Here is a 60,948-nt window from a genome sequence, read left to right as displayed (position 1 = left end):
TCTACAAGTACTATAACTTATAAGAAATTCTAAATATTGGTTGAAGAACTCAAAAAGATGGCCTAATTAAAGATAAATTTACATTTACCCTATTTCATAATTAAAAAAACATAATGTGAGCTGATGGGAGGGAGATGGGTAGTTGTCGTACAGAGGATTTTAAGAGCAGTGAAAACACTCCACATGCTATTGTAATGATGAATGTACATCATTATACACTTGTCTAAACTCATGGAAGGTATAACATTAAGAGAGAACCCTAAGGTAAACTATGGGCTTTGGGGAATTATTATGTGTATGTGTATGTGTAAGTTTATGAATTGGAACAAATGTACTGCTCTGGAGGGGGACATTGATAATGGGGAAATCTAAGCATATGTGGGGGGAGGGGGCATATGGGATATATCTGTACCTTTTCCTGTGAACTTGAAACTGCTTTAAAAAAATAAAATCTTTAAGAAAAATTAATCCAGTATGATTTATTTGCTGATGCATAGACTTCTATATGCAAATGCCAAGTGTTTTTCTAGGGTGTAATTTCTTGGGGTCATGAGTTACACTGAGGCAATGACTATGATATATTCTTTCAATCAGTCTTACAGATGCCTTGAAACTCCAGCCTCTGCCTTTGGCTGATAAAGCAGGGAAGGAACAAGTGCATTCCCTGAGGTGTGTGGCAAATCATGGTCACTATCTCCTTCCAACTGGTCTCTTGGTCTCCAAGGTGATGCAACGCTTTAATTATTCAGAATGCTTTGTGCCAAAACCACTTCCACACTAACAGGCTCTTTTGTTTGTGAGCTCCCCAGTGATAACTTATTATAGCAACCAGTGGTTTCTTGGCAAGAAGCTTCAGAGCTGAATCCTACTAATGAGCTACTGAAAATGGCAACTAGCAAGGCCCAATTCCCCCAAAATAATGAAAGATTCTCTAAATACATTACATTAGCCACCTTGAATGGTGTCTCTGCCTCCAGTGCCCTGACCAGTCAAATACTATTCTCCCTCTTCCTGTCATTCAGAGCATGGGCACAGTATCATCTTCACATTCAAGACTGGGTGTCCCTTGGAACTTCCATCATTTATATACATGACACATAATGGTACCTTCTTAATGTGTAGATCCAATTGTTTCTCAAATTTGGGTATCTTGCAGAAAATTTTTAAGTATAGGGATGCTTTGAAGTTCAGCTTCAACTTTGGTCTTCAGCCAGCATTATTTTTTTTTAACATTTTTTATTGATTTATAACCATTTTACAATGTTGTGTCAAATTCTAGTGTTCAGCAGAATTTTTCAGTCATACATGGACATATCATTATCACATTTTTCCTCTGTGCCTTCCCTGTGTTATACAGTATAATCTTGTTTATTCTAAAATTTTGAAATCCCAGTCTATCCCTTCCCACCCTCCACCCCCCTGGCAACCACAAGTCTGTATTATATGTCTATGACTCTATTTCTGTCCTGTATTTATGTTTCTTTTTTTGTTTGTTTTTGTTTTTTAGATTCCACATATGAGCGATCTCATAGGATATTTTTCTTTCTCCTTCTCAGCCAGCAATATTTATCAGCTTGGACTCCAGCATTTGAAAGGCTGAAAAGCCAAATGCCTGCATCAGTGTCCTACATCTCTGCCCTTCCGTGATATGACTGCATAGATGACTGTCACGTCCAGTCTGCATAATGGCATTGTTACAGGTTACTCACAGCATTCAGATGTACTGTTAATATATAAATATTTACTCTCAAATATTGGTGAACTTTCTAGGTGTGACTTGGACAGAATTTCTTATTTGTTTCATTTTTTTCCCACTTTGGTTTTCTTTGGATGTGAAACATTAAACAAACTGACATTCTTACAATACCGATGATTATAATATTAACCTCATTTCCAAAACATGAACACAGACATGATAGCCACAGCTACAACTGACAGTTAATCACATGAGAGACAAGCACAAAAAAGATCACAAAGCAAAAATGAAATTGCACAACTTTTTTCTTTCATTTTTTTCAAACCTCACACCTCATTGATAAAGAATGGAATCTTACTGTTTTTCTTGCTGCAAACTAATTAATGAAATTATCTGATAAGTCTTCCATAGTTCTATAAATTTGGGGGGGGTGCGCGCGTGCGCGCACATGCGCACACTTACAAAATTCCTTAAAGTATATGAAATTCCTCTTTTAAAAATTTTACCTTTTGGCGTGGCTCGTGTCCCTGGCTGCGCCGGCCTCGCGCTCCCTCTCGCGCCGCTCGGCCCGGCTCCCCCGCGGCCTGGCCGATGGCACCTCAGCGGAGGGGCGCGCCCAAGGCGCCGGAGGCCAGCGGGGCGGCCGAGCCCGGCGACCGAGCAGCACCAAGAGTGTGCGGCGGCGGGGGGACGCGCGGAGGAAGCGGCTGAGAGCCGCGGTCCTGGGAGCCCGCACCTCGCTGGCTGCGCTCCTGCTCTGGGCAGTCTGGGGGGCGAGGATGGCATCACTGAGGTCCTAGCTCTCCGAAGCGAGGTTCTGCCAGGCAGGTTCACTGAGGTGCCCTGCTCCGAGGACTGTGACAGTCATCGAAGGTTTGAAGGCTGCTCCCCTAGGAAGTGTGGCTGGGGGGTCTCCGATGCTGTCATCAGCAGGGACGAAGCCCGGTGGATTCGCAGCTTAGCCGAGAAGGGGCTGTCCCTTGGAGGATCTGACGAAGGGGTGTCCAACCTGGACCTGCACTCGGGGGCCCTGTCTGTCGGGAAGCACTTTGTGAACCTGTGTAGGTACTTTGGGGGATAAAATACACAGTGTCTTCTCAGAAGAGGGCTTCCAGTTGTACCAGGACGTGCGGCAGAAGGTCCGGCTGGCGATCGCCAGGCGTCTGGCATCAGCGCGTCCTCGCGGTACCTGACAAAGCCCACCTTCTTCTCCCGCACCTACAGCACAGGGGCCCCGACGGCCCATGAGTACTGGCACGCGCACGGGGACAAGGTGACCCATGGGTCCTTCGACTACACCTCGCGGCTGTACCTCTCCGACTACCTGGACGACTTCGGTGGGGGGCAGTTCGTGTTCATGGACGAGGGAGCCAACAGGACGGTGGAGTCGAGAGCAGGTCAAGTGTCCTTCTTCACCTCGGGGTCTGAGAACCTGCACCGGGTGGAGAAGGTCGGCTGGGGCACCCGCTAAGCCATCACCATCGCCTTCACCCGAACCCCGACCACAGCATCGCCGACCCCCCGCTCACGTAGCCGGGCCTGCCCACGCCGCCCGCCGGGAAGCAGCTCCCGTGGGCACGCCCGCTCCCGCCTTCTCAGCCCGCTCCCACTGACCAAGGTGCCTTATGAATCACCCCGAGTTTTGATTTGCTAACGTTTGGTCATTTTTCATCTTAGAGTAAATAGAGGGGGGCTGCTTATCCTCCCAAGATCAAAAAGAATTTTTACTTTTTGTTTGCTTTGAACATTTTAATAGAACGATGACCTTTGGAGGGGCCTTTGCAAATTCCTTTAATGAGATGTTGAATAAAGTTACTGGAATAGGGCAGGAAAGGGGAGGGGAAGGAGAAAGGATGGTTCAAGGTTAAAAGCGCAGTCTTTAGAGGAAAGGAAAATAAGCTTTTCATGGACCCAACTAGGGGTGGTGGATGCTTTAGTTTCCATGTCTAGTACCCGTAAATATTCACAAAATGATCCTCCTGCATTTCAGCAGGAACTGAGCTAGACTTCCCAACTACTGGACTATGACTGAAGAACTGACAATTGCCAAGAATTCTATTCTTGCTTTGTGGTATCAGAGAAGGCTGCTAGCACACCTGAGTAGGTAGAGAAGTCACTGTAATATCAGTGGTGTATGGGAAAATTAACTCATTAATGGCGTATGGTAAACTTAACTCATCATGGGTGATTCTCTGGAATCAGTTCTATGGGGAACCAGGCCTCTGGGAACTTGGGATCAGAGCCCCCCCAACACCCTATAATTAGACAGTAAGAATCTATAGTGAAGTGTGTTCTTAGATTAGAGTTGACTTTGATTAGATTTAGAATCTTCATTAGTTTGCTCTTGGTTATTTTGGTGTTGGCTTTGGCAAACCTCAGGGCCTGTTGATTCTTGGAAAGGAAGCAAATGCCATTCAACCTATATTTGGGCATTTCTGCTCCCAACCCAGTTGTCAAAGGCTGGACAAAAACCATGTCCATAGTTTGCATATTTAGTTTTCAATATGAACAAATTGGCTTAGTTAAAAAGTATATTATTACTGACTTTCCTGGGGAACTCTTTAACGTGCAGGTGAGCTTGTGGAGAGCTGAGGTCATCAGGATGTTAGGTAGCTTCAGCATGGCAGGCAAGATTAGTGATGTGAGAGGAAATAATTCCAGAAACTCACACCGGACCTGAACTAGTTTAGGCTTCCTGCCCACCAGAATAGAAAACTTCACAATTGAAAGAAACTATCCAAAATGAAAACAAGGGGAAAAGACTCTGAAAAACAAAGACACAGAGTATCAGTTAGCTATGAAAAATTTTCAAACTGCCTAGCCTACGAGTAATTGAAATCCTCAAAATATAGAACAAGAAAAGCAACAGAAAAATATTTAAAGACATAATAGCCACTTCCCCCACAAATTTAGTAACAGTTATATAAATCCACAGATCCAATAATCCAATAAACCCCAAGCACAAAAATCATGGAGAAAGTTAGACAAAAGTGCATTATAATACATTGGGCAAAAGCAGTGACAAGAGAAAATGTCACCAGCAACCAAAGAGAGAAAAATAAAGGAACTTTATGCACAGTTTATGTCCAGAGGAATAAAGATAAAACTTACAGTAGACTCCTCACCAGAAATAAAATAAACCAGAAGACAGTGGAGCAATATCTTTAAAGTATTCGAACAAAATTTGTCCACCTAAAATTCAATACTCATCAAAAATACCTTTCAAAGCGAAGATGAAGTAAAGACTTTCAGATACTCAGAAGTCAAGGAATCCATCAAAAGCAGGTTTCAGTACAAGAAAGGTTCAGGAAGTCCTCCAGAGGATGACACCAAATGGAAATCCGGATCCGCTGAAAGGAATGAAAGCCCCCCACAGGGGTACATGTGTGTAAACACAAATAAGATTTCTATGTCAGAAAAAATCAACATTAAACTCATTTTTCCTTACCATAAAATGTAATTTTTGTCTCAAATAAATTTCCACCTTAATGTTATCCTATCCATGTGCCCAATATTCAAACCCCAAATTCAAATAGCCATTTAATATAGCCACAATCACCCTCCTAAAACCCCTGAAAGTTAAGTGTGCTGGTCCCTATAAAACAGCCCCAAATCGGGCTAAACCTTGAGTGTATTGTAATTTTTAAAACCTCATGGACTGTGAGAAATACATCCACAAATACCGTCATCTTTAAAGAATGCGGGGTTTCTGTACTGCAATAATCCCACATCATCGGGTATCTATCGCTCTGTAACTGTCCTGCCCTGTGAGGATCGAAACGTCATCAAAGAGCAGAAGCTAAAGAAACTAGCTCTGTGGTTCTGGAATTGTAACACACGTTAGTTGGAAAATGAAACTGTGAGGGAAAAGTGACTTTAATCTATCCCACAAAAACTATTTTGAGCCACATTTGCAATGATCAGTACCACAAAGTAGAAGAAACTTCCTATTATAGGAAGAGTTAGCAACAAATGTTTGGGATAAAATCAGGAACAGATGCTGTTCCAGGGCAGTCGTAGCAGCTTTCTCTCAGATTTAAGATGTTTTGAAATCTGTTTGGAGAAGATGCCAGATGCACCATTTACGGCATTCTTAACTGAGGCACAACACTGTTCAGACCTTTCAGAGAAAAATAGAGACAAAGACTTTTAACCTGGAGGGAGAAGGAAAAGTTTGTTTCTAAAGAGATTTGAGAATACATTTTTTTAAGTGGGGAATTTGTCACATCTGTGGACAAATAATCTAAGCTGATGCAATGATAAATACTAAGTCATTTATCAAATAGAGATCGATTCCCAGGAGGATCTTCTAAACAAGTAGGGGAACATGCCACACAACCCTGTCCCTGCACAGATTAAGGGCAACCCAGTTGATGATAATTTCTGCAGCTCCAACAGCCTTCTGGCTAACTTGGCCCCTAGGCTCTCTTCCCACAGGAGCCCAAGTCAAATAGTAGACTATGTCCAGCTCCTGCAAACTTCACATTTGTCTTCAGAAAATGCTAATGGACTGTGTGAATTTTCAACCTAGAATCGTGCTTCATCCTGTGAGTGTTACTTTGGGACCACACTAACCAATCCCCCTTACAGTCATGACCTAGACCTCAAGTGAGACTTTGATGCTGTTAGACCATCACCCTGCATCTCCACCATCCATTTATCCTCTCACTGTTCTAAAGTAAGTAAAGGGCTGTTAGGACTGTTAGGGATACAGGACCATGGTGCTAGAGGAGTATTTCTACCTTTTCCTCTCTCTTTAAAAATCCTGATACTTTATTCTCTTTCCTCTGTCCCAACCAATGACTTCACTTTCTACTTCTGAGAAACCTTGAAGCAATTGGCCTTTAAAAATATCCCTGTGTGAAGAGCTAATTTTTCCCCCTGTGAACAGCTATAGTCTGCATTTTAAACTTGTAATTAGCAGTTTATACTGGTTCTCTAGAGCTCCATTCCACCTACCTTCACTTTGAAAGTTGTTGGAATGCTGAAAGCCATGCTCCCCACACTTCCTAGATCTTGATCTCTGGATGTAAATTAGATTCTCCCCATTGTATGCACTCCTGAGAGATTTGGAAGGTGATAACTACAGAGGCCATCTTCTTTCAGCTTCTGGCAATGTACGCATGAGCAAGACCTGGAGAAAATCAGTAATATACTTATGCCCAGTGATTGGCAGCTGGTAAGTAGCAATTACAGTGTTTCAGTTCATATCTTTTAACTTTATTTAGTTCAATGCCCTGCAGACTAAAATAGAGCTTTTTTTTTTTTTTGGTGTGTACCTTTTTGTAGGTATTTTGTTAATCCAACTTCAAAGACATCTGCAATATTAAAAATAATTTGACCAGGGAGCTAGAAAATTATGACAAAATTATTGTAGCACTTCATCATCTGTAACTTTTGGCAAGTGTGTTTCTCCACAAAAATGCAGTATTCTTGACTTCTTTGCATCATCTGATAGTCATGTCCTACCTGGGAGATGGAAATATAGCCAAGGGCAAACCAAGGGTCATCAGTGGAGAAATATTTAAAAAAAAGTACCATTTAATCCAGGGCATAAGCAAATATTTAAATAATATCAAACTCATAAATGGGAGTCTGATGGAAAAACACCAAGAGCTCAGTGGGGGAGGTGCTAAAATAATCATAAATGAGACACAAACATAAAAAAAACTGGCAACAGCAAATCAGGAAGTAATAGGATGTGAGGACATACAGAAGTCAGTTTGACTACCTCAGCCTAGAGAATCTTGATAGGTTAGAAATTCTACTTATGTCATGAAATTGCCCAAGGATACCAATCACTATCCAATAACTACTAAAGTTTTAGAAAGAATTTTTTTCTGAAGCTTGAAAGAGAACAATGCATGTTAAGCAGCATATGGCTCTGTTGGATGAGACCATGTGTGGTTATTCTGTAATTAAAATACAGATCATGGTGCAGGAACCAATGATTAATTGGTTAATTCTGTGATCTAGATTTCTGCTTGTGGAGCAGTATGCTGATCTGGTCTCGGTGATGTTCTTTTCCCTGAGAGCACCCTATTATTAAAGTAGGAGTGTGGAAATTCACTGGACTAAGGATTATCACCTCCATCAGTGGAGAATCAAACACAAGGGGGCCGATTAGAATGATGTCATTCTGTGCCTTGTCACAGCTGCTCGAACAGTCACTCTGACCTCTTATAGCCCAGGTTCATCACCCAAAGGAGAACATTACATTTATAATGAGACTTCTAGAAGCTGAAAGAAGACAATTTCTATTTGATCTAAGAATACACTCAACTAGCATTCAAGAAGGGACCCGAATAATTTGGTAAGCACTGTACCTGGATGCCTTTTTAACAATTATCCTTAATTGGAGAGAATGGAAATCCTTTGATAAAGCACAAAGATTATTTCTTCATTAAGATTATAAACATTTAAGATTTCTGTTTTCAGTCTGTCTTTGGAAGCAATGAAAATTCTAGATCCACAAATTTAACCAAGAAGTAGTAATTGGATAACCCTCACCTCATTTACACTAGATATGCCATTATATGAGGCAGCTTGCCTCCATCATTAGCAAAACCAGGCTGGAACAATTTTTCCTGGCTCTTGGACTCTCTAATGTTGCTTTACATAAATGAATCTTGAGTTTGATAAGATCTTATGTTAGACGAGATGACTTTAGAATCTTTGTTTGTACAGTTTGTCATTTTTGACCAACTGTTAAAACTAAGCTTTAAGAGTCATTTTATTACTCGGTTAAATATTTAATTATCTGATGATTTTTATTCCAATTTCACTTCCCTATTTATCTATCTATCTATCATCTATCTATCTATCTATCTATCTATCTATGTGTATGTATATATCTATCAATCTCTGTTTCTAGCCTTCCCTTTCTCCTCTCCCTCTCTCCCTCCCTCCTCTGCTCCCTTTCTTTTTCTCTGCTTCCTTCCTGTGAGTTTGTGTCATGCCTCCCACCTTTTCTATTTCTTCTTTCTCTTTCTTCTTTTTCCAACACTTCAAGACTTTTCTCTCATTTCTTCCCTACTATTGGTCTCTCATCTCTGCTTAAGAAACAAAACAAAACAAAAACACTACAGTACTATTTTTTCTACAATGTGTTGTATTTAGTCAATAATAATGTTAGATTGATGGCTTTAAGGATGGGTAGAAATTTTACATTTCTCTATATGTCAAAACATAAGTAGTAAATTTAGTTGCAAGTAGATCTACCCACAGGAATGATGGTAGTGACAATGACAATGATGGTGGCAGTGGTGATGATGGTGATGATAATGCTGGTTTAGTGATATTAACCAGGGAGGTAACTTAGGAGCATCCTGGGCAAACACTAATAAGTTTCTGTAGACCTTCATTTTTTAAATTACAAAATTACTGCCATTGTCATTCTGCAAAATTCTATTTGAGTTAGTTGCACTCTATTAACAAGTCCTTAGTTTTTCTGAAAAAAAAAAAAAGAAAAGAACTGGAAAGATATTTGTATGAAGGAGTTGTTTTGAAGCCTTTCAGTGATAAATCTAGTTATTGAGTTGAGTGCTCAGAGTTCTGTATGCACATAAAATTGACAATCCAGATGCAAATGCTAGGACCACGCAGCTGCTCACGTGCTCATGGCAGAAATTGTGCATGTATCTATATATATGGTGCATGTGTGTGTCTATATCTATATCTATATCTATGTCTATATCTATATATAAAATCTCAAACAGAAATTAGAAAGATAAGCCACAAAGTTCAAGTTCAGAGTTCACTCACTAAACCTGTGACCTCAAGGATGTGACACATTCTGATTTGCTGGTTATCACAGTTGTTATTTTGTAAAGGGTATACTGATGAAATCTAAAACAACAACAACAAAAAACCCACAAAGAGACTGCTGTCTTTTATCTGTGAAACTAATTTAAATGTTTGTTAAAATTTTTTCTGAGTTATTTTTGAATATAAAATACATGCTTATAAGATTATAAAGATAAAAGAAAAATACTACAAAATACAACTACAACTAAAAATAAGATGCTATACTTCAACTAAAAAGTAAATAACTCTGAAATTTAAAAAAGTAATAATAGCAAAAAAATAAGTGGATATAAGGAAGAAAGACAAAAAGTTATAGAAAGAACAAACTCTGATACAATATTGGTAGGGAATAACATTTTGAAAGGAGAATATGTCAATAGCTATTCAGGTTAAAATGTTCATAGTCTTTGATTCTGCAATTCCATTGTAAAAAATTTACCTTACAGAAACATATGCATATAGATAAACACATTAAGATGAAAATATTTTAACTGCAGCATTGTTAAAATAGCAAAAATAGAAATAAAACACATCTTCATACACTGACATGAAATGGTATCCATGGTAACTTTTTTTGTTGAAATGTACAGTGTATATGCGTACTTATTGTGTAATTGTATTTTTTAATTGCATATAAAAAATAAAAATCCAGTATTTCTAAATACAAATGTATGCCTGAAAGAATAAATTACAGAGGTAGAAAGTGGTCCAGAATCAAAACTAGAGCTGATGCCTGTGACCCAAGGCCCTTATGCTCTATTTTTCACTGCGCAGTGTCTCTCACCCCCACCGCTGGGCCTTCGCCCATGTTCCCTCTGCTGGGGACAGCCCTAGTCTTCCTTTCTCTTAGCCATAGTCTAGCTGTGAGATTTATAGCTTCTTTAATAGTTTCTTTTCCTTTCATTTATTCACTTTACAATGATTCTTATTGTGATTATTTTTAATTTACCAACCTTGCCCTTATTTAAGGAAACTGATTACCTCTGAAAAACTTTCAAAATATTTGTTGTCTACTCAGATAATGAGGGAAAAGTGAGAGAAGACTAGCAAATAAAAGAAATGCAGCCATCATAATTGTTTCTGTCTTTACTTGAACAGCCTTTTAAAAATTAACTCCTTTACTGACCACTGTGAAAGGACTTATCAGGAGTGCAGCTGGTGGTGGAATTCAACACTGGACTGAAGTTCAAGGTACTGTGTAATTCCTGGGTTTGGCTAAAGCATACATTATCTAGGAACAGCCAGTAAATAGCATCCTAGTGCCTGTTTGACTGAGAAATAGCAAATAGACTATGACAGCAGATGTGTTTTCAAACCTGGAGAAGAGCTGGCGAGAGCATAACCAGTGCCTTACAGCTCCTTGCAGTTTCCTTCCAATCGATAAGATGTATCAGATTGCATTGATGCCATTGCATCCTTACACATTTATTAAGAACTCTGAGAAATGTGAAGGAAGTAGCAATCCTGAAACACGTACCTGTGGAAATAAGGAGAAACATGAAATCAACATGAAGCAGTCATATACAGAAAAGAATGTTTTATAAGTGGAACAAATATTCAAGCTGGTGAGGGTGCAGGCATCGGGGGAGGCCTGGTTGGTTGTTCTTGCAGCTGTCCGTGTGGGCCAGGTCATGGTGTCCCTGTAAACCTCCAACAAAACAAACACTATTCTGTTTTGCAACTTGCCATCTCTAGGTAAGTGCTGAAGTGCTGACATCCTTAAAGGTCAGAGCCCCCAAGAATAGGCTCTCTTGTATATTTCATGCTAAAGGCAACATTGTTTCCCAAAAGGTGCAGATCTGGCAAGACTAAGCCTGGAAAACAGGGCACAGCAGTTAAAATTAAAGGAACAGATCCAATATAGAGTCAGTTTGTATTCCTCTATTACAAGGTGATGGATCAGTTGCTAAAAGGGAGTGGACAGAGGCAGTAAGCAAGCCTAGAATTTACAGACATAACACTTACATCATTTGGCTGTTTGTGATGATTAAATGAGGGGAAAAAAAACCTGTGCAGATTCTACTCAAATAATAAGCAATGCATACATGGTATTTATGATTTCTCTATCACTAATTGCACTGCTGCAGGAATTGAGGCTTGGGGAGGCTGAAATTAAGTACTAAGCCTGCCAGTGGCCTGGCTGTGACTTAGGGGTGCACTTGCTATATCTGGATCCATGATGTTTCCTGCAAACAGAAAGGCAGATGTGAAAAGAAATGATGAGTCTGGCAGGAAGTCAGTGGTGTGACAGTGAAATGAAATGAGGAAAGCAGAAATAAAGTTGACTAAGTAAAAGAGGGGAATCTGGAGACAAACTTTGAACGTCAGGTAGGAGTCACTCTACGTTCCAAGCCGTAGGACAAATGGGGTCTTAGTACTTAGAGCAGCAGCTGCCAATTTTTTCTTTTTTAGCATGAAATGAACCACCTCTCTAAGGAAATCTTTACCAGAAACATAAACAATGAATACAGTTAAGAGTTGAATGTTTGTATATGAAGAGGACAGAGTTCTTTCTGCTGCTACTCAGTTAGTGAACTGTCCTTACACGCAAGTGAGCAAACTGAGTAACACACTAGGTTAGTGATGTGACTCGGGATAAGACTCACTTCTTTCCTGACTCCTGAGCCAGTGCTCCTTGTGATTGACAAGGGCTCTTCTAGGAAAAATCTCAGTTCTTGGGCTGGGAGGGAGAAGAGGAGGATAAGTAGTGTGAATAAAATGGCACCCCCTAAGTCTCCTGTGGACACTCTGCATTTTGTGTAAGGAGTGGAGGTGGCGGTGGGGTTGTTGAATAGCAAGGCTGACCTCTCATCATTCACAGAGTGTTATTGTCCGACTATCAATTTGAAGCTATGCTATTTGCAAAAGTCCTAAAATGAGGCAGCCGGCCTCTGCTTTAAAGTCCCAGTAATAGGAAGCATGCTTTCATTGTAACTTTTTTGTAGGTTGCAATAGTAACTTTCCTGAAACCCTACATTATCTCTTCTCTTTTCCAGTTGTAGAACATAGCAGTTAAGCATTTGAGCTTTGTGATCAAAATGCCAGCTCGGTAGCACACTAGCTGTATAATCTTATGCAAGAGAGTTAACTTACCAAGACCTCAATTTCTCTTCTTTAAAATGAGAAAAGTAATGGTGCCTGTTTCATCTGGTATCATGAGGTTTAAATGTGGTAATGCGTATATCATCTTTGACACTGCCTGGCAACACATTTAGTGAACCTAATTATTGAATTGTCACTACTGTGTTCCAGCATTCTTTGCTCCTTGTAGGGAACAGAGGAGCTGAAAGGAAGGACCTGGACTGATTCAGGTTTGAGTCAATTATGTTGTGACCTGGGTCTTTGCTGAATCATCATACTTTGTAATTTTCATCAACGGACACTCTATCAGTCAGGGGTGATGTTATCACTAGTTTTTGATGTATTTTGATCATTTAATATTTAGGAGTAAAGCACAAAATTATCAAAAAAGTGTCACACTGCTTGAAAAAGAACCCAGAAGAATTATCCACTTCATGTTTGTTGAAGTTATGACAGGATAATATATTGTAACATACCTAGCACAGAGATTGGTAAATGACAAAATCGCAGTGTAATTATTAGAGAAGCAATACTGATGCTTGAAGGCACTGATTCTGGAGTCAGAAAATATGGTTCACTTTCTAGCCTCACTACCGACTAGCTGTGTAACTCTGGCTAAGTTTCCCGAACTCTGAGAAGCAGTCCCCTCATCTGTAAAGGAGTCAGTCATAGGGCTATTCCAGTGCCTGAAGAAAGGTAGGTGCTTTAAAATGCTGGCTATAAATGATAACAATAAAAGGAGGAAAAAGGTATTTCACATGGAAGCACCATTTAAAGAGAGAGAAGAAAAGACCTGGGGGGAACATAGCTTTATGAACTAGCTCTCTTTTAAGCTGTTTATTTAGCCTGTTATTAAAGGCCAAATGCTTAGATGGTGAATAAGTGGGGAAAAAAAAAAAAAAAGAAAGAAACATAAGTTCCCTGAGTTCCTGGAAATACATGAAGCCAAATAATCACTAATTATAAATTGTATGCTGCTCTTCCAGGTTTATAACTCTCAGCTGGAGATTATGTCATCATCCGATACGTAGAAAATCAAAACAATGTGACTGAATTCATCCTTTTGGGCATCATGAAGAATCCAGAGCTGAGGAAAACACTGCTGTGTTTCTAATCATGTATGTGTCCACTGTCTTGGGAAACCTCCTCACTGTGGTAACCACGGTCACAGATCAGAGTCTGAGGTCACCTGTGTATTTTTTCCTTACCTCCTTGTCCCACATGGATGCCACCTTCTCTTCTGTCATTGCCCCCGAGATGACTGTGGATGCCCCCTCTGAGAGCACTGCCATCGCCCTCAAAGGCTGCGTGGCTCAGCTCTTTGTGGAGCACTTATTTGGTGGAGTGGGGTCATCCTTCTCATTGTGACGGCCTATGGCCGCTGTGTGGCCACCTGTGGGCCCCTGCGCTGCATGACCGTCATGAGGCCTTGGCAGTGCTGCCTGTTGCTGGGAGGGGCCTGGCGGGGGGGGGAATCTTTCCACGCCCTTGTACAGCATCTCTCCATGTATCAAATACTCCTTTGTGGCCCCAACATCACTGACCACTTTATATGTGATTTGTTTCCATTGTTGAAACTTGCCTGCATGGACGCCCACATCCTGGGCCTCTTGATCATCCTCAACAGTGGGGTGATGTGTGTAGCCATCTTCCTTATCCTCATCACCTCTATGTGGTCATTCCCTGCTCACTGAAGTCCTGCGGCTCTGAAGTTTGGCGTAAAGCTCTCTCCACCTATGGTTCCCACTCATTGTGGTCCTCATGTTCTTTGTGCCATGCATTTTCTTGTATGTGAGGCCTGTGGCCACCTACCCCATAGACAAGGCAATGGTTGTGCCCAGTTCCATCATCACAGCCATGTTAAATCCCTTGATCTGCACCCTGAGGAATGCAGAGGTGAAAAATGCCATGAGAAAACTGGGTGAAACAAGGAAATCTTTTGTTTGGCAAGTTATTGTATGCTGAGCACATCATGTGTTTCCCATAAGGAGAAGTTGTTCTTTAAGAAAGGTGTAAAAAGTAAAACTCTATTCTTCACCAACAGCCAGAGTGATCTCTTGAAAATATAAATCTGCTTTATGATTTCGGGTATTCACTGTGGAAGGATTATGGTGCTCTACTGCTTCATATCCTTCCGTGGCTCCCCATTGCGTATAGAACCTCCTTGCCTTCTCCCAGACTCCTGGTGAATCTCTCTACTGCCTCTAACTCCAATCACATCTTGAGTGCCTCCTCTGTCCCTCACCAGGCACCAGACATGTTGGGTTTTTTCATCAGCCCTTAGAGCTGATAAAGCCTTTTCTCACCCTAGTGCTGTTGCTTCTCTCTCTCTGAAAACAAGCCCTCATCTACTCAAGTGGTTGCTTGTCTCCAGCTTCTGGTCCTAGATTAAGAGATTGGCATTCAGACAGCCTCCCCCCATAAGTCAAGTCAAGATTCTTCTTCTACCATTATTCCCTATGTCTACATCTTCTTTATCTTCTTAGTAACAATGACCAAAATTATTTGTGTATAATTATAATTTGGCTTTTTTTTTTTTTTTTTACTTTCCACCTCTCTCTAGATTGGGCATCTGCAAAAGAAGAAATTTTATTTATGCATGTCATTTGTTAGGTTTTCAATAAATGTCTGTTGAACGATTATAGAATGCAAGAGCCAAAGAGTCAAATTCAAATGGTTATGGGGAAAAAAAGAAGACAATCAATTTAAAAAAAAAAGCAGAATGTGGCCATGAGAACAGAGTTCTTGGAAATGGAGGGCCATGATTATTTCATGGAAGGTACTTCATATTAGGTAGACAGAGAAAGATCCTGTTAGCAGGTAACATTTCAGCTGACTTTGAATGCTGTTGAGGTTTTCTTAGGAAAAGTTTTGAAATATATTAATAAACTTAATACTGATGAGAACGAATAATTGAAAAAAATGATGAAAAGGAAACAGTCATCTGAGAATCAGTGGGATGAAAATTCTAGAGAGTGATGACTCTAATTCAAGAATTGCCATGGCATTTCCAAGGAAATATAAAATAGCAGAATGGATGGGACATAATGATCCAGGCAGAGAGCGGCAAGGAGCAAGATCAGAGATGTCCCTATAGTCCGTCCCTCACACGTGTGTAGCTCCACCTCATTATCAGTGTCTCCCACAGTGCACCTGTGACAGTGATGCACCTACACTGCCACGCCACAATCACCCAAAGGCTGCAGTTTACCTTGGGGCTGTGCATTCCATGGGGTTGGATAAATGTGTAACAACGTGTATCTGTTACCATGATATCATAGACAGTATTTTCACTACCCTAAAAATAGGATCATTTCTATACTCCCCAAACACAGAACATAGTATTTCCTTTCATGCAATATTTAATCCTCAATAAATTCTAAATAAAATGTCTCACACAATTTAGTGGAAGGAAAGTAACACTTTAAGTGAGAGCTCCCTGTGGCTTTCACCGTGAGGGTCATCAGCTCATACGTACCACAAAACCAGATGTTTCATAAACGTCACTCTTACAAGTGGCCAATCCTAGATCCTAGTCTGTGTTTCTAAATGGAGAGGACACAGTTCCGGAGTCCCTAGGGTGGGCGGGGAGGGAGCCGTGTGCTGCTGGCCCCAGAGTTCCCAGGGTGTTGGCCGGGGGTTCTGTGTCCTGGCTGTACCATTTCTTCCCAATCATCTGTCCAGTCTGGAGACACTGTATGCTTTCTTTCAGGTGTCAGTGTGGATCAAAGCCACCCAAAGGATATTTGCATGAGAATCTGTGGAATGATTCATTAGCAATGGTCATTGTAATTTTCCTTTTAAGGCTTTGAAATGTCTTTCGCTGATAAACTAGTTCTGTTAAGCCTTGACGCCTTTTCACATCGGTTTCACCCAGTCCTCCCTCTGTGACTACAAATTGGATTCCCCACCCCCTTCCGTCTACACCTCTCCTATCACTTGGGCTGGGCAGTGTGGTTGAAAGGACAGCCTCCCGAGAGGGACAGTCTTCAGCAGCCTGTGCCTCTTTGCCAGACGGTATTTTATAGCAGGAGATCTTCCACCCTCTCTCATGGGCTGTCTGCTTTTTGAAATTCCTATGGTGGTTCTTTTCCCCCCAGTTCTAGTTCTCTCTCAGTTCCAACGACGCTGTTCTCTCCTTACAAACAGAACATGATCTCACACTGGGCAATTCTCACGTGCCTTTTCCTGATCGTCCAAAACACCTTCGGGGATGCTCTCATAAAGGGCACAGGGAGAGTGCGGTAGCAGACAGATCATGTGCATGTGCTGAGGCTGCCATTTAGCACCCAGGAGACACTCTGCAGCCCTGGGTCCTCTGGAGGATGTCACATATCTCCATGAGGGGGCAGTGGTGGGTCCCCTGGGCAGCTGTCATGGGCCGCAGAGTAAACTTACACTGACCGACCCTTTGCCAAAAATAAAGCCTGTCATCATACTAGAGAGGTATGTGGAATGGAACCATATGTGGTTACAAAAAACAAATGAAGATATGTTAATTTTGCAAATTTTATATGTGAACCCATTGCAGAGATGTCATCTTCCAGGGCCTTGGAGGGGACTTAGATGGAGTGAGGAGCCCTGAGATTTCAACTTAGTGAGTGTCCTGGGAATCCAGCTCAGTGCCAAGGGAAAGGGCTCAGCCACTTTCTGCCCCCAGAAGGTGTATTTCACATTGGCTGGTACTTCCTATGTTCCAGCAATACCACTGCTGGGCACCTATCTGGAAAAAACTGTAATTTGAAAAGATACATGCACCCCAGTGTTCACAGCAGCACTATTTAGAATAGCCAAAACATGGAAGCAGCCTAAGTGTCTATCAACAGATGACTGGGTTAAGAAGTTGTGATATGTGTATGTATATATATATATATATATATGTATATATATATATACATACACACACACACAAACACAATGGAATGCTACTCAGTCATAAAAAGAATAAAATAATACCATTTACAGCAACATGGATGGACCTAGAAATTATCATACTAAGTGAGGTAAGACGGACAGAGAAAAAAATACCAGATGGTATCACTTATATGTAGAATCTAAAATATGATACAAATGAACATATTTATAAAACAGAGACAACTCACAGACATAGAAAACAAACTTTTGGTTACCAAAGGGGAAATTGAGTAAGGGAAGGATAAACTAGGTGTTTAGGATTAGCAGATACAAACTACTATATATAAAACAGATAAATAACAAGGACCAATTGTATAGCAGAGGGAACTATATTCAATATCTTGTAATAGCTTATAATGAAAAAAAATCTGAAAAAGAATATATATATGTATATGTCACTAAACCACTCTGCTGTACACCAGAAACTAACACAACATTGTAAAGCAACTGTACTTCAATTAAAAAAAGAAAAGAAAGAAAATGGCTGGTACTTGTGTGCGCACCATTTTGTGCTGTTGAAACTTGAGATGACCACTCCCGTTTGTGAGGAATTTTAAATGGTAGGACTTGGTCCCGTGCAGATGGAGGGAGCTGGGTCTGTATTGCTGTCTTCATTCAAGGGAGGACCTCCTGCTTATGCACAGCATCCCCAAGAAAAGAGACACACATCTTGTTCTCATACATACAAGAGAAGAGGGTGAAGAGGCAGTGGTGAAAAAAAATAATAATAAAGCGAAAGGGAGATAGGGTTGCACTGGGAGGTCCATTCTCAAGGCTCAGGAAGATGCTGTGACTGGCAGGTGAGTGCTGGGGGCCTGGCAGAGAGGTGATGAGATGTCTTCAAGTCCTGGTTTTGTCATGTTGAGGAGTTAGTTATGTATGTCACTTTCCTGGGCCATGAAGTCCTCAGCAGAAAAATGGGATCCTTTAGACTCTTCTGGCTCTTTCTTATGATTTACAAATTCTTATATTTGGTTTTCTCTGTCTCACAGCCTGTCCCAAAGATTCCATCCATATCTGACTTATCAGAGATGCTGGGATAATTTTGAATTTGCATTTCATGGGATGTCTTGGAGGTGAGGATAAGCCCCTTTTAAATACTCGGGGTGCTAGAGGAATTCAGGTGGCATTCCTGGGAGAGACATAGACTAGGGCAGTGTTGGATTTTTCTAGTGGGTTTTCATGTCTTTAAACCTTCCTTATTGGGACTGTTTTAACGAAGAGTCTGGTGATAAGGGAGATGCTGGCTTGGGATAGTGCCATTCCTTGCTAGGTCCTTTATGTTAAACAGAGGCTATCAAAGGGGATATTCAGTCCTGGCTTCAGTATTTATTGACTAAACATCTAGAGTGCAGCTGGTTGTGTAGTGGCCCTTAAAATACCACGTGTCCATGTGTCTGTAAGTGTGTAATAAAACTGGGTGTTAAAAAGTACATGAGCATGTGTGTTATTCAATGACATATCTGGAGATTAAATTAAAAAGTAAATTAATAATCAAATAAGCATATATGCTATTTAGTAACTCACTGTTTAGTAACTCTGGCCCTTTTAAAGATTCATAAGAGTATTTTAAATAAAATATTGTTACTTAATGTTAGTAGAGTAACAAATTTCTATGGTTCTTTAATTGTATGAAGTGATAATACGCAGTCAAAATACAAAGAATATAAAAAGTTAATGTATATTAAAGAATTTTTATTCTTCATTTTGGCTTGGTATAGCAAAATGATAGAAAAAAATTGCCCACTTTTGAATTATTTTGCTTATTTTAGACTCCAGAATTATGGCCAGTAATAACTTAGCTTGGATGTTTATTAGGTGCTTACTTTTAGCATTTACTTGAGCTAATGCATTTTGTTTCCTTTGTAATAAAATTATCTTCGTATAATTATTCTATTATAATATGTCACATTGATCCTCTTTAAAGGAAACATATAAATTATTTTCCACTATGAAGATTAACCCGAGAAACATTAATTAAATTGGCTCATCTCACAATTGATAACATCACTGCAATTTAATGAACTTACCGGGTTTCAAATGCTCTGTGGAAATGGGAAGTTTTGATGATATTTGATGCCTTCAAGTAGATGGCTGAACCGAACAGAGCTGAGTGCTGAAATGAGATACAATCAAAATGTGTGTTTTTAAGGGGCTCCTTTGGCTCAAAAGAGCATAATGAGGAATTTCAATAATGTAACAATTCATTTTTTCCCTCTTTTCTTCATCTTCATGGAGATCCCATGTCTTTTCTCAAGGAGGTTGAACATAGCAGCTCAGTTTGCTTATTGCTTATAAGAGGGGAAGTAGCTTTAAAGTGGCTTCTAGCTGGAAATAGTCTGTTCCCTAAAAAGCTAACCGATTTTACTTCTTTACATAAATATTCCAAAAGCACCACAGAAGCATTATACAAAGCCATGTTGATGTGTGAACATACTTTAAAACCCTGAAGTTACTTTGAAGTGTTAGTTATAATTATTACTGTTTTTCATCCTTTGAATTGTTACCATGAATCACATCTAACCTATTCATTGTAACCTCACGTCAGACTTTCAGTCTGGGTTATATTATTGAGAAGTCTGTACTGCGGAGATGAGGGTTCTGATTCAGGGTCAGTAGGACGTGCTCTGACCGCTTCTTCCCTCAGTGGTGATGGTTTTAAGCTGATTTGTTAACATGCTCTCACCCTCTCTCATTGGTTCCAACCAGGGGCCGTATTTTGAGACATTCTGGGTTTTCACAGATGGAGATGGAGGTGCTGCTGGTGTTTAGTGGGTGGGGGTCAGGGGTGTTGCTAGCACCCTACAACACAGTTCAGCCTCCCTCAGCAACGATACATCCAACCCCAAATGTCCACAGTGCCACAGCTGAGAAACCCTGCCTGTGTCCTCAGGATGAACAGTGCATCTCTTACCAGAAGTCTGCTCACGTTGCTCTCGGAGGTAGAACAGATTTTCCCAGCATGCGACACATTGTGCCACTTCGGGTGGCAGCCCTCAACCTTGATCTCAGAAGTAATGCAAATGCCATGTGACATGTTCTCTTCAGATAAGATTCTGTTTTCAAGACTTTCCCATTTTGGGGGGTGCAGGGGTAGCCTTTACTTTACTAATAATTGCAACATACAGAAGATATAAAGCTTTTATTGCCGTCAAGTAAAGATGGAAGGTGGCTGTTACAGTCTACCTTTATGTTCATGCTGAGAAGTGTGATGTCATTTCAAGTAGCCTCTCTCAAAGCACTTGAATGTACTAGCAGCAAACTGCTAGACCTACAGAATTCAGGTCTCACACGCCTGGAGGTGTCTCCCGCGACTGTCCCACGCTTATGACTCTTGTCCCCGAAGTCAGCAGCTGCTCCTCTGCTCTTTACTAACTTGGAAAGTAGAGTCTGTGATAGACATCACTTATCACAGTGCCCTCCTTCCCCAGGTAAGGGTTCCCGTAAGTCTAGAAGCCTAGGTATAGCTAGAGATACTCTTGCCTCTTTTGCAAAAGTAAATATGGGGAGTTTTAAAACAGTCAATCTTTTTCCAAAATCAGAGGGACTTCATGAAAAGTCTTCCTGTATTGGAAGGCCAGTAGTCAGAAATCTTAGGCAGTTCGTGCTCTGCTGACCTTTACCAAAAGCCTTTTGGGTCACCCTTCTGGGTCAAGTGGCCACGGGCATTCCTTCCACCGCTGGGCAGTTGGACATGTTGACCCCCCCTCCATTGATGTGAGGTTGCACACACCTCTCAGGTACTCTTCTGCCTCAATGCACTTCTCCCACAAGGAACCCGGGCTTGCATGTTGAGGGACTTGTACTTGAAGTTGAGTCTTCATAATTATGGTATGAGAATGGAAGGGCCAGATTCAGTCATGCAACGATGGATTTAAGCTTAAAATCATGGTCACCTGTATCTCAGGGTCATACATCATTTTGCTACATTGATTGATTAGCAGAGAATCTGGTGATTACAAATTGCAGACACACCTCCTATTTTTTGTTTTCATGATAAAGGCCTTTCCTGGATAACATATGCACTGTTAGGAATGAATAAATGAGTGCCAATTCTTGCATGGGTACGTCTAGAATTTATGTGTTTTTCAAGAGGCCATTTCATCTTCAAGAGGTCATTTTTTTCCAGGTGACAGACACAGAGAAAAAAAGTGTTTTGACTGCCCTATCAAGCAGGAGATAACCTCATTGTTTTCATGCATCTTCTAGATTTATTGCTTGTGGGTGGTTAAATATGCTGCCTGGAAAATAGTTATTCCAGAATTAACATGAAAGCAGAAACATTTAAAGTTCTTTAGAAAGATTTCGCATTTTTACGCGGCCAGTGTCTTTTTCTGGACTCAGTGTGATTTGAAATAATTTGCTGTCATTGGCCAGTGGTCCTCAAGTTCAGCCTGCATGAGCATCACCTGGAGTCCTCATGGACACGTCCTCTTGGGTGCTCCTTCAGACTTACTTAGTCCCCATCTTGGTGGGGGGTGAGGAGGAGCCCAGCCCACACTCTGAAAAGGACTGGGCTCATGCTCAGCCTACCAAGTGGGAGAGACACACCTGACAATGTGCATCTCTTCACAGTGGGACAGGTAAAGATCGCTGCATTTTTAACCTACATGACTTTCATTTTGAATTGTTCTTAATATAATTATATATTGGTAAATGTATAAACATAAAAGCAACAATATTGAGATATAATTCACGTGCTATACAGTTTACGTATTTGAACAATTCAGTGGTTTTCCGTATGCTTGCAGAATTGTGTAGTCAGCCATCAGCACAATTACATGCGATTTTAAACACCACCCCCAGTAAAACACTGTGGGCGTGAGTAGTCACTCCCAGTTCCCTCTCATCGCCCCAGTTCTGGATAAGCCCTCATCTGTTCTCTTTCCTGGGTAGATTGGCTCCTGCTGAACATTCCATTTAAATGGAATCATATATACATAGTTTTCTGTATTTGGCATCTCTCACTAAGCATAATATTTTTAAGGCTCATCTGTACTGTAGCAAGTATCTCATCAGTATTCCACCCTTTTCATTACCAAATAATATTCCATTGTGCATTTTCATTTCATTTACTCATTCATGAATTAAAGGGCATGAGGCTTGTTTCCACTTTTTGACTACTATGAATAGTGCTGTTACTAACATTTATGTACAAATGTTGGGTGGTATGGATGGAATTATAAACCTCTTGGACTTAGTTTATCCTTAAAATTTTGCATTAAAGTTATTGTAGAACCATCTGTTATAATATGAATATAAACTCTGTTTTGGCGTGGGTCCACATTGCAAATTCCTGATGTAATAAAACTCAAGTGTCTGACATGAAGACTGCAACAGCAGCACGAATCCAGAGTGGTGCCTTTCTGGAACGCTAAACACTAACCTTAAATCCGCGTGGGGGCGATGTGGTTAACACTTTTGAGGAGAGATGAGTCGGCTGCCCCCACACATCCACACCATTTCTGTCACTCTGTCAGAGTGACATTCTGTGGGCACATGGACGTAACCAGGTTCTGTATCTAGTATTGGAGGTGGCATCTCTCTGGGCTTGAAGAAATCCACGAGGTCTCCAGTCAAAGAGCGTGTGTATTTGTATGTGTCCGTGTGTGTGGTTTGCTTTTTCATCTTCTGATTTTCGGGTCTTGCACTTTGTGTTTGTAATATTCTCTTTTTAAAAAATATTTTATTGACGTGCAGTTGACTTACAGTGTTAGTTTCAGGTATACAGCAAAGTGATTCAATTATACATATATATACACATATTTTCTCAGATTCTTTTCCATTATAGATTATTATGAGATATTGAATATTGTTCACCATGCTGTATAGTAGGTCCTTGTTCATTGATTTTATATATAGTCACGTGTGTCTTTTAAACCCTAACCCCTAATTTATCCCTCCCTGCCCTTTCCCCTTTGGTAACCATGGTTTGTTTTCTAAGTCCGTGAGTGAGTCTATTTTTGGTTTGTAAATAAAATTTGTATCTTTTTTTAAGATTCTACATATAAGTGATATCATATTATGTTTGTCTTTATAATATTCTAATGGAGTGAGGAAGGATGACAGTTGTTAAAGGGGTTAATTTTCCAATGCATATTGTCTTTCTTTTAAAAAGATCGCTGGAGTAATTGCATCCACCTTACAGAAAAGGGAGAAAAAGGGGATCACAGGAAATAAAATAGTCTAATGAGAAGATGAATGTTAGGATCACTATTCTATTTCACCGAACACTTTCCTGAAGCCTCTTTTCCCCTCTTCCCACACATCTGATTATTATCCCCTCATTTACCAAAGAAGAATTGCATAGTTGGCGATGTACTGCTTTTCCTTCTTTGCTCTGTGTGTGTGTGTGTATCTGTACCGGTTATGTTTACAATGACTTCAGATTCATCAAATATATTATTTTTTATTGCTTTCTTGCCTGTAGAATTCCTTTCTCTTTGGGATTCCCTGTGTCTGAATAATCTGCTTATTTCCAGTAATTACTTCTCCCAATATACAAATGCTTATTTTTCTTCATATAAGCTGATCTACTGAAGTATCATCTTGAAGAATAGTGTTGGAGAAAGTACAATCCTGTTACAATGAGAAAGCATCACTCTGCCAATTATAATGACATTAGAAAACTGTGTTTTTGAACTACTGGTCTGGGTCATATTCAGTGATTTAAGTTTTTAGGGACTGTCTCTACCTGTTGGTTTCTTTCTGGAGTAGACATTGTAGCTATGACTTACAGAAATAATCAAGATTAGTCATGTTCTGCAAAAGCTTTCTCATAGAGACTTTTGATAGAATGAGCTCTTTACCGGACTAGAATAGCAAATGTCTCTTAATAGCCCAACAAGTTTCCTGAATTGAGAAGCATTAATTTCAAAGTTCTACGATTTTATTGCAAGCAGAAAAAAAAAGCCCCATAAGTAGTATCTTCAATGTTTCCAATGTGATGTTTTACAGGTTCCTTTTGCTAATTAAAAAGTCTGAGCAAAAGGCTATGCTTTGCTCCCCACCCCCTTAAAGCAACAAGTGAGAGCTGAGTCTGCAAGACAGAGAAGGCTCAGTGTCTCACCGCTTAATTGAATTGATTCGGTCGGGCTATCGGTGTGGTGGGCAGCCGATTTACAAGTGCCTGATGTCTGTCGAGTGCAGGCAGAAGGGGGCTTGCCCTGCCCAGAGGGCTTTCTGAACTGGCCTCTCTGCCTCCCTCCCTCCCTCCCTTCTGTTGGGAGACCTCGCTGAAAACAAACAGATGCCTGCTGCCAAAACGCAGGACTTAACCTGACCCTCCACCAGCTCACAAAGGAGGGCTTTCAGGTCCCCAGGAAAACAGCCCTTGCATTTTATCAGGCCATGAAATTCGGAGTGAAAAGCCCTGCCTCTGGCTGCCTAGCCATGCAGGGAGCGGTGACAGTGCTGCGGGAGGACCATGCAGGCAGTGGTGATGGTGCTACGGGAAGGTGGGGAAGACGGGCCAGGAGGATGGACAAAAGGACAAAATGACAGCGCACCAAGGGGCCTGCCCCCCTTCTCTGACTGCTAGGTCGTCTGTAAATTCCTGAGAAATGATCCTTGTCCACCAGGCACAAGCTCATTTTGTCTTCCCAGCTTACTCTGGGTGTGGATGGGCTGGAGAGGGTACTGGGAGCCATCTCTGCACATGAGTGTCCCTGGTCTGCCTCATTAGCAAATGGCAGCAACTTCATTTCCAAAAAATAAAAGCAAGAGAAGGTCATCGCTTCACGAGAAGGACTTACTCTGCTGGACAAGTCTTGACTCTCTAGGAGGAATGAGCAGACTGCATTTCCTGTAGAAGGGACCCTTCTGTTTTGCTTTGCTGTGCCTCCTCTGAAATACGGTCTGTATATGAGTCAGTCGCATTTCCTATGCACAGTTCATACACTGGGTACGAGTTCATACTGTTTTGCAGAAACATGTAGAGATTTGCAAGCATATGAAAGAAACAGAGGAAGAGCGTCGCTCACTGTGTAAAAGTGCACTTATTAGGTGCCACCAGGAATCAGTCAGACGTGCTTGGCCCTCCGTGATGTGGTTGCATTACCATCGCTGAGCAGGTCTTGGCTGAGTTCACTGCTACATTTTCAGCAGATTCAACGTGTTTTAGGTCAGTCTCATGAACTCATAAATGGACAACAAATTGAATTGGGCAGAAAATCATAAAACCTGTGGGAGAAATACTCTTGGCTTTATTATAGAGACAGCAGTTACACTGCCCAATGGAGTCGTCTGCCATTACCCTGAGCTGCCTGCTCAGATTTATTGGGTTTGTACATCTTATCTAAACTTTCCTAAATAATTTTATGTGTGAGGGAGACTATTTTTAAGCTCCCCTAAAATGGAAGAAAGCAGGCTTCAATATACCAACTATGTCATAAATACCACATGTGTCTGTAATAATATAGGAGTGTCTGACTCTATGTTCTTTTCAAGTGCATGAAATCTTTCTTAGGAATTTTACCATTTCATAAGGCAGCTCTCTCTCCCAGGCTGTATTTATTAGGTCACTAAAGGACTGGTTCTAGAAATGTCCCTGGATATTTGGAGAAACAGAAGCTAGATCATTTGTCTCTGATAAAGGGAACATAAATTTCTTCAATAACAGAGTTATTTTCTGTCCTCTGTTTTACACTTTGACATCATGCCTGTGATGCTTCTGGAAACACATTCAGCAATTACTCTAAGGCTCGCTAAGATCCCAGATTCTCTTTGCTCAAAAGCTACAGCTTACTCTGAGTAGCCTGTGTGTTATAAATCACAAACACCTTTCATTTCACAACCCAGCAGAAACCTTTGGGGTGGATCTACATTGCTGAAATTTACAGCTTTATTTTCATGCTTCTAAAGATCAAATCTGACACGAACATCCCACTTGCTTTTGTTCCTCACTCTCTTCCTGCTCATTGTTCTGTTTTCTGTCTAGTCATCCCTTCACCCAGGGAGCTCTGGCCAACTCCATGCCAGAGGGAGGTGGTCGCCACTGGTCCTTCTCTCCTTTTTCTATAGCATTGATCCCATGTGTCATAATGGCTTGATTAATTTTGCCCTCCAGCACACTTAAGGTTGAAGTAGGCAGACTGTCTGTCTTACGTGTCCATGTTTTCCCTGTGTCTATGTTTTCCCCATGTCTCTCAGAGTGTAAGACGCATAGATGTGGCTCAACAAATACGCATGCTGGGAAGGTAGAGAGGTAACAAAGTGAAGGCCGTTTATAAATTAACATGGGTGACACAGCAGACAATCAGAGAAGCCGTGGCTATATTCTTCACATTTTTGATAGCATAGGGGTTAAATTTGAATGCACATCTGTCATCTTTAGTCCCTTGTGTCAGCCAGCGTTGATGAAGGAAACAAACTGCTCTAGGTACATAAACAGGAAGGAATTTAATACAGGGCATTTGGTGCTCCTAAAATGACTGGAAGTGTTGAAGGAAGGGGCTCTATCCAGACCTGCAGAAATGACTCCAGTGCACTGTAGAGCTGACCTTCTCGCTGGCTCTGAGGCCTCTCAGGAACTATTATCTCAGAGCCCAGCATCCCCTCCAGTGAAGTCTCCCCAGGAGGCATCCAGGAAGCTGAGGACTTGAGGACTACAGGCAGAAAATCTTTCCTCTTCCACTGTGTTTCTGAACAGCAGACACAGTGAACACGGGACAGGCAAGGAAAACCCCTTCTGCTTCTCTTCTGCCTTCAAATGCTGCATCAGTGCGTTCATTAGCATAGCCAAATTAAATTCAGAATCTTAGTGATAAGGTCATCTGGGAAGTGTACTTTTTATTCCCTTTCCCACTAGAGGGAGTGTATGATGGATGCTGAAGGCAAACTCTTGTACTTTCTTTTAACACTCTTAACTTGTCCTCTCCAATTTGGTGGCCACTAGCCACATATGGCTGTGCAAATTTAAATGAATTAAAATGCAGTAAAATTAAATGTTTAGTATCTTGGTTACACAGGGCAGATTTCAAGCCCTCACTGTATTATAGGTCATGTATGTCTCTCATCTCTGACCTATGGCTACCATATTGGGCAGTGCACGCATACAGCACTTCCACTCATGCATTATTGAGTACCACTACTCAAGATGATGCAAAATGCCTTCTTCTTCTGCACTTTTTGGTTCAGCAGAGCAACCGATGATTGAATAAAGGAGTGGAAAAAGTGAGCCTAGACTTCATCAGATGGGGTTCAGTTTGCTGAGTTGTAACATACAAAACAAAAGGAAACTTCTTTGGTTGGTTCTTTTCTCTCTTTTTTTTTTTTTTTGGTTCTTTATACTGCTTTTATTTATTTTTTTAATTTTTATTTTTTACATTTTTTATTGATTCATAGTCATTTTACAGTGTGGTTGGTTCTTAATTGTGTGTCTCAGGTCAAAAGAGTCATGAGGGGAAATTAGCTAAGAAACCCTTGTCCGCCTTGCCCACGGTGTAAGGAAGGCTTTTCTAGCCCTGCGCAAACTCTGAATCATTACCAAACTTTCATTGTGATACAGACTTGCTAAGTTTGCACTTGCTGTTAGTTTTGACTGGGCACACAAGTCACTGTAATTGTTGCTTTATTATAAAGGACTTCCATGGGACACAAGAACCTCAGTATCACTCTTTTGGGGGTGAAGGGAGAACAAAGCTAAATATCCAAGTGAGATTGTGCAAGTTCTGAGTGTGAGTTGAAAGGCTGAATAGGTTCTATATAAATAGGGTCCCCCACCCCAACTACTCCACAGCCTCCTCCCCAGGGTTTTCTTTTCAGCTTCTGTAAAGAAACAAGTATTACGCCTCAATCATTAATTTTGAGCAGACCTCCCACATTATGCCTGCATGAATGGGTTTGTTCAGAGATGCCCTCATGTCCCAGAGGCCCTTTACTGGTGACAAAGCTGGGGTGCTTTGATCTGGCACAGGAGACAGGAAACAGGAGCATCCTCATGAGCTTTGGCTCCCCGGTCCTTTCAAGAGCATGCCGTGTGTTCCTGGAGCTGCAAGCGTCGGCAGGCGAACCCTGCAGATCCGTATTAAGCTGTCAGTGTAACAGGCTGCATCTGTGCGAAAAGGGCTGCTGCTGACACTCTGGACAATTTGACAGTAAGGATTTGTTTCTTTCCTGCATTCTTGCTTAGTACCTGCCACGATCACTCACCTCTCAGACAAGTAGATCCAATTTCTCAAAAATAATTAGCCAGAGTGTCTGTCTAGGTAGGCCCTTCTTATATATTGCTGATATAAACAATCTTACTAACCCAGAGCACAGAGTACAAATAAGATACTGAAATATTATGCTGTACACCAGAAACTGACACATTGTAAACTGACTACAATAAAAAAATTTTTTAAAAAATAGCTCTGAGAGGCTTAACATAGGGGCAAATTTGCAAAGCTGAGTGACTCCCGTGACGTATGTCACAGTTTATAAGCCCAGGAGCTCAGGGGGAAAAGGATAGCAGGCCACCCAGCTTGGGAACACGATTGACACGGCTCTCCAACACCACCAATTACACGATTTCTGAAGAATTGTGCATTGTTAAGAAAATGTGTAGGAAAAATATATACAGAGATAAGGATCAATGCTAGACTGGCCTAAGGTTTTAAATGTGGCATGAAGGGAGGGAAGTCCTAATCTCCATTCAGCTTGGGCCATGTCAGGAGGAGTCCCTTAACCTGGGCCTCAGCCACATCAGGACCCTGCTGTGAGGATTCAGTTCTGGCTTTCACCAGGGAGGTGGCGCCTGACTGTTTAAGCCCGCAGTCCGCTGTGACAGGGAACTCCCATGGAGCTGTGCAGAATCGGACAAAATGGAAGCACGAGATGGCTCTTGATTTAGCCTGAACATCTGACTAATGGTGATGACAACTTCCCTGAGGTATTTTGATTACCTGAGGGGGTCACATGGGAGAAAGAGGGGGTGGTTGATTTGGTACCTGCAAAAAAGATACAGATGCTGTGATCAAACTATAATAAAAAGTGTACGCGTGTGTGCATGTTATACCTTCTGGCCTTGAAATGACACAGAGAAATATCTTCTAGCTGTCATTGAGTTTTTCAGCACGTGGGTGAAATGCACACTTTTAGTTTTCTGGGAGGAGAGGCTGTCTGTGGACATCATCTGACTGAGCCGTCTGCTTCTGTGGTACATTTCCCACTGAGGGTCACTTCTCCACTTCTCTTTAGAAAAATGTTCACATTAGGACCTAAGCTTCCTCATCTGAGGGAGAAGAAACTTTACATCCCTGCATTGGCCAGGCACCGATGTCAGCTTTTCCTCGGGGGATTTGTAACAGAGATGGGCTGATTCTGCTGATTTTAGAATTTCTGTATGATTTTACGCAGCAAGTGCAAATACTACTGAAAGCGAATCAATGCCCAGGACATGTCATTGAATGGTCTGTGATGGCAAAATAAGTAGGTTATACTCATTTCCTATTTTCACTGTGAGAAATGCTTTGCTTTGATGTTGCAAAAAGGGTTTATTTAGGACAGAGGATGGAGGGACAGTCTCAGACATGAACTGGACCACATGGCTCATTTCCTGTGCTTTATAATTAGAAACCAAGACAGAGTCAGGATGATTGGAGTCTTCACACAACCGCCGTGGAATTACCCTGGGACCCCAGGACGCCTGGGGCTTCTCTGGCCTCAGGACCCTTAGGGTTCCTGAGACTGTGGTTAACCACCTGTTTATAGAACCTGGTAGATACAACTTTACAAAGCCTAGAAGGTTCTTTTTAAACATTGTGGGAAGACATGCTGTCTAGTCAGGATGGGGTTTCATATCTCAAGCATTTGTTTCTAAGCCTCCATTTCTTCTTACAGCTTGTTTATAGCCACTTTGCTATTTTTAAAATCACCTTTTCCCCGTAGATACGTGCCCATAACAAACCTCAAGGGTGCCTGTTGAAGAAAATTTGAGATTTTGTGTAATTTTAACATTACTTGATGTATTGATTTTTAATTTGTAACTTGATTTTAAACACTTCAGAAAAGTTACGAGAATAGTATAAAGAACTTTCGTATACCTTTCCTCTAAATCAGGGTACGGCAAAATGTGCTGACAAGGATTAGTGAATATTGTTGCCTTTCTTGGCCATGCAAACTGTTCCAACTATCAGCTCAGCTCTTGTAGCACAAAAGCAACCACATATACAAATGCATAAAGGAGTGGATGTGGCTGTGTTCCAATAAATTTTTAACCACCTTTTTCATTGAAGTATAGTTGATTTACAATGTTGTGTTAGGGGGAAGGGTACAGCTCAGTGACAATGGGTGCTTAGCATGCACGAGGTCCTGGGTTCAATCCCCAGTACCGTCATTAAAAAATAAATAAAACCCAATTACTACCACCCCCCCAAAATATACAATATTGTTAACTTCAAATGTACAGCAAATATATATATATATATGTATACACACACACACAAACACATATACATACATATATATTCTTTTTCAGATTTTTTTGCACTATAGGTTATCACAAGATACTGGATACTGTTATACCATAGGTCCTTGTTGTTTATCTGTTTTATATAAAAGTAGTGTGTATATGTTAATCCCAAACTCCTAACTTATCTCTCCCCCTCCCCTTCTCCCCTTTGGTAACCATACTTTGCTATGTCTGAGTCTATTTCTAGTTTGTAAATAAGTTCATTTGTATCATTTTTTTTTTAGGTTCCACATATAACTGATAATCGTATGGCCTTTGTCTTTGACTTACTTTACTCAGTATTATCTAATTTCTAAGTCCATCCATGTTGCTATGAATGGCATTATTTCATTCTTTTTTGTGCCTGAATAATACTTCATTGTGTATATATACCACATCTTCTTTATGCAGGCATCTGCCAGTGGACACTTAGGTTGCTTCCATGTCATGGCTATTGTAAAGAGTGCTACTATGAACATTGGGGTGTGTATATCTTTCTGAATTAGAGTTTTCTTCAGATATATGCCCAGGAGTGGGATTACTGGGTCTCATGGTAAGTCTATTTTCAGTTTTTTAAGGTACCTCCATACTGTTTTCCATAGTAGCTGCACCAATTTACATTCCCACCAGCAGTGTACGAGGGTTCCATTTTCTACACAGTCTTTCTTTCATTTATTATTTGTAGACTGTTTAATGATGGCCATTTTGACTGGTGGGAGGTGATACCTCATTGTAGTTTTGATTTGCATTTCCCTAATAATTAGTGATGTTGAACATCTTTTCTTTTGCCTGTTGGCCATCTGCATGTCATCTTTGGAGAAAGATCTAGATCTGCCCATTTTTTGATGGGTTATTTGTTTTTGTTTGTTTGTTTGGGTTTTTTGTTGTTGGCGTTGGGTTTGAGCTGTATGAGTTGTTTGTATATTTTGAAAATTAATCCCTTGTCAGTCAGTCACATTATTTGCAAATAATTTCTCCCATGCCATAGGTTCTTTTTGTTTTGTTAATGGTTTCCTTTTCTATGCAAAAGATTTTCAGTTTAATTAGGTTCATTTGTTTATTTTTCCTTTTATTCCCTTTACTTGAGGAGATGAATTCAAAAAAATACTGCTACGATTTATGTCAAAGAGTGCTCTGCCTTTGTTTTCCTGTAGGGGTTTTAGAGTATTCAGTCTTACATTTAGGTCTTTAATCATTTTGAGTTTATTTTAATATATGATGTTAGAGAGTGTTCTAATTTCAGTCTTTTACAGGCAGTTTTCCCAGCACCACTTATTGAAGAGACTGTCTCTTCTCCATTGTATATTCCTACTTCCTTTGTCAAAGATTAATTGACTGTAAGTGGGCGTGTTTATTTCTGGGCCCTCTAAGAGCAGTAGGTAGGTCTGGCCCAGGCTCCTATGGAAGGACGGCTTTAGCCCTGGGTACTGATGAGTAGGACATTTTGTGTGCGTTCTCTAAGAATGAAGTCTATTTCCCCCAGTTCTGTCGTGCTCCTGCAGTTAATCCCCACCGGCCTTCAAAGTCAAGTGCTCTGGGGGTGCCTGACTCCTGGGCTGGGGAGCCTGACGTGGGGCTCAGAACCCTCACTCCTGGGAGAGCCTCTGCAGTATAATTGTTCTCCAGTTTGTGGGTCCCCATCCAGGGGTGTGGAATTTGGTTATATCATAAGTCTGCCCCTCCTCCCCATCTCTCTGTGGTTCCTTCTTTATGTCTTTACTTAAAGAAAGTGGGAAATGTGTCCTTTTCTGGTAGGTTCCAGTCTTTTTGATCGATGGTTGTTCTGTAGTTAGCTGTGATTTTGGCATGTTCGTGAAAGGAACTCCTTCTCCAGCATCTTGGCTGCCAGCAGACTTTTTTTCCTTTCTGTTCTCTGGGACCAAAATGTAGACCAATGTGGTAGATGCTTTCAAGAGACAGATCTAAGATGTCCAGCTTTTGTCAAAGGAGATGAGACAAGAAAGTAATACCCAACAGAGACACAGAATTGCCACTTCTTTCTTTAGTGTTAGAATCGCCCTCAGGAACAAGTCTTTCCTCGTCAGTGACGATGAGAATACTGTTTCTGGCACTTGGCACAACTCCTCTGTTTCATTCATCCCACTCCATTGTGTCTCCACAGCACCGAGAGGCATGGCTGCTTCTTTCTGAAAGATACCACAGCAGCGGGAAGGTTTTAAATGAAGCAGCCTCTTCAGGCTTTTTGATGCAGTACAGCCAGGATGATGTTTCTAGACATGTGTGCTCTGGGTCAAATTACAGCAGGGTGCGACTGTCCCCACCAGGTCCATTTGCTCATGTCGCAGCCTGCCAAATGCTGACATGCCGGCCGATGTCTGTGGCCAAGCAAGCTTATTCACAAGGCAGCTGTGTGAGGAGAGACCGGAGGACACGTCTCAGACCCACCTCCTCCACCAAATTTTATTTGCAAAAACAGATTGTGTGTCACGTTTGGTTCCTGCTTTTGAGTTGTTGACCCCAACCTAGATTTATCAGTTATTAACTTTTATTTGCTTTACCACATTCTTCTTTTCAGTATACTTGTAATTGTTATTTTTTCCATCTATTTTTTTTAAAAAAGTTGCAGACATCATGACTCATTACCCCTAAATTGTTCAGCATGTATCTCTTCCACAACTGCCTTGGAATTATCGAATGCAGAGAATTTCACGTTGTTGTACTGCTGTGACCTCATATTTGGTCTGCATTTAAATTTCACTAATTGTGCCAGTAATGCCCTGTCTAGCATTGTTTTCTCTGCTTCAGGATCCAGCCCATCAGCATGCTTGCATTTAGCTGTCATACAGCTTTAGCCTCCTTTCTTCTGGGAGCAATCTTTGACCCTCCTTGCCTCTCACACCACTGGTGTTTTGAAGACCAGAGGCTTGTTGCTTTGTAGAAGGCGCCTCATTCTGGGCTTGTCTGATACTTCCTTGTGGTTGAATTCAGGTTCTTCCCTTTGGGCAGGGACGCTGCCTCACTGGTGATGCTGCTGTGCTAAAACCAGGGGCACACCGGGTGGGTTTCCCCATTCCTGGAGATGTTTCCTTTGTCACTCAGTTAAGGTGTTTTCTCCAGGTTTCTCCACTGTAAAGCTGTCACTTTCTCCTCATTATTAATGGCCTTTTTACCATTATTTAAAAAAATTTTTTTAATTAAAAAACTTTTTAAATTTAAGTATAGTTGATGTATAATGTTATATAAGTTACAGGTATGCATAATATCTTTTTCATTTGAGAAATAACCATGGGGATATTATTTGACACTTGAGCACTATGCCAAGATGCCATAACAGGTCAGGTGGAAAATCGAGATGCTGAGGGCGTGTGCTTGGTCTTCAGGGGAACAGAATTCCCTCATGGATCTATTTCAAAAGACTTCATGGAATGCATAATGGTGCAGTTCCCATGAGAGAGGACACAGTGAGAGGAGGGTCTTCTGATGATAACTACCTGGATTCATTTCTTTTTTTCCATTTTAACTGTTTGTTTCTAAACATGTTTTGCTGAAACTGAAAGAACTCTTGATGTTAGAACTCCCTTTATTGTGAGAAGTGTTTGTGATGAAACGAGGCCCAGGTTTCTTGATAAATATCATGAGGGGAGAGTAAATATCCTGTGAATGTTTCAGAGAAAGTTGACTTGGGATTGGAGATATCTGAGGCGTGACATTGCTCTCCAGGGTTGGCTTGCTAATCCTCTGTGGTTTAGGCTGTAATGATTGTTCAACTCTACTTTCATGGGCTGTCCACCAAAAGATTTCATTATTTTGGCAAGAAACAGTGCACTTTTCCACATACAGGACTGTAACAATTTCTAGACCAATTGAGAACTGGAGAAAGTCCATGAATAATGCTAAAGACAGTACAGTGCACATATTGTAGGAACTATATTGGGGGGGAAACCCACTTCCATTTAAAAAACAGATCTACAGTTTCGCAGAGAAACTTGCTGCTGTTAATTCAGAAAACAGAAGAGGTCTTTGGAAACTTCTGTTGATAGTATTATTATATGCGGTGAGTACAGACCTGTATGAACAGAAAAGTGAATATTTTCTGTGGAACTCCAAATTTATTCTGTACATCCAGGCAACCATCCAGACAAAAATTAACTATAAATCACTATTTGATTTTTTATTATTCAACAGAAAATTTTTTTGTGAAAGCATACTTTATGTTCTGTAAAACGTACAGGGCTGTAGTCTTAGATTTTTCCTTCTGAATCCACCTCTGGCCACACAGACAAGAACAGTGTGCACAACTGTTGTAATTTGGGCCCCAAAATGGCACTTTAAAAACAATTATTGGAAAGTGTTTGAGAGACCAGAATTAAAAGAACTTTTTTCTTTTTCAATTAAAAGGAAGAAGGTAGATATCAGGGAAATGTGAAAGAATGAAAATCAGTTCTCCTTTGTGGTCCTCTGGAAATGGAAGGGGACCAGATTCATGGAGCATATACTACATGTAAGCATTTAAAAATGTTGTCATTAAAATTTTTACTTCCAAAGAATCCTCTTGGGCAACTGTTATTCTTTTATATATCAGACACCTCAGACCTGGCTGGGATCATCAGTTTCTGTGTCCTTCACTGTGTGATCTATCCTCTCAGGCCTCTCAGGCCTCTCATGCCCAGCCCCTAGAATTGTACCTGGAAGGACACATATCTAATTGTCAGCACTTTCTCACCATGTTGGAAAACTGTGACTGGCTGCCATGTGTGACTCATGACCACTGGCATGTATCTCTGCATCCAAATTCTTATATCCGCTAAGCTGAACAGCAAATTGAATGGTCTGTGTCCAATCGCAGCTGGAGCTGTGGACCTAAATGCTGCAACCCAGCCATTGCTGCTGTGAAGCTGTTTTAGTTGCCAAATCTAGAAGATGTAGGGTTGGATTCTATGCCATCATAGATTCCTTGCCTTTCTGAAATTCTGTGTACCCATGTCATAAGCCTTGCAGCTTTCCCTGAGACCTTTATCTGTTGATTATTTCTTGTTTGTCCTATATCTTCAATCAGACCCCCTCCATCTGACCCTTCCTTTCTGCCTTCCAGTGTGTCTGCCTCTCATCTTCTTTGCGTCTCCTCGTTTCAGTAACCTCATGCACAGATGCAAAAAGAGGGAGCAAAGCAGAGCAAACAAGAACATTTTGCTGAACCATGAGACATCCTCTGTGTTACCATTGTAGCTCTTGTCTATCCCAATCCCCCACAGTCTAGATGCGCTGGTCTTCCTAGTGTGTGTGTGTGTGTGTGTGTGTGTGTGTGTAGATTTCATAAATCTAGCAGACACATCACTTAGCATGACATCATGGTAATGAAATTAAGTACATATTTATGAAAGAAATGAATGAATGAATAATGTAGGGAGAAAGAGCAAAGAGACTTGCACATGCGCATCACTAGCTTCTCCTTTGTCCAGAACACCACGTCCACAATTCCAGCAGCTTGGTGGGCATCCCTTCCTGTACATGCACTAGACACCTTAAACTCATCATGTTAAACACTTAATTCCGTGTCCCTCTCCGTGTTTGTGTCTCCTGCACCCTCCATCTTATTGGCATGGTCAGCTCATTTCTGATCGGTTTGAGAAAGTTTGGTGCCAGGGGGAGAGTATAGCTCAGTGGTAGACTGCATGCTTAGTATGCACGAGGTCATGGGTTCAATCCCCAGTACCTCTGTTAAATAAAAGATTATAATAATAAATAAATAAACCTAATTATCCCCCCAAAAAAACCCAGAAATTTTGGTGCCTTTCCCATTCTCCCTGCTCCTCCATTACCTTTCACAGGTTTCTTTTCCCCATCCTTTTCCTCACTGTCCTTTGCCTTCCAGAGGGTGCTAGAAATGGTAGAAGATTTGGAAGACATTGTAAAAACTTCGCTTTCATTTGCTGCATATCTTCCCTCTGTCATCCATCACCTATTCTAATACTCAAGTCATTTCCAATGCAAACTGGGGCGAGCAACTCTGTTCTGAGAGCATCAGTGGCTCCTCATTGAACTGCAAAGGCCATCTTCCTAGCCATGTGTTTTACTGCCTCTTTCCCCCTTACAGCAGTCACATGCCACTTACTTACAATGTTGTCTTGGCCCCTAATCTACTTACAATGCTCAAGTCCTTCTCATCCTGCCAAGCTAATCCAGGAGCCCTCAGTTCTGTGAAATGCTCTCCAGTTATCCCACATGGAGCTACATATCACTTCTTCAGTTTCTTATGGGATGTTATTCTTCTGTCATTTCTTGTATGCTTCATTGCTGTCCCCTGCTTTATCCACATGCTTCTCTCCCATGGAGATTATAGGCTACTTTAGGGCAGAATGAATCTTGACCAGATTTCTCCCCTCCTTAGTGAATAGATGAGCACCTTGCACAAAGGAAATATGAATCCATATTTGCTGATTCAGCAGATGTTAGTTTGAGCAGGTTGCATTGTATGGAGTTCTGCTTGCTTTGGTTTAACGTGGGTTCCATCTATTCAGCGTAATGCAATTATGGGTTCTATTTCCTTGATGATTGGGCATGTGTGGACATTTGTATCTTATAGGGAAGCTTTTTGCTTCAGAACTTTTGGTGGTTGCTATGTAGATGATATAATTTCTGTTGCTGTACTTTTATGAAGTGTTTAATGAAATATAAGGTATGGGATTTTGTGCCAAACTGTCCAGATGGTAGCTCACCAAAGCAATATAAATCATTTCCCTCTTTGTCAGTACTTTGGCTCATAAGAGTTGGATCTCTCTGCTGGTGGTGTACAGAAATACCATGGGATCTGCAGCACCAAGAGCTTTCTGGAGCTGAATGCTCCTTGGGATGATGATAATTCAGTCATCTCTTAGATTAGCTAAGTACTTTTCAGTTTCTAAATCCCTTTTACACGTATCATCTCATTAAATCCTCGCAGCAAGTGGCATGCAGAGAGCAGTGCTTTATAGTGGAAATAACATTCCTTTGGATGTGCCAAAGCCTGGGTCCAAATTCTAGTTCCCACAGTCTCAACCATTGTCACTTGCTTTCTTTCCTCAACCTCGCTAAACTGCAGTTTCCTCTCTCTAAAATGTAAGGATAATACTACCTAATTTTATATTCCCGCTTGGTTTTGTTGTGAGGCACCATGGAACAAATGGTTTTAAGTGTGTTCCATACATCAGTAAAGGTTCTGGCACTCTTTCATGTTCAGTGATAGTTCATTCAGTTAACATGGGGGATTGTATGCTCATATTTGAGTTAGCAAACCGAGGCTCAAGAGTAGATGTGATTTTTGTCAGCTGTGGAGTAGATACGTGGCAGAGCTGGGGCTCACACTGAAACTCCCATTGCTCCATTCTGTGCAGGCTGCACTGTGGTCCTGCTCTTGGGTAGTTCTAGAGTCCATCCCCTCATTTGCCTGCTCAGTCCCATATGCCTCGTGAAGGATTGCAAAAGAGTTAGCAGGCACACTCCCTCCTGAAGAGGAATTGAAGGCTGTGTTATTTCAGTACAAGTCTTAGACTCCACAAATTAGTCAAAGTGAAATGTAAGGATTCTTGACAGAAACTCTAGATGCTCCGTGGTTGCAGAGAGGGGAAGTCAGTGTGCACTGTGTGGACAGCAATGGTCAAAATTAGATGGTTTGAAGCAGCTACTGATCTGAGTGGAGAAGGACTGAATAGATTCTCTTTAAGAAAAAAATGTAGTAATATAGTGGAATTGGAAAGGATCTTGGGTTTAGGGAAGAGAAAAGCAACCAACTTCACTGGAAGCAATTTATATGAGGTTGAAGAAGTTGGTTAGACATGATTTGCTGGTTGACCAGATGTTTTAAATATAAAACCATATATTTTGGGTTTCACTTGACAATTGTTTACTAATTGCATCAGGGACCTCACATTTTCAGAACTGTATTTTAGAAGGATGAATGTGACCAGATTATACAGAATTGTTCCGTGATGAGAGCTCATACTCCTAAGTAGCATTTGCTCCTCCATCCTGGGGAAGTCGTTTCTCAAGATCAACCCTGTTACTGTGGTTAGCCCACTGCATTTCTGTTGCATGTTGTTCACAAATTCTACACCTTGGCACTCTCAACATCTGGAGCCAGATAATTTTTTTTATTGTGTAGGGGGGCTCTCCTGCACGTTGTAGAATATTTAAGTAGCCTCCCTAGCCTCTACCTACAAGAAGCCCATAATTGTAACAAACAAGTGATCTCCACGCATTGCCACATGTCCCCTGGGAATACAAAATCACTCCCATTTCAGAACCACTTCCTTCGAGCAATTAAAATAATTTATTGCGTATCTTATGATGTAAATAAATTACACTAAAAAAAGACCTGTACAGTGTTGTGCAGTATATTTAAACATTGGGTGGGTTTACAGACATTCTGTGTCATTGGCTTCTCTGTAAAGTTTGAGTGCCAGGCAATTCTGGACAAGAAGCAGAGGCAGTGAGGAGCGATTTGAGGTGAGCTCTTCAGTGTACCATCCCTTCTCACACTCCCAGTTATTCAACATTTACCCCCCATAACTCATAGTCATTATTTGCTTGGTCCCTGGAAATATCTGGGTGTCTCAACTTTAAGTACTGGTTATAAAATCACTTAAATTTATCAATAACTTTATTCAACAGGTGTTTTCTGGGCTGCTACAATATGCAAAGAGCACTTTAGTAAATTTCACAAAGTCTGTGTTCACGGACCTTACATCTCAGTGGGACACTGAATGAACATGTTTACTACTGTACTATTTAAAACATAAATTTAATGCAGAATTGTCACCTGAGCAAATGCTATTGCAAATGTATCTTCTTAGATTAAGTAAAAACTAATTGATAACCTACATTCCAAATGATGATCTGTGGGATTAGCTGGCTCAAACTTTTCTTCTTTCTAAATTTCTCTGAAATTTGACGTTTTCCTTTATTGAGCCTGAAGCAATAGCCTAGGAGGAAATGACTTCAAATAGTTGATCACCCTAAACTTGAAAGCCTAAAACACTTGCTAAAATATTCTTTGATTATTGTTTGGTTGTTTTTTTGTTTTTTTGTTTTGTTTTGTTTTGTTTTGTTTTTTGTAGTTTGAGGCAATATATGATCATGGTCCTCAAATGTGCAGTTGTCTGCTTGTAGTGTTATTTCTCTCCTGTTCTTTTCTCTCGTGGAAGAGATTTAGGGGTACCCTTTTTTGGGGCAAAACTTTATTTATGTTTTATTTATTTTATGTTACTTTTTCTTACGATTCCTTGGAGGAAAAGGACGTGCTTTCTTCTTGCTTGAAGTGTGAGAGAAATGGCTGTCACTTTTTTCCTTTCTGTCTTTTGTTGAACTCATTTTACCTGAACAACAGTCCCATAAAAAAAATAGAGATTTGGCAGATTTATCCTACAGAGATGTACTCAGGTGTTCCCATCTAGGCTGTTCTGGTCGGGTGGTTTTCAAAGAGGATTACTGAAAGAAAATGTTGGCCATCATTAATTGCATTTTGAGACGTATCTTTAGATGCTACTGACTAGTGGTTACTGGAAATCAGGAAAGCGTGCAGTTGAAACAGAACTTTCACTACGTTGTGTATACCCAATGCTAGACCTGACAAACAGGTTCGATTAATAAGGAGAGGTGCAGTATGTGTTGCTGCCGTTAGCATTTTAAAAGTATACCCATGTTTGTAAACAACACCTGTTTTGAATAAGGTATTTGTTCTCCAATTTGACTTGGAATGGTGGCTATCACAAAGCACTGACTTTTTAATGCCCTGTTGCCTGTAGTTGTGAAAATGCAGCCATGCGCATGTGATAGTGTGTTTTCCAAATTTACATTTTCAGCAGTGACAGAAAGCAAGAATTGCATTATTAGAGACCTTTTTAGCCTCATTGCACTGAAAGTTTTTATGTGGGAACAAACGCTTGTTGGACGTTTCCTGAATGAAGTGATGGAGACTTAACTTGCAAGTTGCTGACCCTCTGTCCGTGAAAAAACCCAGATCTTGTGGAGTCATTGGTTCTTCTCCATCGTGTGACACTCTCCAAATGAACAAAGTTGCAAGGTGTTTTAAAGAGTGCCATTTATTCATTTCAAGTGCTCTTGAGAAGGAATTAGATCTAAGCATATTTATTAAATGACAACTAAATATTTTTTGGCTGGGAGCCAACGTCTTGACACACATAAGGATAGCTCTGAGAGTAAGGCACTGGGTGTACCTTTAGGAAACAAGACTAGCTCTAGGGAATGCATACAATATGTAAGGTAGACAGGTTTCAGGATTATTTCCTTGCTATTCAAAAAGTTTAGAATTGTTATATGGGTGAAAGATTGTACATTTGTTTTAGAGCATGCTTGGGAGAAGTGAATACGAATGAACTTGGGACAAGCTCTTAGAGGTCTTGAGAAAGAATCATTAAGGAGCTCAGGGTTTTTTTTAAATTAAAATAACTAAAGATGAATTGTTCATATGCAACAGTAAATAATATAACATCTAGAATATTTTTGTAAGAGATAGATCGATTCTTAATGTAAAATGCATGAAACAAGAAAGTGACATCATAGACTTTGTTTTCCATCAAATTCTACAGCAGTTTTTTCCCCAGCCTTATTGAGATGTAATTGACAAAACATGCATTGTATAATTTTAATTGCACATTGTGTAAGTTTAAGGTGTACAGTGTGATGATTTGATACATATATATTTTGGGAAATGCTCTCCACAATAAGATAGTTCTTTTTAAAGCTCAGTGTAGCATCTGGATCTCCAGGAGAACTTGCTGGAAGAGATTCTTGGGTCCCAATTGCAGAGCTATGACTCTGTAGGTCTGGGGGGCACCCATGGATTTGCATCTCTAATAAACAACAACATGATACTTGTATTATTGGTCACTGATCACACTGTGAGGGCAGGACCGTGGCAGATGGACACTTGATACAGTGGTTTATTTTCATATGTGCATTTTTGACTGAGAAAAATAGCAATGGATATTTGAAAATTAAATTTCACCATAAAGTCTTCAGTTTATCTTTTAAACTATATCTTTATTTTAAAACAGGGAGGGTACTAGAAAGTAGAGTGAAAGAATAGCACAGGTGTATATCCTGAATTCTACATTATACATGTCAGAAATTTAACTGAGAATTTTAATCTCAATTGGGAAATTAATCAATAATGAAATAAGAGTCATACAGATAAAATAATCACGAGCCTCTGGGAGCCAGGGGTATGCCAGTATTTAGATAACCAACATTTAATGATACATGATGATTAGTTTTTAATCATTAATACTTTAATAATTAAAAATTGCATTGAAATGTAATTTTGAGAATATGATGTCCATTCATATGAATGTAACAATTTCCATCGTGAGGCCTCTTCCTACAATGTATTACACAGACAGTATATATAGTACTCTGTGGTACTATGTTTTGTGTGATAATTATCCATTGTATATGTATTAATAAGCTATATTTACATTGTTTATTCAATGTTATTGTTTATCATTCTGTGCTATTGTTTATTCAGTACTATTTGACATATGCACTTTGTTTATTCAGTACTTTGTTCATTCAGTTCTATTACTGTTTATTATCACAGTTGTGACTGAACAATGGATCCTGGGTATCATCTTTGATTTATTAAAATATATATAAATTATTAAGTATAAGTATAAATTATATGTAATACTATATTTCTTATATATATAAATATACATCTTCAAACTTTATTCTGAAACTCACATGTCAGAATCTTGTGTTCAGCTTATTCAATATATTTTAATAGAGAACTTAAATTGGGTGAATGTTGGCTTCACTGACATAAAGACATAACTTAATATGTGTGAGATGTATATATATATATTTAATACTTCAGTCACTTACAGAAGAGCATACATATATATATATTTTTTTTTTTTCCCTCTAAACGGAGGCACTAGGGATTGAACCCAGGACCTCGTGCACACCAAGCACGTGCTATACCCCCATCCCACTGCCAATGTAAAAGCAAGTTATTACTGATGTTTATGAGAAGAAAACGTTGATCTGTAACAGCAGCCTTTAGGAGATATCTGTTACTGAATAAACAGTATCTCCTATCCAAGTCGCTGTGCCTGCCAGGCAGCGTCACAGCTTTTCCTAGCTGTCACCTCCAGCCAGACTGTGCAGCTGTTCCTTTTCAGCTGAGTTGAAACACACATCTAGCTGTTCCCGCTCTGTAGTGATGCTCTCCCACAGAGCCCTGTGATACCCGGTTAACATGATCCTCTGATTAGTTAGATTTCCTAAAGTCACCAAGGAAAGTAGGCACCGAACAGTGAGGATGGCGCACAAGTGGGTCCTTTCCTTTTCCGCTTTGTTTCCTGACCATGTTTACTAACTTATTTCCCCTGTTTCTCTCTCCCAGTGCCTGGAGCCCTGCAAGGCGTCCTGGGACCTGAGGAAGCAGCAGTGCCAGAGCTTCTGTGAGGTAAGACACCAGGGCTCTGGGCCAGCTCCAGGCTGACCTGCCCCACAGGGCCCAGGGGCCAAGGGGCTCCCATGTTTGTCTATAGCTTGGGAAGGTCACTTGCCTTTGGGAGGCGCATGTCTGTGTGCACGTGTGTGAATTCACGTTAAAAAAGTTATTGAGGTGTCTTAAAACCGAGCCACTCATGCTCCCATTATTGATTAATCGGACAGAAGAACTACTCTTATAACCTTTAAAGAAAGGTACGAGTGGCTGCCCTCCTCTGACCTGGCACCTTGGCTCTCTGTGGTCATTCTCTGCACCATGTTGACATCTTCACGCCTCTTGGCAGAGGACACCCTTATTCGTGGTGCTGTTTCTCAGACATTTTCATCTGACTTCTCACCCCTTGGGCCGCCCATGTCCTGGGCTCACGCTGGCCCACCTTTTCCTGTGTGGAAGCATCTTACTTTCCCTGTGCTGTCACGTAGATAACAGAGCGTTACTGTCTTGGGCAACCACTGTCTGAGATCATCAGTTGTGCTACAGAGGGGAGAGCTGCTTTGCTGGACTGTCTGTTCCAGGGCAAACCAGGGACCCAGGGGACTGCTGTGAAGCAGCTGGGAGGACATGCACCCAGCTGACCACATGGTGGCCTCTCAAGATCAGGAGGGTCGGAAAGTCCACAAGGGCTGTGAGAACAAGGGTTGGAAGAGCCCACAACGGCCGCCCAAGCAGTGCCGTGGAGCATGGTGGGGAGGGACCAGAGGACATGTCCCTGTGGCATCAGAGTGAAGCGACCTTGCAGGGCTTCTTCACATGGAACTGGGCACTGGTGGGGAACTTCCGAGTTTCTCCAGACAGACATGGAGGTCTGGTCTAAGCTCTGTGCCGTGCAGGAGGTGCATATGTGGTCGTCACCTGGGGGTCACCTTGGAGGATGCACAGTTTCCATTCTGAAAGCACAGCAGTGGAACAAGACAATGATAACTTCACCAGTTTTATGGTGCATACAATATGTCTGTAGTTATCTTCTGACCTTCCCAGTAAGCATGGGGATTAATCAGGGCATGTAGTAAGTCCACAGAGTAGTGTGTGGCAGCCACAGGGGACTGGGATGTTGGAAGTTGTCTGGTCCCACCCAGGTAGCAGGACCAGGTCTAAAACCCCACCTCCGATGGGTCCCACTGTGTCCAAGTGCTGCTGTGGCTGGACTCCCCATGGACAGTTCCACGGGGTTGTAATGTTACAGGGTTATTTTAGAAAAGTGTTGAGTGTTGTTTTAGAAAAGTGGAATGGAAGCATTTCTCACCTGCTCACATGATCAATATGTGATCTTCCTCAATCTCAATTTCAATTTGCTCTGGAAGTTTCTACTCAGCATTTTGTGACTGACTGGAATCTCGGTGATTTTTGCAGACTCCTATATAATAGTGCCTGTTGCCAGAAGCACCTTGGGCTTGAGGATTACCATCACTGAAGTCTTTGGAAGCATTTTGTAATTGCGAATGTTAAAACGCTTCAAATAATATATAGCACTGGCAGATATTCAAAGTTACATAGCCAGTTGCTCTGCTGTTGACCCTGTGGCTAAGCTAATGATTTAGTCTCAAATCAAATAGAAGAACTCTCCTATGTCTATTCATATCTAGCCCTTCTCTGGATGTTGGAGATGGTACAGGGGAACATAAATCATGGTATCCCCCCGCCAAGGGAGCTGACATATTATCCTTCAGGTTTTACAATATATCTTTGGGCTTCTCCAGGGATCCAATCCAAACTGGACACAGGGGGAAACTGTTCTTAGACTCTCTGCACATCCGTGAACTCTATTTAGTCATCATTTTACACTGAACCTTGCAAATTTCAGTTCCAGGGAGTGGCCTTACTTTGCATGTGGAATCAAACATGGGACAACAATGTTCATTACATGCAAACATTTTTAAAAAACTATATACAATTTGGGATCTTTCCTGTTCATCACTGACCATAAGCAAATGCATTCATCTTGCCTTAAGGTCAGTGATTTTCTGCACATCAAAACATGGTGAAATGCTCTGTTGTCAAGGACAACTTAAAACCAGGACGGGCAGAAACTTAACATGCTTTTTAACTGGCACCCTGCCATTCCTGTCCACATTTCCACTGGCCAAAGTAAATCTGTAGTCAAGTCGGACATCACTAGGGGAGAAAGCCTTGTCCCACGTGTCTGGGGGAGGGAGGGAGGGCCATCTCCTGAGCAGTCTTCCACATTAATGACATCATCATTATTATCATGATCACTGTCACTCTCTGTCATTATTATTTATCACCATCATTAGTAAGACTATCCCTCCTTTCCATCTGAACACACTTCATCATCAGTGTGGTCCCCTATGTGCCCCCAAATCCAATCGCACTCAATCATCAGTGACTGAAAGTGACATAAGGGATGGACTTTTGCCTTTTTCATAATGTATCATACAACGTGACAATGTGGCCAGTATACACATCGTCCCTAGCAAATATTTATTGTATAAGTAAATGAACACTTAGAACATCCAAAGAATGTACCAAAAATGCATGCTGTGTACATGTAATATTGAATGCATACATTTATAACATATGTGCTACATACTTAAACTATGACCATGATATATGCAAAGATGTACATTTGTCTATATACATGCATATGATATGTGTGTAAGTACATGTGTGTGCACATATACACAGATGTTAAAATGCTCTGGGGAATTGAATTAGTGGGGGAGTCAGTGCTACTGTGTCTGGTGGTTTATGAAGAGCCAGGCAGGACCATGGGACAATCCTGAGGATAAAGGAGTTGTGTTGATGGCGATGATGCCAGTGGTGGCGTTGCTTGAAAGTGAACACTGCAAAACCACTAGACACAACAAGGAGTGGTACCCAGCAGGGAGGGAGCCGTATGAATCCTTGATGCCCACAAACTGCAGATCCAGCTGTTGACTCCATCCCTCTGTTGTCAAAATGACTTTCACAAACCAAGCTGTTGCCTGGCACACTGAAGTGCATTAATACAACTCCAGCAAGAAAAATAGAATAAACTAACACAATGGAAAGCTTGCACCAACAAAAGCAGCTCGCATCGCTATTTGTAACTATTGAGTCTATCAACTCATCCAATTTTGAATTAACTTCTTGCATCAGCTGCTGTCTCACTTGCCTTTGCTGTTTTGAGTTTTGAAATTTCATCTTTTTTTCTCAAGAGAAATAGTTTTCATTAATAATAGCCTAATAATTCAGGATCTGACAGACAAAATTTTTACAAGACCAAAATGAAGAATTATAATTTCTCTACTGATCATTTCCAAAAGTGCTCTACTTGGCTTTACAGGTTTTCTTTAAATAAAAAGAAAGTGCATTAGTTCCTTGTTCATTAAGTTTCAAGCAGAGAATGGTTATATTGCTTATTAAAACTTTTCTAAGTCATGCAGAAAAGAAGATGGACGTAGAAAAATCAAACCACAGAAGTGCTTATCCATCAGCATTTTTGTTAAAAAGCTATCATTAAGAGAGGAAAACAATGCAAATTACAGAAACGAGGTCATGAGTTAATTGATATACGTTGCAGCCACCTGCTTATCTTATTTCCAAGGTGAAGGAGTTTGTGTGTGCAATGAAGTGCATTCTTTGCAGGAAAGAAAAGTTGCTTGGCCATCTTCATTGTTCAAGCGTTTATTTAAATCTCCTAAATCCAACCTGCTTGGCTCCTGTACCCTCTGAGCAGCACGTGAGCCTCTGCAGCTGACTCAGGAGTCAGAAGAGCAGCGTCAGTTCAAATGACAACACACTCCGCAGATCCTGAGCACTGGAGACCCCAATGGGTTTTTCATAATTGATTTTCAATAAGAAGACAGATTCAAGAGGACTTGGATTGGCTCGTGAAAACTACAGACTGGCTTCTGGTGCTGAGTTAAGAGGAACAGAGCCTCAGTGAGTTACATGTTTTAAATCTGGGTGTGGTTTCACACAGGTAATAAGGAATAGCAAACCACGCCATAGGTAGATACATAGGTGCATCGATACATAGAAAGATCCATCCTATAAATTTTACTAAGAGCTGGGGTTGGGACGATGGTAACTGTAATCACCTTGTTTGGATCTGATGTCTGAGGCTTCGCTTCACAATTACTCCACGCCTGGTTCTGCACTGAAGCAGCAGCTCACATTAAGCACTCCCGTGTTTTTGTTCCTAATGACAGTGATCACTTACATTTGGCAGCACATCATGGCAAACTTTTTACCTAACCAAGCGTGAAAGGGAAAAATCGTTGCGTGTCTATTGATTGTTGTCATACGCTCTTTTATTTAACAGCAACATAATTTCCAAGAGTGATTAATATAAGGAGACATGAAACACACGTGTATTGGGAAATCCAATTATTCAGCTGAAAAACGCTATCTTATTACAGCTTCAGTTTTATTGGCTGCTTTACAGTTCCCATGTGGACGTCCTGAAAGGTGATTTTTTACACTTGACAGACAGGGGACGCTATTCTGAAGTTCATATGTGTCGAACACCACGTCACTGAGAAGATGTGAATTACTTGTTTGGGATCCAATGGGATATCTAACTCAGGCTCGTACCATCAGGTTTACATTTGAGTGTAAAGACATAGTTAAATGCTGTTTAAAAGACACCACTGTTTATCAAATATGTATTCTGACCCAGGCACTGTGGAACCCAGTGGTCACCAACATCTCAGCCTTGAATCTGCTTGTGCCCGGGTGGAGAATACAGTCAATGAGCCATGAATGACAAGGTGATGAATTCTATGGTGGGAGGTACAAGAAATCCTTGGGCATTGCAGCAGGGCACAGATCAGGACGTCAGGGCTTAGGAAAGGCTTTCTTAGAGATTTTGTTTAAGCTGAAAGAATAAGGCTAATTAGGAGTAGGCTCAGTCAAGGGAGCAAAGGGAGGTCTTCAGGCAGACAACAGAACAGCAGGCGTAGAAGACTCTGTGGGTGCCACATCCATGGACCTCACTCACTGCTCTGGCCACCTTCCAGCAGGTCGTCTATGCATCTCCTGGGCTGGAAGCCTCTCCCGCTTCTCTCTAGATGCTGAAAGCTTCACGGAAGGCCAACGGGTGGAGGAAGAAGCTCTCCACCTTCCTGGAAGCCCTCAGTCTGTAAGTATCTTCCAACCCTTCCCAACCTTGAATCTTGTGTGGCCACGTGACTGACTGTAGTCAGTGTGGTGGCTGTGGTGACCTGCCGTTTCTGAGTCTAGCTTCCAGGAGGCTTGCATGCTTCTGCTCTTTGTCTTGTGCCTCTGTCTCTAGGATGAGATCAAGCCCAGGCTTGCCTGCTCGGGATGAGAGACCACAGAGCCAAGCCAGTCTTCCCAAGTGAGCTTATTCTAAGTCTGTGTCATAGCTGACAGCCAGGCATGTAAATGAGTGCCAGGCAAAACTGGGGGGAAACCCCACTAAGGGTAATACCAGTGAAGATAAGCATGATTACCCAGTTTGCCCATAGTCTTACAAATGGTAATAAATGGTTATTAGTTTCTTTATTGAAGTGTAGTTGATTTACAATGTTTTGCTAGTTTCTAGTGTACAGCACATTGATTCAGTTATACATATACATATACATATACATATATGTGTATGTGTATATATATATATATATATATATATATATATATATATATATATTCCTTTTCGTATTCTTTTTCATTATAGGCTATTACAAGGTGTTGAATATAGTTCCCTGTGCTGTACAGTAGGACCTTGTTGTTTATCTATTTTATATATAGTAGTGTGTATCTGCAGATCCGAAACTCCCAGTTTATCCTTTCACTCCCTCCTTCCCCTTCTGGTAACTATAAGTTTGTTTTCTGTGTCTGTGAGTCTGTTTCTGTTTCGTAAATAAGTTCATTTGTGTCCTTTTTTAAGATTTCATGTATAAATGATATCATAAGGTATTTTTCTTTCTGTTTCTGGCTTACTTCACTTAGTATGACAATCTCCAGGTCCATCTATGTTGCTTCAAGTGACCTGTCTTTATTCTTTTTTATGGCTGAGTAGTATTCCACTATATATATATATAGAAGGAAAGTCAGTGTCCCTCGATTATAAATAATGGGAGAGCTGGCTCTTACCAATCTCACAGTCAATCACTTGTTGCAAATTTATTCTGCTTGATTTTCCCATCTGAATTACATTTTCTAATGAAGAAAGAGGCTGGGGATGGCTTCAATGCAGTCTCCTTGAAGAGGTCTGGAACGAGACAGGAATGTTCACCACTGTTCTACCCTAAGAGACTGGAGTGGACAGTACATGTAAACCATATGGTTTTACTTGATTTCTCTCCTCTTTGATCATCTACAGAGGTCCCAGAGGTGGCCAGACTGGCTGCTGATTCTATGGGAGAGTCAAGGAGAAATAATAAATCCCCTCTTGTCCCATAATGACTCTGGTAGAAAATGAGGTTATCAATTTGGAATATGGATTATCCACTTGAGAGTAAAAGAGTGTTTCATTTAAAAGGACATGTGCAGAATTCTTCCTGGTAGGGTAGATCTGAGTTTGCAACTAACATTTCCATTAACATCATTTTCTTCTTTCAACAATTACTTATTCCACGCCAAGCTCTCTTCTGGGCATGGGGATTAGGAGGGTGCATGTGGGTTAGGTCTCTGCTTTCCAGGATCTAAGAAATGTGTGATGTGTCCCATTTCTGATTTTAATTTGTACTGGATTTTCTCTTAATGCACAAGAAAATCTATGATTCTTTCAGAAAAAAATAGATGATTTATATTTAATGATTCTACATCCTTCATGCACATTTGGTGCTTTTCCTTGCATTGCTGTTGCCTAAGGAAGGAATGTAAATCCTTGCCCCCTCTCTGAACTCAGGAGTGAGTGTGTCACTTGCATTGGCCAATGTAATGTGAGCATAAATAATATATGCCACTTCCATGAAAAAGCTTTAGAAGTCAGCTCAAAGTGCTTTTGCCATGTTCTCTTTTTCTACTGGCTTAATAACCAGCAATGTTCCAGATAGTTGATGTTCCATGAGCTGAGACCCAGAGAGAGGAAGATGTGGATCTCAGCCACAGCCCACTCACCATGAACAGGCAGAATGACTAAGAATTACACATCTTGACTGTAGGCATTGATATTTTAACAATATTTGTTGCTGCAGCAGAGCGTAGCTTATCCTGACTGACACGATGGATAATACATTAAATGAGATGATAACCATAACTCTGCCACCCAGAAGAGATCAGAGCTTACACTGTGTCTTCAATGCCTCTCTTCTCTCTCCCTCATCCCTCTGCATTTCTTTTCTCTGACATTACAATGATACATACATATTTCTGTGATTATATATATATAGGCTTTTAAATATGGATCTATTATAAATGGACATCAAAAGAAAATGGATGTAAATGTAGATGGACCACAGAGAGATGCATAAAAAGGTGTGAAGGGAGCAGATGTGTTGTGTTCACCTCTGTATCCTCAGGTCCCAGGCACACCCCTCACCTCTACTGGCCCTCAGTAAATTCTTTCTGAATTTACAGAAGGAGAGAAGGCTGCTGCTAAATTCATGAGTGGAAGCTTGCTCTTGGGAGAGGAAAACATTCTTGGTCTTCCTTCCTAGCCCATGACCTGCTGACCCTGGAAACTTATTTGGGGTTGATGAATATTTATAAAAACTGCCACTTCAATCAAATGATAAATGCTCCAAGCTAAGTTAAATAAGCTGGAAGAAAAAAATAAAAGCCTCACTTGCATTCTAGAAGATAACCAATGAAGCGCAGAAGTTCTTTGTTCAGAGCCACAGAAAAGAATTCCAAGAGCCACAGATTTAGAGAAGGAACACACTGTGAAAGCATGTTTTAGACCAACAGTCCTTGGAAACACATTTACCATCTTGACTTGCTGGTCTGAACACCGGGGGAGGGCAGGACTTGGTTTGAACGGCATACTCGTGAAAGCAGGTACTATGATGCCAAATGCCTTAGAGTCACATCCCCAGGGCACACAGGGCGTCACCTCTGCTTTCACTCACCTCCCCTTTAGGGGATCCTGCAGAACGCTGGAGGAGTCTTGCCTTTGGAGTCTCACCCTTGGGTCTCAGACTTACTTCGCTGGAATCTCACCATGGTGACACCATGGACAGGGACCATTCTCACTCATCACTCTTCAAACTCCTGGCACTGAAGGCCAGACAAGCTGGGGAATGCTCACAAGGGACCACTGACCAGGCTGTCTCAGAAGGCTCATTTTTCCTGAACTGTTGCCTGCTCTGTCTTTATGTGAAGTGTGTTTTCACTTTGGACAGAGTGAGTCACGCAACTAAGTAAACCCGAGTGGATGGGAGGCAAGACGTAAGGCATGGAGCTGGAGAGGCTGGGTTTGCATTTCACAATAAATGAATCAGTTCCTGTTTAGAGCAAACCAAGGTGGGCAATGAATGGTGACTGAGCCCAACGAGTGAGTGGTCCTGCATGTGCTCCATTCTTCTGGGTCACGGTCCTCGGAAGGTAATTTCAACATGTAAGTTTCAATGTCCTCACACCTGTCAGTTTCCTTCAGGGCAGCGCAGAGCTATGCCTTAAGTCTGAATCCCAGACCTCAGCTCTGGGGCAAGTCTCCCTGCCCCTGGGAAAGGGGGTCTGAGCTTTTAAGAAGGAAGTTCCTGTCACAAGGAAATCAGGGCAGTCTAGCCAGGCAATAGAAATACAAGCAAAAACAAACAAATGGGACCTAATTAAACTTATAAGGTTTTGCGCAGCAAAGGAAACCATAAGCAAAACAAAACAACACTATACTGAATGGGAGAAAATATTTGCAAATGAAGCAACTGACAAAGGTTTAATTTCCAGAATATATAAACCACTCATACAACTTAATAATAATAAAAAAAAAACCCAAACAATCGAATCCAAAAATGGGCAGAAGACCTAAACAAGCAACACTCCAGTGAAAGCATACAAATGATCAATAGGCACATGAAAAAATGCTCAGTGTCGCTAATTATCAGAGAAATGCAGATCAAAACTACAATGAGGTATCACCTCACACCAGTCAGAATGGCCATCATTCAAAGGCCACAAATGACAAATGCTGGACAGGCTGTGGAGAAAAGGGAACCCTCCTACACTGCTGGTGGGAACAGAGTTTGGTGCAGCCACTGTGGAAAACAGTATGGAGATTCCTCAAAAAGCTAAAAATAGATTTGCCATATGATCCAGCAATCCCACTCCTGGGCACATATCCACAGGGAACTCTAATTCGAAAAGATACATGCACCCTAGTGTTCATAGCATCACTATTTACAATAGCCAAGACATGCAAGCAAGCTAAATGTCCATTGACAGATGACTGGATAAAGAAGTTGTGGTATATTTATACAATAGAATGCTCAGTGGTAAAAAAAAATAAAATAATGCCTTTTGCAGCAGCATGCATGGACCTAGAGATCGTCATTCTAAGTGAAGTAAGCCAGAAAGAGAAAAGAAAAATACTATATGATATCACTCATAAATGGAATCTAAAAAAAAAGAAAGAAAGAAAAAAGAGGACATATACAAAACAGAAACAGACTCACAGACATAGTAAACAATCTTATGGTTACCAGAGAGGGAAGGGGGTGGGAAGGGGTAAATTGGGTGTTTGAGATTTTCAAATGATAACCACAATATATAAAAATAGATAAAAAATAAATTTCTTCTGTATAGCATAGGGAACTATATTCAATATCTTGTAATAAACTTTAATGGAAAAGAATATGAAAACAAATATATGTATATATATATATATGCATGGCTGGGACATGATGCTGTACACTAGAAATTGACAGATTATAACTGACTGTACTTCAATTAAAAAAAAAGAGGAAATCAATCCCTTCTCTTCCTTCCAGAGCCCAGGGGTTCAATGACCCAGGGACACAGATCAGCTTCACATCTGACTGCCTGCTGGCTGGCTGCCAGGCTGGTGTCCCCCTCTGACTGGCACATGGTCCGCTCAGCCCTTTCCTTGTCTACCTCAGACTGTCTTGCCCAGTGTCTGGCCACCCTAAGGAAATTGACCAGCTCTGATATCTACTTAAATGTCTCTGGATTGCCAAGGACCTGCTACTGAGTGTGAAATTATGGTGAGTACAGAATTCATAAGAAGACAGATCACACATTCATGCAAAAAAAAATTACAAAGTGGTCAACAGGGCTATTTCTGTCTTTCTTTTCAATGTTTTATTACATTTCTCCCCAAGTTTGTGTGTGAAGATGGCAGAGAGCTTAGAAAATGAATATCTATACCATATCAATACCGACTTCTTTTCCCCTCTAAACACATGGAAGGGAAGGCTTAGATGTAAAACCAGCTGTGAAATCTTTGATTACGCCCACCGTTTTGAAAAGGAGTACACAAAATCCTCTCCAGTTGTGTGTAAATCACCCCTGTTCTGGCTTTATTGTCCTGTCTGGAAAAGAGACGCTCGGACGTGACCCGCTGATTGCCCATCAGCAACCACGTACCAGTTGTGGTGCAGAGAGGCTCTTTCAGGGCATTCATTGACAGTATTGCTGAGTGGGCTGGAGGACCTCAGCTAATGACTTGGGAACTCCAAACAATTAATGGCGACTAATGAATCTAAACAGTATAATAAATCCTGGAGCTGACATTTTGATAGGCAAAGCCGCCAGCCACAGCTGCGCTCATCTCGGAGCTTGGAAGCAGCACAGAGGAGGAGAAGCTGATGGAGGGGACAAGACAGGAGTGGGGTCCACCTCTGGTTCAGCCTCACTCCAAGGATGCGATCTTCCAGGGCCCCCGAGTGAAGCGTGGGGTGTGGACCCAGCACTCCTGTCAAGCAGTCCCTGAACCCTAATCCTTGGCCTTAGTCTCGCAAGGTCGAAATGTGTGTTCAGCCATGTTTTCCACAATCGTCTTCCAGGGAAAAGAGACCTGAAAACCTGTGCTTACCCTGTAGGGTGTCTGTATTTCCCAGAAGCTCGACCTGGAGTTCATTATTAATGTCTTAGACCCCTGCTGCGTTCGTGGAAGCTGGCCTTCCCGGAAACACAAGTACCAGGTACATTGCTCTTTTATGGAGCAGTTCTTGGTTTCTTATGGAGTCGATAACTATCCACAGGCTTAGTAACCATTCTATCTATTTTCTGATCATTATATTTTTGAATGTGCTACCACGTGGGAACTAACCCATCCAGAAGTATTTCTAATGACCTCTAGACTTACCACTGGGACAGTGCAAATAAAGACACTGCATTTTGGCCATGACGGTAAGTGGAGGTTGTGACATTCAAATCCCAGTGAGTTTTAGAAATTATATGAATAATGATCAGGTGGCCCAGCCCTCTGTCTTATTTTGTTCCTGGGTCCCTGCAGATACTATCTGTTTCCAGAATGGACTGGCTAGCTCCCAGCAGAACAGGTGTTTCTCTGTTGTTGCTACTTTTGGACCACTGATGCAGGAAAGGTGATTAAAATCCATAGGATAATGATACACATAGAATATTCTTCCAAACTGCTGTCAAATATTGCTTCAAAGCATCATCCAAAAGTTTGTTTTCTTAAGTAGGTCACTAATTTCCTCTTGAAACAACACGAAGCATTAAAAATGATTAAACACTTCAACATGGAGAAGACTTGTATTTAAGCTCCAAAGGTACCAGAATAAGTGGGGCTTTGAACAAGTCTCTTAATCTGAATCTCGTTTTTGTTTTATTGATGGTTTGTGTTCGATATTTCATTCATAAACAGGATATCATAATATCAGTCTTGGAGAAGTTCTAAATATCAGAGGTAAATTTTGGGAATATATGTGTGTGTCTATGTATGACTGAAACATGATTCTGTATGCCAGAAATTGACACAACATTGTAAACTGACTAGACTTCAACCAAAAAAAAAAAAGAAAAAAGAAGAAGTGAATTTTGTTAAAGAGATCCCAGCCTGGAGTGGATGCTCAAAATTACGTAGTTAATATAATTCAGTTTTCAAAAAGAACTGTCTTGTTTAATATATTTAATAAAGATGATTACTTTATATGAGTTTATTGTGGCTTGATAATAAGTAGATTAGAGATGTTTTCAAAAATATTTTTTCATGGCTATTAGGGTACTCATGCTCTTCCAACCTCTGCACGTTTGCACAGGCTGTTCCTTACCTCTGGGATGCCCTTCCCTATCTTTGATTTTCAGAGCCCTGTACCTTTTTTTCCCCTCTATTTCATGGCACTCTCATTGAAGATTCCAGCCTAATAGGAAGCCTTTCCATTCTTTGTGCTCCTGGAAATTTTGTTTAGACTTCTTTTTTTTTGACAGCAACTTCTTTCTCGTGTAGTATAATTACCTATTTTTCCTATTCTGGGTGGTAACCTCCCGGAACATACAGGCATTTCTTCGTACTATTTCTTTGTACCAAGGGATGACACAATGAGTTACTGGTACATGATTTAAATACACAAACAATTACAAATAAGTAGCATATATGTACTTTAATGTGTGTGGATACGGGGTGTGCACAGTTTTATAGACGGCATTGCTTATCAGGAGGCTAAGTAGGTAGACAATGTTGAAGCTCCCTTCACTGACTAATGGGTTAGAATGTATGAATATTTCGTATCTTAAAATATGCTTCCTACTTGAGGAAATTACCAACTATGATTTAAGAGAGACGTTTGCTTCACAGCGCGTACATATAAATTACGGTACTAATAATCTGAGAGTAGAAGTTGCTTTTTTTTCTGGAGCTCCCATTCATCTATAAAACAGGCACATGTCATCTCTCCAAGGGATGTTTATCCATCACCTTGTCCTGTCTGCACAGTCTTCCAGCCGACTGCATGCAGTCTGCCTGCTGCGTTCATTCATTCAAGTCACCTCTTTGCTGATGGTGGCCTTTAGAAAATTCCACAGACAGTGTTTTGTTTGCACACATGATCCATGTTATGAAAGAAAAACTAACAACAGCCACAAAACCCCAGGGAGTGTGCACAGGGTGTTATATAACAGGTGGATCTTACCCGGTCTCTTGGTTTCAACCCCTGATAATTCCTCCAAGCCAGGTTGGAGGCAAAAACAATGGTCACAGCCAGCAGGTGAAACATATCTCCCCACCATGACAGATGAACCAAAGTAATTTCAAGCTCCATTAAATTATGATTCATCTTTGCTTAGTGATGTACATAGTATTATGTCTAAATATACTTGCTTCCACGAGCTAATAAGCATCAGAAATTATGCACAAGAACTGGCCCGGACATTCTGGTTATTGTGAGGCGTGGCAAAACTGCTGAAAGTGTGCCTGTTGACAAGAATGTTGTAAATCTTGATTTTTCAACTTTAGGTAAGATGCTCAGCCATCACAGGATTTAATCATTCAGCTCTTGTAAGGCAGATGTTCCCAGGTCTGATATGTTAGTTGACTTGACATTCAAAAACGCACACTAAAAATAGACCTAGCATAGGACCCAGCAATTCCACTCCAGGGTATATATCGAAATATTCAAAAACACTAACTCAAAAAGATACAAGCATCCCAATGTTCACAGTGTTATTTGCCAAGATATGGAAGCAACCTGAGTGTCCATCAACAGACGAATGGATAAAGAAGATGTGGTATATGTACACAATGGAATACTACTCAGCCATGAAAAAAACATGCAGTTTTACCATTTGCAGCTGACATGGATGGACTTGGAGGGTATTATGCTAAGTGAGTAAGTCAGACCGAAAAAGACAAATACTGTATGATGTTCCTTATATGTGGAATCTAAAAAGTACAACAAATTAGAGAATATAATAAAAAAGTAGCAGACTCACAGATAATAAAGAACAAGTAGTGGTTCCTAGTGGGAAGAGAGCAGAGGGGAGGGGCAAGATAAGGATGGGGGTGAGGAGGTACAAGCCATTAGGTATAAAATAAGCTCAAAGGATGGGTTGTACCACACAGAGGATCAAGCCAATATTTTATAATAACTATAAATGGAAAATTGTGAATCACTATATTGTACACCTATAACTTATATAATATTATACAGCAACTATACTTTCATAAGAAAATGCTGTGCTTTTATAGAGTGACACCCGCTGGAGAAGACCAGAACTCTGCCGTTCAGCCTGCCCCCCCCACCTGCCCTGATCCCCTCCATGAATTCACCTAGTACTCATATTAAGGGGATGCATTTAAATGTTTCAAGAAGAAAGGGCATCTGCAGCTTCCAGGAGAGAGATCTCAAGGTCAGGGAAGTCCTGAACATGACATAAAAAGAGATCTGACCTTTTTTATTAAAAAAAAAATCCATTCTATTTTGAGCAATCTAACAATGGAAACACTGACAAAATTACTTTTCTGTACAACAAAATTTTATTTTCAGTTTATCTTTTTAAGCCTATGGTTGCTTTTTAGCCAATGTACACTGTCCAGTAAATAGCCATTCTCTATGAAAACAAGGAAGCAAGTGGAGCTGAACCTGACAAGGTCCACTTGCCTGACGTGCAGCCAGTCAAATGCTGGACACCAACGTCTGCAGCAGAGAAAGGATTTATACACAAGGCAGCTAAGTGAGGGGAGGGGAGAACACGTCTCAGATCTGCCTTCCCAAAGGTGAGGGGCTCCAAGTGTTTATGGGATAAAGAAGCAGGGTGGCCTTAGGCTTGGGGAGCGTGAGGAAAGGTGATTCTGTAATGGGGAAGAAACACCTGACTCCGTGTTGGGTCTGTTCCTTTGGCTCTAACCCTGGGCTCTGTTTCCTGGGCTGAGTCAGGCTGGTTCTGCACCTTTTGTAAAAGAATGTTGCCTAGAGCCCGAAATACACAGGACAGCCCATTCTCAAGTCTCTGACCTTTAAGGGTAGAACACTTTCCCATTCATCTAGAGATTAAAAAGGTGCAGAATAGAAAATAACATGTGCCTTCTTGACCTGACCTATGTGGACAGCTGCAAGGACAAAGGATTCCGACACCAAGAAGTTTGCAAGAACCACCCACACCCCCTTTCTTTTTCAGTATAAAAGGAGCCTGAATTCTGACTTGGGGAAGATGATTCTCTAGGACATGAGTTCCCCATCTTCTCAGTCTGCCGGATTTCTGAATAAAGTTGTTATTCCTTGCCCCAACGCCTCGTCTCCTGATTTATCAGCCTGTCGTGCAGCTAGCAGAACAAGTTTGGACTCAGTAACAATTGGAGATAAGAAAAAGGTGAGGTAATTATCCTTCTGCAAAGGCACAACTAAGCTACAGGCATTTTCATGGGATGCATGTTCAAAAATGGGGGTGTCAGCACATTCTGAGGGTGGAGTTTTAGGCTCTCTGATGTCAAAAGGTCATGGAGAGTTGGCGGTCTCAGCCAGTCTTAAATGGCTTGAGTGTGAACTGGGGACAGCTGATCCCAGACCCTGAAAAACAACTTGGGCAAATATCTTACTGTTCAGCCTACGTGATGCTTGGGAGACATGCACGTTTTCATAAAAACAATTAAAGCAAAAGCTTGACTGGGGAAGGCAGGTTGCAGTTTGTCATTTACTAAGCAAGTTAGAGTTTAATGGATCTAACTGATGTTTACCATCGGTTTCGCAAGGACTGGGGGTCTTAAAATTTATCTTCATAGAGCCACATGCTCTCTTATAGCTCATAAGTAATCATCTCTTTATTATAATAATTACCATCTATCAGGCATCTTCCATATGCTAGGCACTATACCAGATATTTTAGGATTTGACCTCACTTCTCAACTAAACAGCTATTATTGGGGTGAACGTTGATAAAGGATTTATCTTTGTGCCAGGCACAAAGACTGTGCCAGGCACAGTCCAATGAAATATACATGAATCCTTCATTTAATTCTCACAACAGTTCTTTAAGGAGGAGGACATCTGTTAGTTTCCCATTACTGCTGTAACAAATTTGCACAAACACAAAAGCTTAGAACCCAACAACTTTATTATCACACCATTCTGTGCATGGATGTCTCTGGACTGTAATCAAGGTCTTGGCAAGAAGATCTGGGGATGAATCAACTTCAAAGCTCACTTAGGTTCTTGGCAAAATTTAGTTCCTTGAGGCAGTGAGATCCTGTTACTTTGACAGCTGTCTTTTGGGGTCTTTCTGAATATCTAGAAACCACCCCCATTCCATGATTCAGAGTGTAGTCTCCTTCCTCCAGGTTGATGGCTGGTCCTGAGCCTCCCAGATTTAGAATCTCCCTACCTCCCCTTTGGCCACAACTCAAGTCTGCTTTTGGATTCTGCCACCACTCTCTGTTTTTAAAGGCTCATTGGTGGTATTGATTGTCCCCAGATAATCTAAGATCGTCTTCCCATCTCAAAGCTCACCACCTTAGTCACTCCTGCAAATTTCCCTTTGCTGGGTAATGTAATATATTCACATGTTCTGTGGACAGAGTATGGACATCCTTGGTGCCTGCCACAGCACTAAGCACCCCAGAGTTTTAAAGATGAAGAAACTGAGGCTACAGGATGCCCATTTGCCCAAAAGCTTGTACATCATAGTGCTGGGAGCAATTCAAGTCTCTCCATACCTCTACCTCTGTAACCTACAGCCCAACTGGATTATTTAATGCCACATTTCTTCACTTAAACACACATCTGCATTCTATTCCAAACATATTTGCCATTCCTGCAAAAGTCATCAGGCATGCAAGATAAATGGGCAACCAGTAGCATGTAGTCAAGAGTTTCATGATGTCAGCACAGTAGTATTTGACGACCTCTGTTTCTATCCTTTTCGTTTATCTGCTGAATTTCTTTTCTAATTAATATTTACCACATTGGTCCATTTACGACATTTAATCCAGCTCATAAGAGCTGCTGCCACATGGGAACAGAACAAACATGAACCTCACCGGCTGTATTTGCTAAAATTATGTTGGAAGACATACCTGGGATCTCAGTGCCTTTAATCTTCACAGCAGTAGAATCACTTTTATGATAAAGTAAAAATCTTGGTGGCCTGAAGCCATTGTGAAGATGGAATTCTGCATGTTGTAGTGATTATAGTGAGGACCAGAGTAAGACTGCTTGTGTCCAAATTCAGATTCCATCACATATTGGATGGGACTCTCAGCAAGTTAACTAATTTCTCTTTACCTCAGTGTATCCACCCGTAAAATGGGTGCAGCAAAGAATTATTTTGAGAATTCATTACATTTCATCAGATAACATCTAAATAATGCTTGTTATGCGTTAAGTCCCAGATAAGTGTTATTTCAGGTGGGGTAGGATAACTTTTAGACTATTACTTTTCCCCCTCAACTCTAATTGCATACTCTACTGATTTTTACTTAACCTTCTAATCATGAATCAATACAATAATTATCAACATGCATTTTGATAGTGTGAAGAAACATGGAAGCAAATGTAAGGTTTATTGAAGTCAGAATAGAGATTTGCTCCAATAATTAGAGGCCAAAAACGGATGCTTTTTTGAATTCTTGTTTCTGCTGTGGGTATACGTGTGCATGTTTGTTTGTTTTTATTGTCTCTTATTAAGCCGTCATATCACCTCCCTGTTGCTTAATCCCATTTGCTAGTTTGCTGTTTCTTACCTGCTGTGAGTTGAGATACCAAATAACTAAATTCATGGTATTAATGT

At 40.9% G+C, this 60,948-nt stretch overlaps 2 pseudogenes; both read left to right on the top strand.

Annotated features, from left to right (window-relative positions):
• Nucleotides 1-2,287: 2,287 nt before the first annotated feature.
• LOC102528946 (2-oxoglutarate and iron-dependent oxygenase domain-containing protein 3 pseudogene) lies at nt 2,288-3,229 on the top strand (annotated as a pseudogene).
• An 8,755-nt stretch (nt 3,230-11,984) lies between these two features.
• On the top strand, nt 11,985-20,531 carry LOC102528683 (olfactory receptor 4C6-like; annotated as a pseudogene).
• Nucleotides 20,532-60,948: the final 40,417 nt, after the last annotated feature.

The sequence above is a fragment of the Vicugna pacos genome, chromosome 23 (assembly GCF_048564905.1).
Source record: "Vicugna pacos chromosome 23, VicPac4, whole genome shotgun sequence".
NCBI classification, from domain to species: domain Eukaryota; kingdom Metazoa; phylum Chordata; class Mammalia; order Artiodactyla; family Camelidae; genus Vicugna; species Vicugna pacos.
This window is presented reverse-complemented; position numbering and strand designations above follow the sequence as displayed.